This window comes from Bubalus bubalis, chromosome 18, assembly GCF_019923935.1.
Source record: "Bubalus bubalis isolate 160015118507 breed Murrah chromosome 18, NDDB_SH_1, whole genome shotgun sequence".
Classification (NCBI taxonomy): Eukaryota; Metazoa; Chordata; class Mammalia; order Artiodactyla; family Bovidae; genus Bubalus; species Bubalus bubalis.
This window is the reverse complement of record NC_059174.1, coordinates 61088888-61160976: the sequence shown is the minus strand read 5'-3', so window position 1 is coordinate 61160976 and position 72089 is coordinate 61088888. Positions and strand designations below refer to the sequence as shown.

Sequence of the window (72089 nt, the reverse complement as noted above, 5' to 3'; positions counted from 1 at the left end):
TACTGTGAAGTAGTGGTTCAGTCCAGAGTTGTTAGGAAGATTATTTTAAAGGGAAAACACCTGAGACACAACAGATGAAGAAAGAAGCCTTCTCTGAGTTTCTCTCATCTGACTCAAAGCAGAAAATTCTGGGAATTAAAGTTGTAATAAATTCCTCAGTGGAGAGGCTGCTCCCAAGAGGATGAAGGTGAGTAGAACTGTGAGTATAATTCTATACTATACTTTTGTATTTGTAATAGACACCACCTTCAATCTTTGGTGGTTAACTTCAACTGGGGTACTGTTGTTTCATGGTGGAGTTATTTCTGGGATTTTCTCTGTCTTTGTATCAGTACGCTATTTCACTGATTTCACACTTTCTGCTCCCTCTTGTGGGATAATTCTTTTTAATAATTTTAAATTAATTGATGAAGTGTGTCTGCCCTGGATCTTGGTTATTGCCCAGTCTTTCCCTAGTTGAGGTGTATGGGCTTCTCATTGGGTGGCTTCTCTTGCTGCAGAGCACAGGCTGCAGTAGTTGCGGCATGTGGGCTTAGTTGCCCCGTGGCATATGGGGTCCTCCCAGACAGGGGACTGAACCTGGGTCCTCTGCCTTGGCAGGCGGATTCTTAACCACTGAACCACCAGGGAGGCCTTGTGGGAGAATTCTTCAGCTTCTGTCTCTCTGCTCTGACAACCCACCAGGCTGCCTCCTGGAAACCTGTCTCTGGATTTCCAGAAGGTGGCTCTAGAGCTCCAGTCTGCGGGCACCCTCACCTAGAGGGGGACTGGCTTTCTGAGCCTGCTTCTGGTCTACCCGAGCTCCCCAGGACGTTGCAAGGGGAGAGTCCCACATGGAGCCCCCGTGGAGTAGGGGGAGGTGTGGAACCAGAACTCGGGGTACTGAGGGTTCCTGTGGATGCAGCAGAGAAATTTCCCAGTGTGCTGCTCCCAGAGGCATGCGAATGGACTCCCTGAGAAAAGCAATCCTTTTCACCCCCATTGAAATGTTTATCTGCGTCTTTGCAAATATTTTTCCTCTCCCTCCTCATGGAGGTCCCGTCTCTGATCTCTGGTCCTGCTGTGATGTCCTTCTCCGGTGTCTGCTGTGATGTCCTGCAGAACTAGTGTAGCTGAGCACTCACTCATCACTCCCCTTTTCTGTGGGGGGATGTTTCTTTGCATGGGGGAGGGGAAAGATTCTCTCACCTCCAACTTTGCTTTGACCAAAGTTGTTTTTATTTTTTTGGAGTGCCAGAACCTCCCTGCAGGAAAGCTGAACTTCTGCAAGTTCTCTGTCACACATGAGAATTTACCTGTGTCAGAACCCATGTCTCCTGCCTTGGCAGGCAGATTTACCACTGAGCCACCAAAGAAGCGCCAAATGAAATATTTTTTGACCTCTAGCTATCTGGGGATTTTTCAGAGAGCTCCAAAAACATCTCAAGGAATGATACTGACCTCATTACAATTAGGCATACTGGCACATATAATTATATGGGTGCCATTAGCAAATGCCCTGGAAGAGAGCAGGGCAACCCACTCCAGTATCCTTGCCAGAAGAATCCCATGGACAGAGGAGCCTGTCGGGCTATAGTCTGTTGGGTCTCCGAGTCGGACACGACTGAAGTGCCTAAGCACACATGCATTCTCAAATAAGTGATGATAAACCTTCTTAGGTTATAATGGAAGGATAAGTGTTATTAATATGTGTTCTAAAAATTATATGAAATTCCTAAAAATCTGATATGTCCTGGTAGATTATCAGTCACAATTCAGGATATTATCTTAAAAATCTGGATGTTACAAAAATAACAAAATTCACACCAGTCAGAATGGCTGCGATCCAAAAGTCTACAAGTAATAAATGCTGGAGAGGGTGTGGAGAAAAGGGAACCCTCTTCCACTGTTGGTGGGAATGCAAACTAGTACAGCCACTATGGAGGACAGTGTGGAGATTCCTTAAAAAACTGGAAATAGACCTGCCTTATGATCCAGCAATCCCACTGCTGGGCATACACACTGAGGAAACCAGAAGGGAAAGAGACACGTGTACCCCAATGTTCATCGCAGCACTGTTTATAATAGCCAGGACATGGAAGCAACCTAGATGTCCATCAGCAGATGAATGGATAAGAAAGCTGTGGTACATATACACAATGGAGTATTATTCAGCCATTAAAAAGAATACATTTGAATCAGTTCTAATGAGGTGGATGAAACTGGAGCCTATTATACAGAGTGAAGTAAGCCAGAAAGAAAAACACCAATACAGTATACTAACGCATATATATGGAATTTAGAAAGATGGTAACAATAACCCTGTGTACGAGACAGCAAAAGAGACACTGATGTATAGAACAGTCTTATGGACTCTGTGGGAGAGGGAGAGGGTGGGAAGATTTGGGAGAATGACATTGAAACATGTAAAATATCTTGTATGAAATGAGTTGCCAGTCCAGGTTCAATGCACGATACTGGATGCTTGGGGCTGGTGCACTGGGACGACCCAGAGGGATGGAATGGGGAGGGAGGAGGGAGGAGGGTTCAGGATGGGGAACACATGTATACCTGTGGCGGATTCATTTTGATATTTGGCAAAACTAATACAGTTATGTAAAGTTTAAAAATAAAATAAAATTAAATAATAAAAAAAAATAACCAAAATTCTCTTTTCTTTTTTCTTACTTTGATTGTTATTTAATTTTCCATCAACTGAGCCAAGCACCTCAACTCTGAAATTCCCATCTTACATAGGTTACATAGGTTATGTAAGGACTCATCCTGTGTCTTATTTCTCCACTTCTTTGCCAAGCCTTTAGGGTTAGAAGGAAGGTTAGGTGACATTTCCAGGTTCACCTGGCCAGTAAAGTGGGGAGGCATGGGGTGGGGGGAGAGGAATCTGTGACTTCTGGAGGGTGTCCATGCTGTATCCTTATCCCTGGAAAGGCAGCAGACCCTCAGTCATCTCCCAAACCCCTTCCTCACCTTCTTGCCCTGCTCCCAACCACTCACTGACTTCCTGCGATCTGTGGGAACCACCTATTTAAATAACACATTCATGCAATAACACACTAATGATTTGCTCTTTCTCCTTCTTCTGCCAACTGTTTTTCCCCCTCATCAATCTACACCAAGAATAATCATTAAAAAATCTTTCTTTCTGTGAGATGCCTACCTACATCAATCACTTCATGATTTTCATATGAAAGTGAGATCAGACCAAGGGAAGAGTTTCTCATCTCACAGAACCCTTCACCACCTTCTCCTCACCCCTGTCTTCTCTCTCCTCTTCCCAATTTCTCTCTGCATTTTTTCTCTCCTGTGAAATGATCTAGCCAGCACCAGCTAGACATTGTTGTTGTTTAGTCTCTAAGTCATGTCTGCCTCTTTTCCAATCCCCTGGACTGTAGCCTGCCAGGCTCCTCTGTCCATGGGATTTTCTAGGCAAGAACACTGGAAACAGTTGCTATCTCCTCCTCCAGGGGATCTTCCCAATCAAGGGATTGAATGTGTCTCCTGCATTGGCAGGTGGATTCTTTACCATGGAGTCACCAGGAAAGACCAGTCATAGATTAGACATGGCCTTACAGTCTCATTTTCTGTTCCAAGTCATTTAACAAAATATCATTTTTCCCAAACAAATTCTGTGGTCTCCCTTTCATAACTACTGGTAAATAAAAAGTTCCCCATCTTGGGTTATGTAAAATATTACATGTACATATGATTCTTTCATTAAATATCTCATCAAATATAACTGAGCACTTATTGTATTTCAGACATTGTTTTAGCCACTGGGAAGCAAATGGTGGTCAAAAGTCTGAAGAGGCAAATGCATGTCCCTTCTTTCAAATCCATATGTTGATTTCCTGATCCCCAGGACTTCAGAATGTGACTGTATTTTGTTGGGGGGCCTTAAAGAGTTAATTAAGATTAAATGAGGTCATCAGGTTGGGCCCTAACGAAGTTTGACTAATCCCAAATGTCAAGAGGTTATTAGAATGTGGAGAGCATACAGAGATACCAAGAGGTGACAGATTTAGCAAATAGTATTACAGGACAGCTAGATACATTGATTTTAGATCAACAATGAACCTTGGCACCTATACTTTAATACATATATTACATATAAATTTTTGTGCTTATTAACTATACATCTTTTAATATATACATACACATGTACAAGCAGATATCATTTTATTGTGCTTTGCAGATGCTGCAGTTTTTGCAAAGTGAGGGTTTGTGGCAACTCTGGGTTGTCAGATGACAGCTAGCATTTTTCAGCAATAAAGTACTTTTAAGTTAAAGTATGTACATTTTTTAGATAGAATATATAGCACACTGAATAGACTACAGTGTAGTGTAAATATAAGTTTATATGCAGTCAGTTCAGTTCACTCACTCAGTTGTGTCCAACTCTTTGCCATCCCAGGAACCGCAGCAAGCCAGGCCTCCTTGTCCATCACCAACTCCCGGAGTCCACCCAAACCAAAGTCTATTGAGTCGGTTAAAAAAAAAAAATTTGTGTGACTCTCTTTATTGCCAGTTTTCTTCACTATGGTAGTCTGGAATCAAACCAGGAATATCTCAGAGGCATGCCTGCAGGGTCATGTTGTGGTTGTTCAGTTGCTAAGTCATGTACAAGTCTTTGTGACCCCATGGAATGCAGCACACCAGGCTCCTCTATCCTCCACTATGTTATGGAGGTGTCCATTGAGTCAGTGATGCTATCTAAACATCTCATTGTCTGTTCCCTCTTCTCCTCCTGCCCTCAGTCTTTCCCAGAATCAGGGTCTTTTCCATTGAGTCAGCTCTGCACATCATGTGGCCAAAGTATTGGAGCTTCAACTTCAGCATCAATCCTTCCAATGAATATTCAGGGTTGATTTCCTTTAGAGTTTTCTGGTTTGATCTCCTTGCAGTACAAGGGACTCTCGAGAGTCTTCACCAGCACCACAGTTTTCAAAAGCATCAATTCTGCAGTGTTCAGCCTTCTTTATGGACAAACTCTCACATCCGTACATGACTACTGGAAAAACTACAGCTTTGACTAGACAAACCTTTGTCGACAAATAATCTCTCTGCTTTTTAATATGCTGTCTAGGTTTGTCATAAGTTTCTTTTCAAGGATCAAGTGTTTTTTAATTTCATGGCTACAGTCATCGTCTGCAGTGATTTTGGAGCCAAAGGAAAGAAAATCTGTCACTGCTTCCACTTTTTCCTCTTCTATTAGCCAGGAAGTAACAGGACCAGATGCTATGATCTTAGTATTTTTGAATACTAAGTGTTAAGCCAGGCTTTTTGCTCTCCTCTTTCACCTTCATCAAGAGGCTCTTTATTTCCTCTTCAATTTCTGTCATTAGAATGGTATCATCTGAGGTTGTTTATACTTCTCCTGGCAATCTTGATTCCAGCTTGTGATTCATCCAGCCCAGCATTTTGCATCATGTACTCTGCATATAATTTAAACAAGAGGGGAACAATATATAGCCTTATCATACTCCCTTGCCAGTTTTGAACCAGTCCACCGTTCCATGTCTGATTTTAACTGTTGCTTCTTGACCTGCATATAGGTTTCTCAGGAGACAGGTAAGATGGTCTGGTATTCCTATCTCTTTAAGGATATTCCACAGTTAGTTGTGGTCCGCACAGTCAAAGGTCTTGGCATAGTTAATGAAGCAGAAGTTGATGTTTTTCTGGAATTCCCTTGCTTTCTTTGTGATCCAACAATTGTAGGCAATTTGATCTCTAGTTCATCTACCTTTTCTAAACCTAGCTTGTATCTGGAAGTTGTCAGTTCATGTACTGCCGAAGTCTAGCTTAGGATTTTGAGCATTATCTTGCTAGGCTGTGAAATGAGCACAGTTGTTTGGTAGTTTGAACATTCTTTGGCATTACCTTTCTTGGGATTGGAATGAAAACTGACCTTATACTTCAAACTTATTGATGCTTGAATATTTAAAGTGTAAATCTTACACAATATATGATTACCTGTACTTCCTCCTCAAGTGGACATCTCTGTCCTCATGCTGGAGATGGGAACAAGGAATTGTTTCTCAGGTGCCAGGTTAACATTTTCTTTCTCCCGTTGTTATGTTGTGCACACTTAAGAAGCATGTGTTTTTCTGTATGTATGTCATGCTTTGAAAAGCTTACTTAAAAATTAGACAACATTAAAGTCACTTTGTCTACTGGCAATAAAGACAGGACTGTAGATGCATACACCTTCACACTCCATAGTGGCTGAAAGTGTTCATGTAGCAGAAGACACCTCCTATGTATATAGGGATTCTACACAGCATCTATGACTTGTGGTTAAGATGACTCAGGACTAGGGGTGTTTTTGTCAAGAGTCTGGGAGGTGGAAGCTGGTGGTTGTTGCTCATCGTTCTCCTCCAGGCTGTGTCGGATCCCGTATCCAAAGTATATGAGAAATCCTAGAAAGGAAATGAGAAAATGAGAAGGATAAGTAGGCACTCTTCCTGGTTACAAACATCCAATAGGCCTCCTATTATGGTGGCCAAGAAGTTTAGGGGAGCTCAGTTTGGGATCAGCCACTCAATAGGTCTGTTTATGCCAGAAAGCCACTTACCAATCACATTCCAAATGCCAAATATGGCCCAGGTCCCAGAAGTTATCTGCATCATCAAGTAAATGTTCACAAAGATGCTCACCAGTGGGAGGACAGGCAGAGCAGGGACCTGTGGGGCAGAGTCAGTTCATCCCTGAACACACCCCAGATGCCTGAATGAGAGTCTCTAGCCCAAGTGGGCAAGAAGACCAGCCTTCAGACTGTGTATTCAGTGCCTACTCAGACTGTGTATGTAAAGTACTGAGGGGGATCAGGGAAGAGTCTGTTGGTTTTAGCAGTTCCCCTCACTCCCTGGATGTTTAGACCATGAAGCATGTTCACTCCAGGTGGACAGTTCGGGCACATAAGGTCACTTACCTTAAAATAAAGAGGAATGGGGTTCTGGGGCTGCCTCCAGATGATGACTGTGACCCCAATGATGAGCAGCAGCAGCAGCACAGCCACTGGTGTGTACTCAGAGTCTCCAGAGAACCCCTGACTGGACCATTGGACCAGGATCAGGCTCAAGATTATCATCAGGAGAACTACAGGGTCGAGGTGGAGGAGAACAGGTTCACCTTCAGAAGCTGAAGATGTCAAGACCTTGGGCCACACCTCTCCCCAGGCTGCCCACCTCAGCAAGGGCCCTCATATCACCAAGACTCCTCAGTTGACAAAATACACACTCCAACACCATACTGTCAATTTCAGCAAACGACCAAAGAGAAATCCCACTGCTCACCGAGTAGTGAGGCACATCCGTAGACAATCTGGCCAGATTTCCTAGTGGGGATGGTGCTGATAGGAAACCACAGACTCTTTAAAATGTTTGAGTTTCTTGCTTCAGGTTCAGAGTCCAAAGGATGTTCATCAGGGTCAGGCATCTCAATTTCCTCCTCTATGTTCTCATTCTTGCTTAAATTCTGGCCTGGCTGGTACCTGAATTACAGGTTTTAAGGCAATATTAACAGCAGCCTCTACTCATCGAACATCACACAGCCTGTTTCACATGTGTCCTGTCTTAAGCAGAGCAGGATTTTAGAAGATAGCTGAAGGCAGAAGACGGTTATCTGCCAACTAATCTCCAAGACTCCCTACCAAGGGGTAGTGGGGTCTCACCTGAGGACAAGAACAGAAAATGCCACCAGGGAGTAAATGAGCAGTGTCCCGACTGACACAAGATCCAAAAGATCTGTGAACCTGAAGAGTAACGCCATGATCCCTAGAATGAGGGCACAAACAAGGTGGAGAAGGGAGTGAGAAACAGCTGGAAATATGTAAGTTAAGGCGTGGGTTTCTTTCTTTCTTTCTTTTTTTAACCTGTAAGATTTCCAGCAGACATGATGGCCACGACACGGGTGCCTGTGCGGACATGGATCCGGGTAAGTACACGGAAAAGGAGCCCATCCTCTGCCATCGTGTAGATCAAAGAAGGCATTCTGAACATGGCACTATGGATTCTGGAAGAGAAGATGGAAACATGTAAGGTCATGGAGAAGCAGGACAGCCTGGAGTTTAGCTCCCTTGTCGACTTGGGATAAGGTGTCTCCCTGTCTTCTCTATCAATCCTAACGGTTTGGAGATCTGAGCATCTGACAGTAGACAGGGAGAAAACCATGACACTGACCTGGATATATAATTACAGAGGGTCCCAATAGTCACGAAGTATCTGACGGGGAGCCACCAACTCTGGAGAACAATTTGTGGCAAAGGGTCGTGAGGCTGAATCTGGTGGTAGGGCACAACAAGGGTGAATGCCGCTGAGACACCAGAATATGCCAAAAAGCAGATGAAGATCGTGATCACAATGCTCCAGGGGATGGAACGATGAGGGTTTAGAGCTTCTACCCCTGCAGGAAGGGAAGAACTGTTGGGTCAGGAAAACACACTGGAGTGAAATCACAAAATCCCCTTCTTTTTTACACTCCACAAGCAGACTTCCCCTAAGCCAGGGGCAGCCAGTCTGATCCCAAACCCTGGATGGGACATTCAGTGACCATGTTACCTTTAGTGGCAATTCCATCAACACCAAAATAATAGTAGAAACATGTAGCTGCTCCCTGGAGAATCCCTTCAAAGCCAAAAGGTGCAAACCCTCCAGAACCCAGAAGGCCCAAGCTACAGTGAGAGAAGGAAAGAGAAAGAATGTGGGTGAGGTGAGTTCAGCCATCTCTACTGAGCTTCTCCCTTCATACCACATGTCCCGGGCTCCAGGAATAGCTTCATCTGGATCCATCAGCCCAGATATCTTTAGTCCACACCATACCAGCTCTGCATGCCCTTCACCCATATATTATGGCCAATATTACCCTCCTAAGCCATAGATGTCTCTGGATCCAGATGTGTTCAGTTTGTAGTCCTGTTCTGTGAGCTTCCAGTTATGCAGATCTCCCTTAACAAAGCCAGTGATGATAATGAAAATGAGAACCAAAATATTTATTCCAATGGATATTTTGGTAAGCAGGATTGACTCACGAGCTCCCAGAGCCACTATTCCTGTGGGAAAGATGTAATATGAAACACTCAAATTATTGATACATTTATAGATACAGAAAGCATGACACACTGGTCATAGAAACACCCTTTTTCAACCACACAAGAGACAACTCCTCACATGGACATCACCAGAAGGTCAATACTGAAATCAGATTGATTATATTCTTTGTAGCTGAAGATAGAGAAGCTCTATACAGTCAGCAAAAGCAAGATTTGGAGCTGACTGTGGCTTAGATCATCAGCTTCTTGTTGCAAAATTCAGGCTTAAATGGAAAAAAGTAGGGAAAACCACTAGGCCATTCAGTTACAACCTAAATAAAATCCATTCTGATTAAACAGTAGAGGGGACAAATATATTCAAGGGATTAGATCTGGTAGGCAGACTTCCTGAAGAACTATGGACAGAGGTTCCTAACATTGTACAGGAGGCAATGACCAAAACCATCCCCAAGAAAAAGAAATGCAAGAAGGCAGAAAGGTTGTCTGACATACAGATGGCTAACTAACACATGAAAGGATGCTCAACATCACTCATTATTAGAGAAATGCAAATCAAAACCACAATGAGGTACCATGTCACACCAGTTAGAATGGCTGCCATGAAAAAGTCTACAAACAATAAATACTGGAGAGGGTGTGGAGAAAGGGAACCCTCTTACACTGTTGGTGGGAATACAAACTAGTACAGCCACTAAGGAGAACAGTGTGGAGATTCCTTAAAAAACTGGAACTAGAACTGCCATATGACCAAGTAATCCCACTGCTGGGCATACACACCGAGGAAACCAGAATTGAAAGAGACACGTGTACCCCAATATTCATCGCAGCACTGTTCACAATAGCCAGGACATGGAAGCAACCTAGATGTCCATTGGCAGATGAAAGGATAAGAAAATTGTGGTACATATACACAGTGGAATATTACTCAGCTATTAAAAAGAATACATTTGAGTCAGTTCTAATGAGATATGAAAAGTGGAACCTATTATACAGAGTGAAGTAAGTCAGAAAGAAAAACATCAATACAGTATACTAATGCATATATACATGTAATTTAAAAAGATGGTAACAACAACCCTCTATGCAAGACAGCAAAAGAGACGCAGATGTAAAGAACAGACTTTTGGACTCTGTGGGAGAAGGCGAGGGTGGGATGATCTGAGAGGATAACATTGGAACATGTATGTTACCATATGTGAAATAGATGACCAGTGCAAGTTTGATGCCTGAAACAGGGCACTCAAAGTCGGTGCACTGGGACAGCCATGAGGGATGGGCTGGGGAGGGAGATGGGAGGGGGGTTCAGGATGGGAAGACACATGTACACATGTGGATGATTCATGTCAATGTATGGCAAAACCCACCTCAATATTGTAATTAACCTCCAATTAAAAAATAAATTAATTTTAAAAAATGATTGTCTGAGGAATCTTTACAAATAGCTGAGGGAAGATGAGAAGTGAAAGGCAAAGGAAAAAGGGAAAGATATACCCAACTGAATATAGAATTCCAGAGAATAGCAGGGAGAGACAATAAAGCCTTCTTAAGTGAACAATGCAAAGAAATAGAAGAAAACAATAGAGTGGGGGAAGACTAGAGATCTCTTCAAGAAAATTGGAGATATTAAGGGGACACATTCATGAAAGGATGGGCATGATAAAGGACAGAAATGGTAAGGACATAGTAGAAGCAGAAGAGATTAAGAAAAGGTGGCAAGAATACCCAGAACTATATGAAAAAGGTCATTAAGGCCCAGATAACCATGATGGTGTGATCATTCACCTAGAACCAGACCTCCTGGAGTATGAAGTCAAGTGGCCCTTAGGAAGAATTACTACAAACAAAGCTAGTGAAGGTGATGGAATTCCAGCTGAGCTATTTCAAATCCTAAAAGATGGTGCTGTGAAAGTGCTGAATTCAATATGTCAGCAAATTTGGGAAACTCGGCAGTGGCTACAGGACTAGAAAAGACCAGTTTTTCATTCCAATCCCAAAGAAGAGCAATACCAAAGAATGTTCAAACTACCATACAATTGCACTCATTTCAATGCTAACAATATTATGCTCAAAATCCTTCAAGTTAGGCTTCAGCAATATGTGAACCGAGAACTTTCAGATATACAGCTGAGTTAAGAAAATGCAAGTGAACCAGAGACCAAATTGCCAACATTCGTTGGATCATAGAGAAAGCAGGGGAATACCAGCAAATCATCTACTTCTGCTTTATTGATTATGCCAAAGCCTTTGAATGTGTGGATCACAACAAACTGTGGAAAATTCTTCAAGAGATGGGAATACCAGACCACTCTACCTGTATCCTGAGAAATCTGTATGCAGGTCAAGAAGCATCAGTTAGATCTGGACGTGAAACAATGGGCTGGTTCCAAATTGGGAAAGGAGTATGTCAAGGCTGTATATTGCCACCCTGCTTATTTAACTTATATGCAGAGTACATCTTGTGAAATGCTGGGCTGGATGAAGCACAAGTTGGAATCAAGATTGCCAGAAGAAATATCAACATCTCAGATATGCAGATGATACCACCCTAAAGGCAGAAACTGAAGAACAACTAAAGAGCCTCTTGCTGAAAGTGAAAGAGGAGAGTGAAAAAGCTGGCTTAAACTCAACATGCAAAAAGCTAAGATCATAGCATCTAGTCCCATCACTTTCTGGTGAATAGAAGAGGAAAAAGTGGAAGTACTGACAGATTTTCTTTTCTTTGCTCCAAAATCACTGCAGACAGTGATTGCAGCCATGAAATTAAAAGACCCTTGTTCCTTGGAAGGAAAGCTATGACAAACCTAGATAGCATATGAAAAAGCAGAGACATCACTTTGCTGACAAAGGTCTGTATACTCAAAGGTATAGTTTTTCCAATAGTCAGGTATGGATGTCAGAATTGGACCGTAAGGAAGGCCGAGTGCTGAAGAATAGATGCTTTTAGTTGTGCTGGAGATGACTCTTGAGATTCCATTGGGCAGAAAGGGGATCAAATCAGTCAATCCTAAAGGAAATCATCCCTGAATATTCATTGGAAGGACTGATGCTGAAGCTCCAACACTTTGGCCACCTGATGGGCAGAGCTGACTCATTGGAAAAGGTTCTGATGCTGGGTAAGATTGAAGGCAGGAGAAGAAGGTGACAGAGAATGATGTAGTTGGATAGTATCACTGACTCAATGGACATAAATTTGAGCAAACTCTAGGAGATAGAGGAGGACAGAGGGGCCTGGCATGCTGTAATCCATGGGGTTGCAAAGAGTTGGCTATGACTTAGTGACTGAACAACAACAGGAAGCAGAGAAATAGTTGCCCAGGGCTGGCAGTTGGTGGTGGTGGACAAACAGACAGTGCTCAGTGGGAACAGGGTTTCCTTTTGAGGTGAGGAACATGTTTGGAACTAGATGGAAGTGATGATCGCCTAGTATTACAGATGTACTAAATGATTGTACTCCTTGAGATAGTTAATTATTGTGGCAATCTTCTCAGAATACAAGTCTAACAAAGCAAGATTTGTACATCTTAATCTTATACAATGTTGTTTGTCAATTATACCTCACTGAAGCTGGGAAAAATAATAAAGTGGTGAATTTTATGCTACGTGAAAAAAAAGTGAATGTGAACTTCCTCTTAATTAAAAAAAAACCTTTAGCCTCAGTACATAGGAAGATTTGTTGGTCTAAGTAAATGATTCTCAGCTGGGGGGTAATTTTGTTCCCCAAGAGACAAAATTCCCCAATGCCCAAGGGATTGGCACTATCTGGAGATGCCCTGATTGACACAGTTTGGGGCGGTGGATGTCACTGGTATGTGTGAGCAAAGGTCAAAGATGATACTCAACACTTAATAATGATTAAAAAAAAAACCCTAAAATTCACAGACAGCCACTGCACACCAAGGAATGATAAGCCCAAATTGTCAATAATGCCAAGGGTGGAAAACAATGGTTTGTCTTATCTTCTGTCTCTAAACCTTTCTTTCTATTTCTAATCCCCCACCAGTCTGCCACGTCAAGCCTTTCCTATACCAGCTCCCACTTCACACCCTGCTCTTCCCATCCTGTTGTTGAGCCCTGTCTCACCTGTCATCAGCAGTACCAGGCCCAGGGCAAAAAAGTCTGCATATGTGGCCAGGGAGTAAGGCAGCTGCAGAGAGAAAGTTTCCTGTAATGCCTGAGAGATGTGATTCCCAATCAGGCTGTCAAAGATGTAACTTGATGCCCTGGCCAAGCCGGCAGTGCCTGCAGAGGCAGAAGAAGGAGCGTTCATTGACAAACAAAAATTGATGTGCCATAGGATCTAAAAACACAGATTAAATATCTGTATATACAAGAAGCCTATGTATACACAAATACCATATATATAAATACCTGCTACAAAATAGCAAAGATTTCTTTTCATGGGTTGGGGAGAGTAGACCCAAATGATTCACCAAAATGTCAGGTGTTTTAACATGTTAGAAGCAGATCAATGTTATACAAGAAAAGAAAACACATAAGTGGGACTGGGAGGGCTGGGATAAGGCATGAAATTTGAAATTAAGTGGTAAAGGAAAATCCCAGGAAGGCAACAACTGAGCAAAGACTTCACTATGGTGAGGGGATGAGCCTGTGGGATACACCTCCCTCTCACCCACTCCCTACAGTTCCCTTTCCTTCTGGGTTCATGGTCCATCATTTAAGGACACAGGATAGAATCGAGTTGAATGCAGTTGTGGGGTCTTCCTGACACTATTATCAACCTCCCTGCACAAGGTCAAGAATAAAGTCTCATGAATGACTGAGAATCCAATCCTCCATCATGGTTTCCCAGTCTTAAGCCCCACACCATTTGCTGGCCCATTGTCTCACCCATGACTAATGGAAGTATTCCATTCCAGCCAATGATGAAGGCATAGAGTTGACCCATCGTGACATAGCTGTAGAGATACGCAGAACCAGAGCGTGGTACCCAGGCCCCAAATTCAGCATAGCAGAACCCAGATAACATAGAAAACAGGGCAGCCACCAAGAACGAGATGATGGTTGCTGGTCCAGCTATGTACTTGGCCACTGCACCAGCCAGAATGTACACGCCAGCTTTCAGCATCCTGCCCACACCCAGCATCACCAGGTTTAGGGTGTTCAGATGAGCCACAGGTCTCTCAGACTCATCTATGGGTTCCAGCAGCTGCTTGCGGATGAGCTTCTGACCAAACTGGCGAACGAATTGGCTCAACATCCTAGACATAGTTAAGGAGGCTACAGTCTGCTGAGGAAAGAAGACATAAAGCCGTTAAGAATGCCCATCCGCCCTTGGCACTGGGGTCCAGTTCTATGGAGTAAGGAAGTGATGAGGAGCAGGTGGTAAAGGACACACTGGGCAAGCTCTCCATCTCTGAGATTTGGTTTCTGCAATCATAGAGAAGACTTCTAATTTGTCTCAAATTTACTGGAAAGTTTGCTTGAGAAGTGAGACGGAGTGGATTATGTCTCCTCAAATGTGCCCCTTTGACCAGTAAATTGTTTTGAGCTAAAGTTAATTAAGACCCATTAGTTTCAGGAGAAGCTCTTTACCTCTCCCTTAACTGTTCAAAATAATGCAGATTCAGAGACCTATGCCAGGAAGAGAGCTATTACCACAGAGAACTTTTAATCTCAGAAAGACTTACCTGCTTGGAGTGGGCAAACATTTGTTCACCAGGCACTTGCTCTTCTCATCCTGCTGTGCATGGTCTTCCTCCCACTTGAAGGCCCAGATCCCCACCCCTTTCTCCTTAACTCAGGTGGTCATATAAGCCTCAACTGTCTGACAGTCTTTGAGCCTCAGAAATTTTTATGGGGCTCCTGTACATATTAAACTAACTGTGTTCATCTGTCTTATATCAACTGAACTGTTAGCCCAGCTGAAGAATCTAGAAAGCCAAGTCTTCTGCCCCTACAGAAGCAAAAGCTTCCAACACAGAGGCTGGCACACCATAGGTGCTTAATTGGTATAAGTTGGAATGCGAAATCGACCCCCTGCTTGTCTGATTTTGCTGAAACTACATTTCATCTTTGTTCTCCTTTCCCCTGCAAAACAGGGCAAATTAAAATCATTATTCCCTCCTCTTTTTGATACAGGTGAAGTGACTCTTTTAGGGGCTTGCTGAGCAGAGTGCTCAGACTCTGCACTTTTCTTCACCAAGGATCCTGAAACCTGGACACATTCTGTTTCATTGTTTGCAGAGTGGCATGGAATAGGAACTCTGTTCTGGGGAGGAGTGAGATGACATTTGAGGGGAGGCACAGACTCTAGCCCAGCTCAGTCAAAGCATCAAACTACAGTAGCCTCCCAACTGCCTGGAGGGAGGGGGGACTAACATTCATTCTGAATCAGAGATGACAGGACTGTGTTTCCTGTTGCTTTGGGGCATGAAATGTCTCCTCACTACACTGCTTTGCCATACTAGGCTGACCCAGCGACCACCAGTTATTGTGAGGGGGGCTTCCACCCCTGAGATTCCAAAGTCCAAGTTTAACATTTTTGATTAAGAGCAAGCATTCAAAGAGCCAGGAAACTATGGATAGAATCTTGGTTCTACAAACGCTGTGGCACTCTAGAGCAAGTCATATACTTCTCTGGACTGTTTTGTTCTTGCTCAAATGTTACTGCTGAACATTCTGCACTGTGAGTAGGAATGTAAAATGGGGCAGCAGCTATGGATGCAGTATGGTGCTTCCTCAAAAATGAAAAATACATTTTCCACATGATCCAGTCATGCCATGTTGGGTGTATATCCCAAATAATTGACAATAGGGTCCAAAGACATATTTGTACACCTGTGTTCCTTAGCAGCATTATTCACAATAGCTGAAAGTTGGGGCAACCCAGATGTCCATCCATGAAGGAATGGATTAACACAATGTGGCTGTACATACAGTGGAATATTATTCAGCCTTAAACAGATAGGAAATTCTTTTTTGCAAATATAATTTTTAAAATTTATTTTTAATTGGAGGGTGATTGCTTTGTACTGTTGTATTGCTTTCTGCCATACACCAACATGAATCAGCCATAGGTATACATATGTCCCCTCCCTCTTGACCTTCCCTCCCATCCCCCTACTCCATCCCACCCTTCTAGGTTGTCACAGAGCACCGGGTTGAGCTCCCTGCATCACACAGCAAATTCCTACTGGTGATCTCTTTTACATATGGTAGCATATATGTTTCAATGCTACTCTCTCAATTCATCCCACCTTCTCTCTTCCCCTCTGTGTCCACAAGTCTCTTCTCTAAAAGAGACAGGAAATTCTGATTCATGCTATAGTGTGGAAGAACACTGAGGACATTATGGTCAGTGACATAATCCAGTCACAAAAAAACATGCTATGATTCCATGTCTATGAGGAACTGAGAGGAGTCAACTTCTAAGAAACAAAGTAGAATGGTGGTTTGCCAGGGGCTCGAATGAAGGGTGAAACTGTTTATTGTTAATAGAGATAAAGCTTTAGTTTTCTTCTTAGAAAAGAGGAGAAAAAAGATGTGAAAAGAGTTATTGAGATTGGTTGCACGACAATATAAATATACCTAACATCACTGAACTGTATAGTTAAAAATAGTTAAGATGGCAAATTTTAAGCTATATGTAATTTACCACCATATTTTAAAATTACTGCCAATGAGAAGAAATAGAGCCAACTTCACAGAGTTGCTGGGTTAGCAAACCAATGGTGACTCAATGTAAATCACCAGACAGCCCTCCTCTGAGGACACCAAAATCCATGGATGCTCATGATCCTTACAGTCACTGGAGCATCCACAGAGGAGGAACCTGCAGAGTCAGAGGGTCAACACGACACAGGAGACTGACATCAGTGGTCCTCACAGCATAAACCCTGATCCAGGGGGAACTTTGACACTGTTTGAGCTCCAGTCAAGAAAAATGAGTCAGAATCTCCATGGTCTGATCCAGCCCCCTGCATTATCAATTCCCACATAAACCTGACAACTCCCAGCTGCTGTTTTCCTCTGGAAAACGGGTCTCTCCAGCCTCAGTCAGGAGCCGGGCTGAGCCCCTCCACTCTGGGATTTAGAGGTCTCTTTGGGAGGATGTGAACTCAGCACCCAGTCTCCTACACAAGAGGGTGACCCGAGACTTACTGGATCCTTGGAGCAGAGCCTGGAGCACTGGATCAGTCAGGGAGGCTGAGGTTCATTCATGCAGGACTGGAGCTGAGACATCTCTAATTACTAAAGAGGGGAGTCCTGAGCACAGAAGATGTCGGTTACCCTCTGCGTTGTTAGGGTGGAGATGAGGCTGGGTGGGCGGGAAGCATCTGCCATGTAGCTATCAGTCTTGACCCTTCTGTGGTTACTCTCAGGGAGTGGTTCTGAGAGGATTTTTTTAAATTTCATATTATTATTCATAACATAAAATTGACCATTTTAACCATCTTTAAGACTTCCCTGGCGGCTTAGACGGTGAAATGTCTGCCTACAATGCAAGAGACCCAGGTTCAATATCTGGGTCAGGAAAATCCCCTGGAGAAGAAAATGGCAACCCACTCCAGTACTCTTGCCTGGACAGAGGAGCCTGGTAGGTGAAAGTCCATGAGGTCGCAAAGAGTTGGACTTGACTAAGCGACTTCACTTTCACTTTCAAGTGTCCATTTCAGTAGAATTAAATACGTTTGCATTTTTTGCAACCAAACTCCAGAACTTTTTTCACCTTGCAACATATCAACTCTGTACCCATTCAACAACAATCCTGCCTTTCTCCTTTCATTGTTCTATTTTCTCTAAATCTGAGCACTCCAGGTGCCTCATTTCAGTGGAATCAAACTTTATTTATCCCTTCCTGTCAGGATTATTTTGCTTAGTAGAATGTGTACTAGATTCCTCTATGTTGTAGCATGGGTCATATTCTTCTCCTTTTTAATGCTGAATAATACTCTAGTATATGCACATACCACAGGGACTTAGCGATTCTTTGATCAGTGGGCACTTGGGTTGCTTTCATGTTTTAGTTATTGTGAATAATGCTGCTGTGAACAAGGATGTAGAAATATCTCTTCCAGAGTGTGCTTTCAATTCTCTGGGTACAGCCTCAAAGGTAGAATTGCTGGATCATAAGGTTCTAACATTTTTATATCCTGTGATGGAGAAGATGTTCACATATTGAGCAATGAGGAAGTCATTTTGGCTTATCCATTGGTCAGGCTGCACTGTGTGTGAACTAAGACAGTCTGTCCAACTTTCACAGCACATCTTTAACCCTGAGGTAAAGAACATCTGTTTTGAAGATAAGAACGAAGAACTCCCTTCTCATGGCATCCATGTTAACACTCCCTGGAAGATAATGTTCCCTTCCCAGACACCAGGGTCCTGCTGTCTCACTGTCTATGTACTAAGTCTGTTCCTTTTGAAACTTTAAGGAATACACCCTGTCATGTTGATGTATGTGCTTCGTTTGGATGAGGTATAAGATTGTGGTTCAATGAAGCAGTTCCTCAGAGCTATCTGAGAGGGTGGCCCCAAGCTATAGCCCTCCGTTTGGGTCAAATAAAACTTTCCCATTTCTCTTGTGTTTCTTGATTGTTTTCCTGGACAATGGAATTCATTGATCAGCAAGAACACTGAAGTAGAAAGAGTGTAAAAGTAGGGGACGCAGCTCACAACCCTCCTCCTTCCCAGTAATTAACTGATTTGTTTTCGGTTGCACTAGGACTTTGTTGCTGTGCACTGTCTTTCTCCAGCTGCAGTGAGTGGGGCTGCTCTCTAGCTGTCGTGCACTCTGTAGCTGCATTGTATGGGCTTATCACTGCAGGTGCTTCAGTCATAGACTGCCTTTACTTAGTGGCCAAGTCTGATTCTTTCACAACTCCATGGACTGTAGCCCATCAGGCTCCAATGTCCATGGGATTCTCCAAACAGTAATATTGGAGTGGGTTGCCATTTTCCCCTCCAGGAGATCTTCCCAACCCAGGGGTCAAACCCACATTTCTTTCATTGACAGGCAAATTCTTTACTGTTGAGTCACTAGGGAAGCCCAGTTATAGACATGGCTTTAAAATCTAATTTTCCACTCCAAGTAGTTTAACAATATTATTTTTCCCAATCAAATACTGTTGTCTCTCTTTAATAATTTTTGGTAAAGAAAAAGTTCCCCATCTTGGGTCATGTAAATTATTACATGTATGTGTGATTCTTTTGTTATGCAGCTCATGAAATATAGCTGAGCACTTATTGTATTCCAGACACTGTTTTAGGTGCTACAAAGCAAATGGTAGTCAGAAGTGTGATGGGAGTGAATGTATCTCCCCACTTTCAAATTCATATATTGATGTACTAAACCCTAGGACCTTGGAATATGATTCTATTTGGTGATGAGAGGGTAACAGGCAGAAAGGTCAGGGGTCTCCAAATGGAAGAAATAGGCTGAAAGTGTCAGACATTTTTTTAATGTCCCTTAAGTGGCAGGAGGAAACAAACTACAAGTGTCAGATTTTTCCCCTTCTCTATATTAATTTAAAAGGAGGTTTCTTTTAAAATTCTGTATTGCCATGACAATACCTGGTTCCACCTGAACTTATCTTTTCTCAAACCTTGAGCTAAAAATGCGTTTTTCTTATGGAAATGTTTTTCTTACGTATGTTAATGAACTATGTATTTACCTTCAGTCTGTCTGTCTTCAAGTCATTTCTAGTTAAGACTCAGAACCGATAAATGGCTCAGCAAACCAGTATGTTTTACTCATACAATTATTCTCCTATGTTAAGGAAAGTATACATTTGATTGGAAACCTTCCCTCTTCAAGATTCATGTCAATCATTTTATGGCCCAGGATGACTCACATTGTGTCAATGTTATCGCAACATGCATTTTGTGGATGAGGGGCCTGGAACCACTGTCTGAGTTTTGAGACATTTCCTTTCTCTAATTAGCAACCTGCTAGTAGCTATATGGCAACCCATTCCAGTGTTCTTGCCTGGAGAATCCCAGGGACTACGGATCCTGGTGGGCTGCCGTCTATGGGGTCGCACAGAGTCGGACACGACTGAAATGACTTAACAGCAGCAGTAGCAGTAGCTATAAAACTTCCTGCTAAAGACCAGCAGGGGGGCACTCTTTCTGCTCCCTTCTGATGTCTATGTCAGAAGCTCTGTCTATTTCTTTTATACTTTAATAAATTTTTATCACACAAAAGCTCTGAGCAATCAAGCCTTGTCACTGGCCTGGGATGGAATTCCACTCCTCCATAGAACAAGAATCCAAGCATCTTTCATGGTTCAGCAACAACCTTTCAGTATAGTGCTGTAGGCAGGGGGACTCCTTCCAGGGCCTGAAACTGGGCTCTTGTCTAACATTCGGAAAAGAATTGTCAAAGGAGACACATGCTGACTAAGCAAGAGATTTTATTGGGAAGGGCACCCGGGTGGAGAGCAGTAGGGTAAGGGAACCCAGGAGAACTGCTCTGCCACGTGGCTTGCAGTCTCAGGTTTTAGGGTGATGGGATTAGTTTCCAGGTGGTCTTTGGCCAATCATCCTAATTCAGAGTCTTTCCTGGTGGCACACGCATTACTCAGCCAAGATGGATGGTAGCAAGAGGGATTCTGCAAAGTGGAGGGACACTCAGTGTCTCCTTTCAACCTTTCCCGAACTCTTCTGGTTGGTGGTGGCTTATTAGTTCCGTATTCCTTATCAGGATCTCCTGTCATAAAACAACGCGTGCAAATGGTTACTATGGTGTCTGGCAAAGGTGGGCGGTTTCAATCAGTGTGCTTCCCCTAACAGTAGGGTGTTAAAGAGATAATGAAGATTCTATGAGGTCATGAGGATGGGCCCTAAGTCATATAGAATATGATTATACTCCTTGTGTGTGTTAGTTGCTCAGTCATGTCTGACTCATTGCAAGCCTATGGACCGTAGCTCTTCAGGCTTCTCTCTCCATGGGATTCTCCTGGCAAGAATACTGGAGTGGGTTTCCAATTCTTTCTCCAGGGTATCTTTCCAACGCAGGGATCCAATGAGGTCTCTTGCATTGCTGGCAGATTCTTTACTGTTAGATAGTTAGAATAAGAAAAAGGAGTCCAGAATGGCGCTGGCTAAAAGACAAAGGAGGGAAAATCTGGCAAAAAAAGAACAAAGGAAGGTCTGAGGTCTGGAGTGAGAACCTCAGGTAAAACAAACAGCCCTCCTGGCTAGACCAATTTACAAAGGGCAGGCTCAGGGGGGAGGAGACAAATATACAAAAAGAGGAGCCAAAATTGAGCCAGGGGCTTCCTTCTCTTCATGTCTTTTGGGTCGGTCTGCCCTCATGCCTCGAGGATGTATTTTCCTTTGCTTTCTAAATAAAATTGAGCTGTAACACAGAGCTATAACACTGTTCAGCCCAAAGAAATTACGTGGTGCTGTAACACTGGTCTGTCCGAGGAAATTTACACAGGGCTGTACCATTGGTCCATCCGTTGCTTCAAATTTTGTCACAAGGAGTCAGAACCCAGGAAATTACAAACTCCCCCAAGATATATGGTACCATGACTCAGGTTTAAGCTGACTGAAACAACCTCGGCTCAGCCTCTGTGGAGCGGAGGCCAACCACAGGAGAAGCCCAACTTGGCGAACGCTCCTGCAGTGAAAGCTGAACGGAAAGAAAATCCAGCACAGGGGAAGTACCAAGAAGCCAAGCATGCTGGAAACCAGGACTGCTAAAAGAAACTCGGCAGAAAGCTCACGTGGCTCAGTCTCAGATTCCAGAAGACCTCCGGTTAAGTTAATAGGTCCTCGCTCCTATGGCTGGTAGGACATATGGCTAACAAAATCTTAATTACTTTACATTTTCTTGTTTCTTGTTTCCTCAAAGCCCTGATGAACAGGCAAGCGGCAGTGGGTGCAACTGAGGTACCCTGGCAGGGGCTACTCCTCAGTTCAGTTCAGTCGCTTAGTCGTGTCCGACTCTTTGCGACCCCATGAATTGCAGCACACCAGGCCTCCCTGTCCATCAGCAGCTCCCGGAGATCACTCAGACTCATGTCCATCGAGTGAGTGATGCCATCCAGCCATCTCACCTCTGTCGTTCCCTTCTCCTCTTGCCCTCAATCCTTCCCAGCATCAGAGTCTTTTCCAATGAGTCAACTCTTTGCATGAGATGGCCAAAGTACTGGAGTTTCAGCTTTAGCATCATTCCTTCCAAAGAAATCCCAGGGCTGATCTCCTTCAGAATGGACTGGTTGGGTCTCCTTGCAGTCCAAGGGACTCTCAAGAGTCCTGTCCAACACCACAGTTCAAAAGCATCAATTCCTCGGCACTCTGCTTTCCTCAGAGTCCAACTCTCATCCATACATGACCACTGGAAAAACCATAGCCTCGACTAGATGGACCGTTGTTGGCAAAGTAATGTCTCTGCTTTTCAATATGTTATCTAGGTTGGTCATAACTTTCCTTCCAAGGAGTAAGCGTCTTTCAATTTCATGGCTGCAATCACCATCTGCAGTGATTTTGGAGCCCCCCAAAACAAAGTCTGACACTGTTTCCACTGTTTCTCCATCTATTTCCCATGAAGTGATGGAACCAGATGCCATGATCTTAGCTTCCTGAATTTTGAGGTTTACCCCAACTTTTTCACTCTCCTCTTTCACTTTCATCAAGGGGCTGTTTAGTTCCTCTTCACTGTCTGCCATAAGGGTGGTGTCATCTGCATATCTGAGGTTATTGATATTTCTCCCGGCAATCTTGATTCCAGCTTGTGCTTCTCCCAGACCAGCGTTTCTCATGATGCACTCTGCATGTAAGTTAAATAAGCAGGGTGACAATATACAGCCTTGACGTACTCCTTTTCCTATTTGGAACCAGTCGGTTGTTCCATGTCCTGTTCTAATTGTTGCTTCCTGACCTGCATACAAATTTCTCAAGAGGCAGATCAGGTGGTCTGGTATTCCCATCTCTTTCAGAATTTTCCACAGTTTATTGTGATCCACACAGTCAAAGGCTTTGGCATAGTCAATAAAGCAGAAATAGATGTTTTTCTGGAACTCTCTTGCTTTTTCCATGATCTAGTGGATGTTGGCAATTTGATCTCTGGTTCCTCTGCCTTTTCTAAAACCAGCTTGAACATCAGGAAGTTCACGGTTCACATATTGCTGAAGCCTGGCTTGGAGAATTTTGAGCGTTACTTTACTAGCGTGTGAGATGAGTGCAATTGTGTGGTAGTTTGAGCATTGCTTGGCATTGCCTCTCTTTGGGATTGGAATGAAAACTGACCTTTTCCAGTCCTGTGGCCACTGCTGAGTTTTCCAAATCTGCTGGCATATGGAGTGCAGCACTTTCAGAGCATCTCAGTGTGTCCCAAAGGCTCCACTATCTGCTGGGCCCCAGTAGCTGTTACCCAAGAGGGTGGGGATTCTTCTGTCCTTATGCTTCTCTGTGCCAAGGATCAGGCCAATGAAAACTGTGAGCACAGGTCAGGTATTTAGCAGATTTTCTGGCAGGTTATGAAGGGGATTCCTCAGCACATTTTTCCCACTGATTTTTCCTCCCATCCTTCACCTCCTGTCTCCATCAATGCCACTGCTTACAAAGTATTGGGCAGGTCATCATCTTTCCATTCCTGAAAATTGTGCTTGAAATTATTTACCTAAGATTGGGGCTCAAATCCACACGGCAGAGACTCTGTGCTATGCTTAGTCACTCAGTTGTATCCGACGTGGACTTGAGCCTGGCCAAAACCCATGGTGCCTGACTTCAGGACCTAATGAAGCTCAGGCTCTTGATGTCTCATTGCAAAAAATTCAGTGAGAGACACAGTGATAAGAAGAGGTGGATTTGTCTGGATGCAGAGAGAAGCACACTCCACAGCGTGTGGGCCATCATGGAGGGTGAGGGCAGCCATGGAATGTGGTGTGGTTAATTTTTTCGAGCGGGTTGATTTCATATGCTAATGAGTGGGAGTAACAGGCAAATTTGGGCTTGAAGTACAGAATGAAGCAGAGGAAAGGCTAATAGAGTTCTGCCAAGAAACCGCACTGGTCATAGCAAACACCCTCTTCCAACACTACAAGAGAAGGTTCTATACAATGCTATCACCAGATAGTCAATACCAAAATCAGATTGATTATATTCTTTGCACCCAAAGATGGAGAAGCTCTATAGAGTCAGCAAAAGCAAGACTGGGAGCTGACTGTGGCTCAGATCATGAACTCCTTATTGCCAAATTCAGACTTAAATTGAAGAAAGTAGGGAAAACCACGAGATCATTCAGGTATGACCTAAATTAAATCCCTTACAATTATACAGTGGCAGTGAGAAATAGATTCAAGGGATTAGATCTATAGAGTGCCTGATGAACTATGGATGGATGTTCATGACTTTGTACAGGAGACAGGGATCAAGACCATCCCCAAGAAAAAGAAATGCAAAAAGGCAAAATGTCTGTCTGAGGAGGCCTTACAAATAGCTATGAAAAGAAGAGAAGTGAAAAGTGAAGGGGAAAAGGAGAGATATACCCATTTGAATGCAGAGTGTCAAAGGATAGCAAAGAGAGATAAGAAAAACCTTCCTCAGTGATCAGTGCAAAGAAATAGAGGAAAACAACAGAATGGGAAATATAGAGAATGCTTCAAGAAAATTAGAGATGCCAAGGGACCATTTCATGGAAAGATGTGCACAATAAGGACAGAAATGCTATGGACCTAACAGAAGCAGAAGATATCAAGAAGAGGTGGGAAAAATGAATAGCAGAACTGTACAAATAAGATCTTCATGACCGAGATAATCACAATGGTGTGATCACTCACCTAGAGCCAGACATCCTGGAATGTGAAGCCAAGTGGGCCTTAGGAAGCATCACTAGAAACAAAGCTAGTGGAGGTGATGGAATTCCAGTTGAGCTATTTCAAACCCTGGAAGATGATTGATGCTATGAAAGTGCTGCACTCAATATGCCAGCAAATTTGGAAAGCTCAGCCACAGGACTGGAAAAGGTCAGTTTTTATTCTAATCCCAGAGAAAGGCAATGCCAAAGGATGCTGAAACTGCCTCACAATTTCACTCATCTCACACGCTACTAAAGTAATGCTCAAAATTCTCCAAGCCAGACTTCAGTAATACATAAACTGTGAACTTCCAGATCTTCCAGCTGGATTTAGAAAAGGCAGAGGAACCAGAGAACAAACTGCCGACATCCATTGGATCATTGAAAAGGAAGGAGAATTCTAGAAAAACATCTATTTCTGCTTCCTTGATTATGCCAAAACCTTTGACTCTGTGGATTACAATAAACTGTGGAAAATTCTGAAGGAGATGGGAATACCAGACCACCTGACCTGCCTCTTGAGAAGCCTATATTCAGATCAGGAAGCAACAGTTTGAACTGGATATGGAACAACAGACTGGTTCCAAATCAGGAAAGGAGTACGTCAAGGCTTTATATTGTCACCCTGCTTATTTAACTTATATGCAGAGTTCATTACGAGTAACGCTGGGCTGGATGAAGCACAAGCTGAAATTCAGATTGCCAGGAGAAATGTCAATAACCTCAGATATGCAGATGACACCACCCTTATGGCAAAAAGTGAAAAAGAGCTAAAGAGCCTCTTGATACAAGTGAAAGAGGAGAGTGAAAAAGTTGGTTTAAAAGGCAACATTCAGAAAACGAAGATCACGGCATCTGGTCCCATCACTTCATGGCAAATGATGCAGAAACAGTGGAAATAGTGGCAGACTATTTTTGGGGTGTGCCAAAATCACTGCAGATGGTGACTGCAGCCATGAAATCAAAGTATGCTTGCTCCTTGGAAAAAAAGCATATTAAAAAGCAGAGACATTACTGTACCAACAAAGGTCCATGTAGTCAAAGCTATGGTTTTTACAGGAGTCATGTATGGATGTTAGTTGGACTATAAAGAAAATTGAGTGTCGAAGAATTGATGGTTTTAAATGGTGTTGGAGAAGACTGTTGAGAGTCCCTTGGACTGCAAGGAGATCCATCCAGTCCATCCTAAAGGAAATCAGTCCTGAATATTCATTGGAAGGACTGATGTTGAAGCTGAAACTCCAATCCTTTGACCACATGATGTGAAGAACTGACTCATTTGAAAAGACCCTGATGCTGGGAAAGATTGAAGGTGGGAGGAGAAGGGGACGACAGAGGATGAGATGATTGGATGACATCACCAACTCAATGGACATGAGTTTGAGTAAACCCCGGGAGTTGGTGATAAACAGGGAGGCCTGGGGTGCTGCAGTCCATGGGGTTGCAAAGAGTCAGACACGACTGAGTGACTGAAATGAACTGAACTGCACTATGTCATTCTTTCAAAGTTGTGCCCTGCCCCCCTTTCCTTTGTTTCTTACTCTTTTCCTGAGCCCCATCTGGGTCCACCATGTTGCCTCTACAACCTTCTGGAGGGACAACTAGAAAATAGCTGGCCCTTGGGAGGGAAATAGTGTATAATATCCAATCCCTCTAGATGTTCAGGCCTTCATCTTCCATGTTTCCTACAACATATCCAACCAGAGCATCTCTCAGGGAAGCTGCTAGGGCAGGTGACAGGCACACAACGCCTGTTAGAAGTCCATCTGTTGGTGGCATCCCTTCAAGAGCAACTGGGCTTCCAGGGAAAATGTTTGCCTCTTTGGGAGTTAGCGCTACAGGCCATTTGGGCACAAACCCTTGCCACCCTTCTCCTTACAAACATACCCCCAGATAAAATCTCCACTCCAGTTTTATGGAACATGTGGTCTATTGCCTCTTATCAATTTGTTCTTAAGCCACTTACTAACCCCTACAACCAGGACTCTGCCCCCTAAAATACTCTTAATGCCCCTAACAGGACCAGATAACCTACTCCTTTGTCATTACTTCTGCTATTACATAAAGTGGGTCTATGACAATGAAATGTTTACCACTGGAGACACTCTAATCTGCTCTTAGTGAGGAGTGCTGCTGCTAAGTCACTTCACTCGTGTCCAACTCTTAACGACCCCATGGACTGTAGCCTACCAGGCTCCTCCGTCCATGGGATTTTCCAGGCATGAGTACTGAAGTGGGATGCCATTGCCTTCTCCTAGTGAGGACTAGGGGAGGAAATCAGCAATAAGAGAATAAGGCGTATGGCTTATTCATCAGGTTCCCAGTCTCAGGGCACTGGCTTGGATTGCTTTACATCATGGTGTATATTCCCATCCATGGTGGACAAACCAGCCATGGGTTAAGATTACAACCCCTTAATCCTACCCAGCACTGTTCATGCTGGAGACTTTGGGGGCACCCAACTCCAGTCTGCGGGTCCCAGGAGGTCGACCTGCCTTGACCTGCCTAGGGATCTGGCCCCCAGGAGGTTGTCACACCTCAACCTGCTCAGAGATCTGCCAGTTCAGGGGTCCCACGAGGTCGCCATGTCTCGACCTGCCTAGGGACCCAATTCTTGCGAGGCTGTCGCATCTCAGCCTGCCTGGATATCTGTACCCAGGCAGATGTATAAAATATTTATATAAAATTTATATCAAAAAAGTTATATAAAATTTATAAAAAGTTTATAAAAAATAATGTTGTGATAGTTTCAGGTGGACTGCAAAAGAACTCAACCAAACAGATATATATATATATACACACACAGATATACATGTATCCATTCTCTCCCAAACTCCCCTCCCATCCAGGCTGCCACATAACATTGAGCAGAGTTCCCTGTGTCCACAGTATGTCCTTGTTGGTTATCCATTTTAAGTATAGCAGTGTGTGCATGTCCATCCCAAACTCCCTAACTACCCCTTCCCCCATCCTAAAGGCATTCTTTCATATTGTTTGAACATCAGTCTAAAAAGAGTCTCCCAACCTCCAGACTTGATCCAAGCCCCCCACCCCCACCCCTTCTTTCACAAACACAACAGTTCTCATCTCCTTCTCCTTTCAACTAAAAAACAGGTCTCTCCACCCTCAGGCTGGAGCCAGGCTGACCCCACTGCACTCTGGAGTTGCAGAGGTCTCTTTGGGAGGATATGAACTCAGTGCCCAGTCTCCTACAGGAGAGGGTGACCCAAAACTTAATGGATCTTGGAGCAGAGCCTGGAGCACTGGGTCAGTCAGGGAGGCTGAGGTTAATCCGTGTAGGGCTGGAGCTGAGATATCTCCAAGAACTGAAGCAGGGAGTCCTGAGCACAGAAGACAGTCCTGAACTCCTGGGGATGGGGCTGGGTGTGCAGGAAGCATCTGCAGTGTTGCTATCAGCTCTTGACTCTTCAGTGGTTACCCTTGGGTAAAGTTCTGAGTTTCTTTTATCTTAAAATACATATTGCATTAGATTTACCATTTTAGCCATCTTTAAGTGTGCAGTTTGGTCATGTGAAGTTCATACACATTTTGTGTAACCAAACTCCAGGACTTTTTTCATCTGGAAAAATTGAAACTCTACCTTCTTTCTCTATGAATATGACCACTTACTTCATGTAAATGGAATCGTATAACATTTGTTATTTCTTGTCACACTTTTTTTACTTACCACAATGTCCACTAGGACATTTGCATTGTAACTTATGTTATATTCCCTTTTTAATAAAACATATTAAAAAATTTTGGCTGTGCTGAGTCTTTGTTACAGCTGGCAAGCTTTATTTAGTTGCAGCTCTCAGACTTGCTCTGGGGCATGTGGGATCTTAGTTCCCTTACTGGGGATTGACCAACATACATTGCATTGCAAGGAAGATTCTTAACCCTAGACCACCAAGGAAGCCCCTTCCCTTCTTTTTAAATGCTGAATAATACTTTGTTATTGGTATATACCATATTTGGTTTACCTATTCTTTGGTCAATGGATACTCGGGTTGCTTTCATGATTTAAATATTGTGAATAAAGCTGCTATGAACATGAGTGTATGAATATCTCTTCCAGGGCATGATTTCAATTCTTCTGGGTATATCCTCAGAGGTAGAATTGCTGGATCCTATGGTTCTAAGATTTTTATCTGCTTGTTCCTAAAGGAGATCAGTCCTGGGTGTTCATTGGAAGGCCTGATGATGAAGCTGAAACTCCAATATTTTGGCCACCTGATGTGAAGAACTGACTCATTTGAAAAGACCCTGATGCTGGGAAAGATTGAGGGCAGGAGGAGAAGGGGACGACAGAGGATGTTAGGAAGGTCGCTTTAAAGGGAAAACATCTGAGACTCAACGGATGCAGAAAGAAGCCTTGTCTGAGTTTCTCTCATCTGACTCAAAGCAGAAAATTCTGGGAATTAAAGTGGTAATAAATTCCTTAGTGGAGAGGCTGCTCCCAAGAGGATGAAGGTGAGTAAAACTGTGACTATAATTCTATACTATGCTTTTATATTTGTAGTAGACACACCCTTCATCTTTGGTGGTTAACTTCAACTGGGGTACTGTTGTTTCATGGTGGAGTTATTTCTGGGATTTTCTCTGTCTTTGTATCAGTACACTTATTTCACTCATTCTGCTCCCTCTTGTGGGACAATCCTTTTTAATAATTTTAAATTAATTGATGAAGTGTGTCTGCCCTGGATCTTGGTTACTGCACAGTCTTTCCCTAGTTGTGGTGCATGGGCTTCTCATTGGGTGGCTTCTCTTGCTGCAGAGCACAGGCTGCAGTAGTTGCGGCATGTGGGCTTAGTTGCCCCGTGGCATATGGGGTCCTCCCAGACAGGGGACTGAACCTGGGTCTTCTGCCTTGGCAGGTGGATTCTTAACCACTGAACCACCAGGGAGGCCTTGTGGGAGAATTCTTCAGCTTTTCTGTCTCTTTGCTCTGACAACCCACCAGGCTGCCTCCTGGAAACCTGTCTCTGGATTTCCAGAAGGTGGCTCTAGAGCTCCAGTCTGCGGGCACCCTCGCCCAGAGCGGGGACTGGTTTTCTGAGCCTGCTTCTGGTCTACCTGAGAACCCCAGGATGTTGCAGGGGGAGAGTCCCACAAGGAGCCCCCATAGAGTAGGGCAAGATGTGGAACCAGCACTCGGGGTACTGAGGGTTCCTGTGGACGCGGCAGAGAGATTTCCCAGTGTGGTGCTCCCAGAGGCATGCGGTTGGACTCCCTGAGAAAAGCAATCCCTTTCATGCCCTTTGACATATTTATCTGCATCTTTCCAAATATTTTTCCTCTCCCTCCTCATGGAGGTCCCATCTCAGGTCTCTGGTGCTGCTGTGGATGTCCTTCTCAGGTGTCTGCTGTGATGTCCTGCAGAACTAGGGTAGCTGAGCACTCACTCATCACTCCCCTTTTCTGTGGGGGGATGTTTCCTTGCATAGGGCAGGGGAAAGATTCCCTCAGCTCCATCTTTGCTTTGACCAGAATTGTCTTTTTTTTTTTTTTTTTTGGAGTGCCAGAACCTCTCTGCAGGAAAGCTGACCTTCTGCAAGTGCTTTCACACATGAGAATCTGCCCGTGTCAGAACCCGTGTCTCCTGCCTTAGCAGGCAGATTTACCACTAAGCCACCAAAGAAACACCAAATGAAATATTTTTTGACCTCTAGTTATTCTGGGGATTTTTCAGAGAGCTCCTAAAACATCTCAAGGAATGATTCTGACCTCATTACAATTAGGCATACTGGCACATATAATTATGTGGGAACCATCAGCAGATCCCCGGGAAGAGAGCAGGGCAACCCACTCCAGTATCCTTGCCAGGAGAATCCCATGGACAGAGGAGTGTGTAGGGCTATAGTCTGTTGGGTCTCAAAAGTCAGACACGCTGACTGAAGTGACTGAAGTGACTTGTCTGAAATGACTAAGTGACTAAGCATACACATGTTGTCAAATAAGTGATGATAAACCTTCTTAGGTCATATTGGAAGGATAAGTGTTATTAATATGTGTTCTAAAAATTATATGAAATTCCTAAAAACCTGATATGTCCTGGTAAATTATGTCACATTTCAGGATATTATCTTAAAAATATGAATGTTACAGAAATAACCAAAATTCTCTTTTCTTTTTCTTACTTTGATTGTTATTTAATTTTCCATCAACAGAGCCAGACACCTCAGCTCTGAAATTCCCATCTTACATAGGTTATATAAGCACTCATCCTGTGTCTTATTTCTCCACTTCTTTGTCAAGCCTTTAGACAGATAGAAGGAAGGTTAGGTGACGTTTCCAGGTTCACATGGCCAGTAAAGTGGGGAGGCATGGGGTTGGAGGAGAGGAATGTGTGATGTCTGGAGGGTTTCCATGTTGTATCCCTATCCCTGGAAAAACAGCAGACCCTCAGTCATCTCTCAAACCCCTTCCTCACCTTCTTGCCCTGCTCCCAACCACTCACTGACTTCCTGCGATCTGTGGGAACCACCCATTGAAATAACAGATTCATGCAATAACACACCAATGATTTGTTCTTTCTCTTTCTTCTGCCAGCTGTTTTCCCCCATCATCAATCAACACCAAGAATAATCATTTAAAAAATCTTTGTTTCCATGAGATGCCCACCTACATCAATCACTTCTTGATTTTCATGTGAAAGTGAGATCAGATCAAAGGAAGAGGTTCTCATCTCACAGAACCCTTCACCACCTTCTCACCCCTCTCTTCACTCTCCTCTTCCCAATTTCCCTCTGCATTTTTCTCTCCTGTGAAATGATCTAGCCAGCACCACCTATAGACATTGTTGTTGTTTAGTCTCTAAGTCGTGTCTGCCTCTTTTTCAATCCCCTGGACTGTATCCCGCCAGGCTCCTCTGTCCATGGGCTTTTTCCAGGCAAGAACACTGGAAACAGTTGCTATCTCCTCCAGGGGATCTTCCCAATTGAGGGACTGAACGTGTCTCCTGCATTGGCAGGTGGATTCTTTACCATGGAGCCACCAGGGAAGACCAGTCATAGATTAGACATGACCTTAAAATCTCATTTTCTGTTCCAAGTCTTTTAACAAAATATCATTTTTCCCAATCAAATACTGTGGTCTCCCTTTGATAATTACTGGTACATAAAAAGTTCCCTATCTTGGGTCATGTAAAATATTACATGTACATATGATTCTTTCATTAAATATCTCATCAAATATAACTGAGCACTTATTGTATTCCTGACACTGTTTTAGCCACTGGGAAGCAAATGGTGGTCAAAGTGTGAAGAGGTGAATGCATCTCCCTTCTTTCAAATTCATAATTTGAATTCCTGATCCCCAGGACTTCAGATTGTGACTGTATTTTGTGGGGGCCTTAAAAAGGTAATTAAGATTAAATGAGGTCATGAGGATGGGCCCTAACAAAGTACGACTATATCCATATGTCAAGAGGATATTAGAATGCGCAGAGCATACAGAGACACCAAGAGGTGACAGATACAGCAAATAGTATTACAAGATAACTAGATACATTGATTTTAGATCAACAATGAACCTGAACACCTATACTTTAATACATATATTACATATACATCTTTTGTGCACATTAACTATACATCTTTTAATATATACGTACACATGTACAAGCATATGTCATTTTATTGTGCTTTGCAGATGCTGCAGTTTTTGCAAACTGAGGGTTTGTGGCAACTCTGGGTTGTCAGATGACAGCTAGCATTTTTCAGCAATAAAATACTTTTAGGTTAAAGTATGTACATTTTTTAGACAGAATATATATCACACTGAATAGACTACAATGTAGTGTGAATGTAAGTTCATATGCACTGGGAAACCAATGAATTTGTGTGACTCTCTTTATTGCCAGTTCTCTTTACTATGATAGTCTGGAATCAAACCAGAAATATCTCAGAGGCATGCCTGCAGGGTCATGTTGTGGTTGCTCAGTTGCTAAGTCATGTACAAGAGTTTGTGACCCCATGGAATGCAGCGCACCAGACTCTTCTATCCTCCACTATCTCCTGGAGGTGTCCATTGAGTCAGTGATGCTATCTAAGCATCTCATTGTCTGTTCCCTCTTCTCCTCCTGCCTTCAGTCTTTCCCAGAATCAGGGTCTTTTCCATTGAGTCAGCTCTGCACATCATGTGGCCAAAGTGTTGATGCTTCAACTTCAGCATCAGTCCTTCCAATGAATATTCAGGGTTGATTTCCTTTAAGGTTGACTGATTTGATCTCCTTTAGTACAAGGGACACTCAAGGTCTTCGCCAGCACCACAGTTTTCAAAAGCATCAGTTCTTCAGTGTTCAGCTTTCTTTATGGCCAAACTCTCACATCCGTACATGACTACTGGAAAAACCATAACTTTGACTAGACAGACATTTTTTGGCAAAGTAATCTCTCTGCTTTTTAATACACTGTCTATGTTTGTCATAGGTTTCTTTTCAAGGAACAAGCATTTTTTAATTTCATGGCTATAGTCACTGTCTGCAGTGATTTTGGAGCCAAAGGAAAGCAAACTTGGCACTGCTTCCAGTTTTTCCTCTTCTATTTGCCATGAAGTGATGGGACCAGATGCTATGACCTTAGATTTTTGAGGCTTGAATGTTAAACCAGGCTTTTCACTCTCCTCTTTCACCTTCATCAAGAGGCTCTTTATTTCCTCTTCACTTTCAGTCATTAGGATGGTATCATCTGAGGTTGTTGATACTTCTGGCAATCTTGTTCCCAGCTCGTGATTCATCCAGCCCAGCATTTGGCATGATGTACTCTGCATATAAGTTAAATAAGAGGGGAACATCATACAGCCTTAACATACTCCCTTGCCAGTTTTGAACCAGTTCACCATTCCATGTCCGATTCTAACTGTTGCTTCTTGACCTGCATACAGGTTTCTCAGAAAGCAGGTGACATGGTCTGGTATTCCCATCTCTTTAAGGATATTCCACAGTTTGCTGTAATCCATACAGTGATAGGCTTTGGCATAGTTAATGAAGCAGAAGTTGCTTTTTTCCCTGAATTCCCTTGCTTTCTCTGTGATCCAACAAATGTAGGCAATTTGATCTCTGGTTCGTCTGCCTTTTCTAAAGCCAGCTTGTATCTGGAAGTTGTCAGTTCACGTACTGCTGAAGTCTAGCTTAGGATTTTGAGCATTACCTTGTGAGGCTGTGAAATGAGTGCAGTTGTATGGTAGTTTGACCACTCCTTGGCTTACCCTTCTTGGGATTGGAATGAAAAGTTACCTTTTACTTCAAACTTATTGATGACCGAATATTTAAGGTGTAAATCTTATACAACATCGGATTACCTATGTTTCCTGCTCAAGTGGCAGCTCTCTGCTCATGCTGGAGATGGGAACAAGGAGTTGTTTCTCAGGTGCCAGGTTAACATTTTCTTTCTCCTGCTGGTTATATTGTTGTACTTTCTTTTTGAAAATTGGTCTTGGTGCACACTTAAGAAGCATGTGTTTTTCTGTATGTATATCATGCTTTGAAAAGCTTACTTAAAAATTAGACAACATTAAAGTCACTTTGTCCACTGGCAATAAAGACAGGACTGTAGAAGCATACACCTTCACACTCCATAGAGGCTGAAAGTGTTCATGTAGCAGAAGACACCTCCTATATTGTAGGGATTCTACACAACATCTGTGACCTGTGGTTAAGATGAGTCAGCAGTAGGGGTGTTTTTGTCAAGAGTCTGGGAGGTGGAAGCTGGTGGTTGTTGCTCATCGTTCTCCTGCAGGCTGTGTCGGATCCCGTATCCAAAGTATATGAGAAATCCTAGTAAGGAAATGAGAAAATGAGAAGGGTAAATAGGCACTCTTCCTGGTTACAAACATCCAATAGGCCTCCTATGGTGGCCAAGAAGTTTAGGGGAGCTCAGTTTGGGATCTGTCCCTCAAGAAGTCTCTTTATGCCAGAAAGCCACTTACCAATCACATTCCAGATGCCAAATATGGCCCAGGTCCCAGAAGTTATCTGCATCATCAAGTAAATGTTCACAAAGATGCTCACCAGTGGGAGGACAGGCAGAGCAGGGACCTGTGGGGCAGAGTCAGTTCATCCCTGAACACACCCCAGATGCCTGAATGAGAGACTCTACCCCAAGTGGGCAAGAAGACCAGCCTTCAGACTGTGTATTCAGTGCCTACTCAGACTGTGTATGTAAAGTACTGAGGGAGATCAGGGAAGAGTCCGTTGGTTTTAGCAGTTCCCCTCACTCCCTGGATGTTTAGACCATGAAGCATGTTCACTCCAGGTGGACAGTTCGGGCACATAAGGTCACTTACCTTAAAATAAAGAGGAATGGGGTTCTGGGGCTGCCTCCAGATGATGACTGTGACCCCAATGATGAGCAGCAGCAGCAGCACAGCCACTGGTGTGTACCCGGAGTCTCCAGAGAACCCCTGACTGGACCACTGGACCAGAATCAGGCTCAAGATTATCATCAGGAGAACTACAGGGGTCAAGGTGGAGGAGAACAGGTTCACCTTCAGAAGCTGAAGATGTCAAGACCTTGGGCCACCCCTCTCCCCAGGCTGCCCACCTCAGCAAGGGCCCTCATATCACGAAGACTCCTCAATTGACAAAATACACACTCCAACACCATACTGTCAATTTCAGAAAATGACCAAAGAGAAATCCCACTGCTCACTGAGTAGTGAGGCACATCCGTAGACAATCTGGCCAGATTTCCTAGTGGGGAAGGTGCTGATAGGGAACCACAGACTCTTTAAATGGTTTAAAACTCTTTGAATGTTTGAGTTTCTTGCTTCAGGTACAGAGTCCAATGGATGTTCATCAGGGCCAGGCATCTCAAGTCCCTCCTCTGTATTCTCATTCTTGCTTAATTTCTGGTCTGGCTGGTACCTGAATTTGAGATTTTAAGGCAATATTAACAGCAGCCCCTACTCATCCAACATCACACAGCCTATTCCCCATGTGTCCTGTCTTAAGCAGAGCAGGACTTTTAGAAGATAGCATGAAGGCAGAAGATGCTTACCTCCCAACTAATCTCCAAGACTCTCTACCGAGGTGTAGTGGGGTCTCACCTGAGCACAAGAATAGAAAATGCCACCATGGAGTAAATGAGCAGGGTCCCAACTGCCACGAGCTCCAGAAGATCTGTGTACTTAAATAGTAACGCCATGACTCCTAGAATGAGTGCACAAACAAGGTGGGAAGGGAGTGAGAAACAGCTGGAAAAATGTAAGTTAAAGGTGGGTTTCAATTTTGTTTGTAACCTGCAAGATTTCCAGCAGACATGATGGCCACAATATGGGTGCCTGTGTGGACATGAATCCGCGTAAGTACCCGGAAAAGGAGCCCGTCCTCTGCCATCGTGTAGATCAAAGTAGGCATGTTGAACATGGCACTATGGAGTCTGGAAGAGAAGATGGAAACATGTAAGGACGTGGAGAAGCAGACAGACTGAGACTTCTGCTCTCTTGTCGGCTTAGCGTAAGGTGTCTCCCTGTCTTCACTACCAATCCTAAGGGTTGGGAGATCTGAGTATCTGACAGTAGACAGGGAGAAAACCATGGCACTGACCTGGATATAAGATCACACAGTGTGCCAATAGTCACGAAGTATCTGGCAGGGAGCCACCAACTGTGGAGAACGCTTTGTGGCAAAAGGTCGTGAGGCTGAATCAGGTAGTAGGGCACCATGAGGGTGAGTGCCGCTGAGACACTGGAGTAGGCCAAAAAGCAGATGAAGATTGTGATCATGATGCTCCAGGGGATGGAACGATGAGGATTTATAGCTTCTAACCCTGCCGAAAGGGAAGAAGTGTTGGGTCAGGAAAACACACTCAGGTGAAATCACAAAATCCCCTTTCTTTTTGTACTCCACAAACAGGTTTCCCCTAAGCCAGGGGCAGCCAGTCTGTTCCCAAACCCCAGATGGGACCCACAGTGACCATGTTACCTTTAGTGGCAAAGCCGTCAACACCGAAAAAATAGTAGAAACATGTAGCTGTTCCCTGGAGAATCCCTTCAAAGCCGAAAGGTGCAAACCCTCCAGAACCCAGAGGGCCCAAGCTATGGTGAGAGAAGGAGAGAGAAAGAACGTGGATGAGGTGAGTTCAGCCATCTCTACTGAGCTTCTCCCTTCATACCTCAAGTTCTGGGCTCCAGGACTTGCTTCATCTGGATCCATCAGCCCAGATATCTTTAGTCCACACCATACCAGCTCTGCATGCCCGTCAACCATATATTATGGACAATATTACCCTCCTAAGCCATATATGTCTCTGGATCCAGATGTGTTCAGTTTGTAGTCCTGTTCTGTGAGCTTCCAGTTATGCAGATCTCCCTTAACGAAGCCAGTGATGATAATGAAAATGAGAACCAAAAGGTTGATAACTTTGGATATTTTGGTAACCAGGATTGACTCACGAGCTCCCAGAGCCACTATTCCTGTGGGAAAGATGTAATATGAAACACTCAAACTATTGATACATTTATAGATACACTGGTCATGAAAACACCCTTTTTCAACAACACAAGAGATGACTCCTCATTTGGACATAATCAGAAGTTCAATACTGAAATCAGATTTATTATATTGTTTGTAGCTGAAGATGGAGAGGCTCTATATAGTCAGCAAAAGAAAGACCTGGAGCTGACTGTGGCTCAGATCATCAGCTCCTTAATGCAAAATTCAGGCTTGAATTGAAGAAACTAGGGAAAACTACTAGACCATTCAGGTATGACCTAAATAAAATCCATTATAATTCAACAGTGGAGGTGACAAATAGATTCAAGGGACTAGATCCAGTAGGCAGACTGCCTGAAGAACTAGGGCCAGAGATTCCTAACACTGTACAGGAGGCAATGACCAAAACCATCCCCAAGGAAAAGAAATGCAGAAAGGCAAAATGGGTGTCTGAGGAGGCTTTACAAATAGGTGAGGGAAGATGAGGAGTGAAAGACAAAGGAGAAAGGGAAAGATATAACCAACTGGATGCAGAATTCCAGAGAATAGCAGGGAGAGACAAGAAAGCCATCTTAAGTGAACAATGAAAAGAAATAGAGGAAAACAGCAGAGTGGGAAAGACTAGAGATCTCTTCAAGAAAACCGGGGATATTAAGGGAACATTTCATGAAAGGATGGGCATGATAAAGGACAGAAATGATAAGGAACTAACAGAAGCAGAAGAGATTAAAAGAGGTGGCACGAATACCCAGAACTATACAAAAAAGGTCTCAATGGCCTGGATAACCAAGATGGTGTGGTCATTTTCCTAGAACCAGACATCCTGGAGTGTGAAGTTAAGTGGGTCTTAGGAAGCAATGGGCTTCCCTTGTGGCTCAGACGGTAAAGCGTCTGCCTACAATGTGGGAGACCAGGGTTCAATCCCTGGGTCGGGAAGTTCCCCTGGAGAAGGCAGTGGCACCCCATTCCAGTATTCTTGCCTGGAAAATCCCATGGACGGAGGAGCCTGGTAGGCTACAGTCCATGGGGTCGCAAAGAGTTGGACACGACTGAGTGACTTCACTAGGAAGCAATACTACAACAAAGCTAGTGGAGATGATGGAATTCCAGCTGAGTGATTTCAAATCCTAAAAGATGATGCTGTGAAAGTGCTGTATTCAATACGTGAGCAAACTTGGGAAATTCAACAGTAGCTTCAGGACTTCTAGATCTGTTTTCATTCCAGTCCAAAGAAGGGCAATGCCAAAGAATGTTCAAGCTGCTGTACAATTGCACTCATTTCACACGTTAGCAAGGTTATGCTCAAAATCCTTCAAGCTATGCTTCAGCAATATGGGAACCAAGAACTTTCAGATGTACAACAGAGTTAAGAAAATGCAAAGGGCCAGAGATCAAATTGCCAAAATTCATTGAATCACAGAGAAAGCAGGGGGAAATACCAGTAAATCATATACTTCTGCTTCATTTGACTATACTAAAGCCTTTGACTGTATGGATCACAATAAACTGTGAAAAATTCTTAAAAAGATAAGAATACCAGATCACTTTACCTGTCTCCTGAGAAATCTATGCAGGTCAAGAAGCAACAGTCAGATCCAGACATAGAATAATGGACTGGTTCCAAATTGGAAGAAGAGTACATCAAGGCTGTATATTGTCACCCTGCTTATTTAATTTACATGCAGAGTACATCATGCAAAATGCCAAGCTGGATGAAGCACAAGCTGGAATCAAGATTGCCAGGAGAAATAGCAAAAATCTCAGATATGCAGATGATACCACCCTAATGGCAGAAAATGAACAGAAACTAAAGAGCCTCTTGCTGAAAATGAAAGAGGAGAGTGAAAAAGCTGGCTTAAAACTCAATATTCAAAAAGTTAAGACCATAGCATCTGGTCCCATCACTTCCTGGCAAATAGAAGAGGGAAAAGTGGAAGCAGTGACAGATTTTCTTTTTTGGGGCTCCAAAATCACTGCAGATGGTGACTGCAGCCATTAAATCAAAAGATACTTGCTTCTTGGAAGGAAAGCTATGGCAAACCTAGACAGCATATTAAAGAGTAGAGACATCACTTTGCCTACAAAGGTCTGTATAGTCAAAGCTATGGTTTTTTCAATAGTCATGTACTGATGTGAGAATTGGACCATAAGAAAGCTGAGCACCAAAGAACTGATGCTTTAAACTTATGCTAGAGATGACTATTGAGAGTCCCTTGGACAGCAAGGGGAACAAACCAATCAATCCTAAAGGAAATCAACCTTGAATATTCATTGGAAGGACTGATGCTGAAGCTCCAATACTTTGGCCACCTGATGAGCAGAACTGACTCATTGGAAAAGATTCTGATGTTGGGTAAGATTGAGGGCAGGAGGAGAAGAGGGTGACAGAGAATGAAAGGGTTGGATATCATCAATGATCAATGAACATAAATTTGAGCAAACTCCAGAAGATAGTGGAGGATAGAGGAGCTTGGCATACATAATCCATGGGGTTGCAAAGAGTTGGCTATGACTTAGTGACTGAACAACAACAGGAAGCAGAGAAATAGTTGCTCAGGGCTGACGGTGGTGGTGGACAAATAGACACACAACTGCTCAGTGGGTACAGAGGTGTTGAACATGTTTGGAACTAGATGGAGGTGATGGTTGCCCAACATTACAAATGTGCTTAATGCTACTGAATTGTACACTTTAAGATGGTTAATTATTGTGGCAATCTTCTCAGAATACATGTCTAACAAAGCAAGATGTACACCTTAATCTTATACAATGTTGTGTGTCAGTTATATTAGACTGAAGCTGGGAAAAATTACAAAGTGGTTAATTTTATGCTATGTGAACTTCCTCTCAATTAAAAAAAAAATCTTTGGCCTCAGTACAAACGAAGACTTGTTGGTCTAAGTAAATGATTCTCAGCTTGGGGTAATTTTATTCCCCAAGGGACATTGGCACTGTCTGGAGACACCCTGATTGCCACAGTTGTGGGTGGGTGGATGTCACTGGTATCTAGTGAGCAAAGGCCAAGGATGACACTCAACACTCAATAATGATTAAAAAAGAAACTAAAATTCACAAAACAGCATCCCCCCCCCACCAAACCAAAGAATGATAAGCCCAAATTGTCAGTAGTGCCAAGGGTGGAAAACAATGGTCTGTGTCTTAGCTTCTATTTCAAGACCATTCTTTCTATTTCTAATCCCCCACCATTCTAACATGTGAAGCCTTTCCTACACCAGCTCCCTCTCCACACCCTGCTCTTCCCATCCTGTTGTTGAGCCCTGTCTCACCTGTCATCAGCAGTACCAGGCCCAGGGCAAAAAAGTCTGCATATGTGGCCAGGGAGTAAGGCAGGTGCAGAGAGAAAGTTTCCTGTAATGCCTGAGAGATGTGATTCCCAATCAGGTTGTCAAGGATATAACTCGAGGCCCTGGCTGAGATGGCGGTGGCTGCAGAGGCAGAAGAAGGAGCATTCATTGAAAAGCAAAAATTAATGTGCCATAGTATCTAAAAACACAGACAAAATACCTGTATATACAAAAAGCCTAAATATATACAAATTCCTGTATATAAAAATACCTGCTACAAAATACAAAATATCAAAGAGTTTCTTTTCATGAGTTGGGGAGAGTAGAACCAAATGATTCACCAAAATGTCAGGTGTTTTAATATGTTAGGTGCAGATCAATGTTATACAAGAAAAGAAAACACATAAGTGGGACTGGAGGGCTGGGATAAGGCATGGAATTTAAAATCAAGTGGTAAAGGAAAATCCCAGGAAGGCAACAACTGAGCAAAGATTTCACTATGGTGAGGGGATGAGCCTGTGGGACAAGCCTCCCTCTCAACCATTTCCTACGGTTCCCTTTCCTTCTGGGTTCATGGTCCATCATTTAAGGTCACAGGATAGAATCGACTTGAATGCAGTTGTAGGGTCTTCCTGACACTATTATCAACCTTCCTGCACAAGGTCAAGAATAAAGTGCTCATGAATAACTGAGAACCCAATCCTCCAACATCCCAATCTTGAGCCCCACAAGATTGCTGGCCCATCGTCTCACCTGTGACTAAGGGAAGTATGGAGTTCCAGCCAGCGATGAAGGCATAGAGTTGACCCATCATGACATAGCTGTAGAGGTATGCAGAACCGGAGCGTGGTACCCAGGCCCCAAATTCAGCATAGCAGAACCCAGATAACACAGAATACAGGGCAGCCACCAAGAGCGAGATGATGATCGCTGGTCCAGCTACGTACTTGGCCAGTCCCCCAGTCACAATGTACATGACAGCCATCAGCATCCCACCCACACCCCAGATCACCAGGTTTAGGGTGTTCAGATGAGCCACGGGTCTCTCAGACTCATCTATGGGTTCCAGTGGCAGCTTGCGGATGAGCTTCTGACCAAACTGGCGAACAAACTGACGTACCATACTAGACATAGTTAAAGAGGCTACAGTCTGCTGAGGAAAGAAGACATAAAGCCGTTAAGAATGCCCATCCGCCCTTGGCACTGGGGTCCAGTTCTATGGAGTAAGGAAGTGATGGAGCAGGTGGTAAAGGACACACTGGGAAAGCTCTCCATCTCTGAGATTTGGTTTCTACAATCATAGAGAAGACTTCTAATTTGTCTCAAAGTTACTGGAAAGTTTGCTTGAGAAGAAGTGAGACGGAGTGGATTATGTCTCCCCAAGCGTGCCCCTTTGATGGGTAAATTGTTTTGAGCTAAAGTTAATTAAGACCCATTAGCTTCAGGAGAAGCTCTTTACCTCTCCCTTAACTGTTCAAAATAATGTAGATTAGGGGACCTATGCCAGGAAGAGAGCTATTACCACAGAGAACTTTCTAATCTCAGAAAGACTTACCTGCTTGGAGTGGGCAAACATTTGTTCACCAGGCACTTGCTCTTCTCATCCTGCTGTGTATGGTCTTCCTCCCATTTGAAGGCCCAGATCCCCACCCCCTTCTTCTTAACTCAGGTGGTCATATAAGCCTCAACTGTCTGACAGTCTTGGAGCCTCAGACACTTTTATGGGGCTCCTGTACATATTAAACTAACTGTGTTCATCTGTCTTATATCAACTGAATTGTTAGCCCAGCTGAAGAATCTAGAAAGCCAAGTCTTCTGCCCCTACAGAAGCAAAAGTTTCCAACACAGAGCCCAGCACATCATAGGTCCTTAACTGGTATAAGTTGGAAGGATAAGAATTATGATTTTTGAATCGAAATCGACACCCTGCTTGTCTGATTTTGCTGAAACTACATTTCATCTTTGTTCTCCTTTCCCCTGCAAAACAGGGCAAATTATCATCATTATTTCCTCCCCTCTTTGATAGGGGTAAAGTGACTCTTTTAGGGGCTTGCTGAGCAGAGTGCTCAGACTCTGCACTTTTCTTCACCAAGGATCCTGAAACCTGGACACATTCTGTTTCATTGTTTGCAGAGTGGCATGGAATAGGAACTCTGTTCTGGGGAGGAATGAGATGACATTTGAGGGGAGGCACAGACTCTAGCCCAGCTCAGTCAAAGCATCAAACTACAGTGGCATCCCAACTGCCTGGAGGGAGGGGGGACTAATGTTCATTCTGAATCAGAGATGACAGGACTGTGTTTCCTGCTGCTTTGTGACATGGAATGTCTCCTCACTACACTGCTCTGCAAGACTAGGCTGACCCAGTGACCACCTGTTATTGTGAGGGGGGCTTCCACCCCTGATATTCCAAAGTCCAAGTTTAACATTTTGATTAAGAGCAAGCATTCAGGCACAGAGCGGTTTGGTAGTTCATTGGAAGGAGTTTTTCCTGTGTTTCAGCTACTGGGGCTCTTTGGGCAGCAGCGGCGGTGCGCTGGTCGGAGAAGCGGCGTAAAACTTCGGCATTCAGATCAGATCAGTCGCTCAGTAGTGTCCGACTGTTTGCGACCCCATGAATCGCAGCACGCCAGGCCTCCCTGTCCATCACCAACTCCCGGAGTTCACTGAGACTCACGTCCATCGAGTCAGTGATGCCATCCAGCCATCTCATCCTCTGTCGTCCCCTTCTCCTCCTGCCCCCAATTCCTCCCAGCATCAGAGTCTTTTCCAATGAGTCAACTCTTCGCATGAGGTGGCCAAAGTACTGGACTTTGCTAAAGCTTTAGCATCATTCCTTCCAAAGAAATCCCAGGGCTGATCTCCTTCAGAATGGACTGGTTGGATCTCCTTGCAGTCCAAGGGACTCTCAAGAGTCTTCTCCAACACCACAGTTCAAAAGCATCAATTCCTCGGTGCTCAGCCTTCTTCACAGTCCAACTCGCACATCCATACATGACCACAGGAAAAACCATACCCTTGACTAGACGAACCTTTGTTGGCAAAGTAATGTCTCTGCTTTTGAATATGCTATCTAGGTTGGTCATAACTTTCCTTCCAAGGAGTAAGCGTCTTTTAATTTTGTGGCTGCAGTCACCATCTGTAGTGATTTTGGAGCCCAGAAAAATAAAGTCTGACACTGTTTCCACTGTTTCCCCATCTATTTCCCATGAAGTGGTGGAACCGGATGCCATGATCTTTGTTTTCTGAATGTTGAGCTCTAAGCCAACTTTATCACTCCCCACTTTCATCAAGAGGCTTTTGAGTTCCTCTTCACTTTCTGCCATAAGGGTGGTGTCATCTGCCTATCTGAGGTTATTGATATTTCTCCCAGCAATCTTGATTCCAGCTTGTGTTTCTTCCAGTCCAGAGTTTTAGGTGAAAAAAAAATGGCCCGAAACAAGCAGACTGCTCTTAAGTCAACAGGTGGGAAAGTGCCCCACAAGCAGCTGGCCACCAAAGCGGCCAGGAAAAGTGCCCCCTCTACCGGCAGGGTGAAAAAAACCTCATCGCTACAGGCCGGGGACTGTTGTGCTTCGAGAAATCCGTTGTTACCAGAAATCCACTGAGTTTCTGATCCGGAAACTGCCTTTCCAGAGGTTGGTGAGGGAGATCGCCCAGGATTTCAAAACCGACTTGAGGTTCCAGAGTGCCGCCATCGGAGGCACTGCAGGAGGCTAGCGAAGCGTACCTGGAGGGTTTGTTTGAAGATACTAATCTGTGTGCCATCCACGCTAAGAGAGTCACCATCATGCCCAAAGACATCCAGTTGGCTCACCGGATACTGGGAGAGAGAGCTTAAGTGAAGGCAGTTTATGTGTTTTGTAGTAAATTCTGTAAAATACTTCGGTTTAATTTGTGACTTTTTTTGTAAGAAATTGTTTATAATATGTTGCATTTGTACTTGTCATTCCATCTTTCACTCAGGATGAATGCGAAAAGTGACTGTTCACAGACCTCAGTGATGTGAGCACTGTCGCTCAGGAGTGACAATTTGCTAATATGCAGAAGGGATGGGTGATATTTCTTGCTTCTCATGATGCAAGTTTCTGTATGTTAATGACTTTTGGGTAGCTATTAAGGTACTAGAATTGATAAATGTGTACAGGGTCCTTTTGCAATAAAACTGGTTATGACTTGATCCACGTGTTTAACAATTGGGGCTGTTAAATCTGACCATACATCACTGTGCCTGGAAAATCCCATGGACGGAGGAGCCTGGAAGGCTACAGTCCATGGGGTCGCTAAGAGTCGGACACGACTGAGCGACTTCCCTTTCCCTTTCCCTTTCACTTTCATGCATTGGAGAAGGAAATGGCAAGCCACTCCAGTGTTCTTGCCTGGAGAATCCCAGGGACGGGGGAGCCTGGTGGGCTGCCGTCTATGGGGTCACACAGAGTTGGACACGACTGAAGTGACTTAGCAGCAGCAGCAGCAGCAGCATACATCACTGTGATAGAATGTGGGCTTTTTCAAGGGTCAAGATACAAGTCTTAACCACTGTGTAACTTACAGTTTCCTTAAAAAAAAAAAGTAAACCTGGCAGCTATAGAATATACTATATGCATTTATAATAGCTATTTTATATATTGTAGTGTCAACATTTTTAAATTAAATGTTTTACGTTGACATGTGGTGGGGAGTGTTGTCTTTAAGGTGGGTAATTTAGAGTTCGATTGGGTTTCTCCTGAGTAGACTGCACTTGTTTATGTAGTAAAATGCTTTGCACATAATAACTTGCATAAGTCCTCATTCTATCACATTTTAAACTAACCTTCTAGCTGATAATGCAAATGCTAATGGGGAGGGGGATTTATTTATAAGGGCTCTAGACTATAATACAAGTTAGTCACACCAGCATCATCTGTTACTAATATAGTAGTTAGCCCAGCTTTTCTTTGTGTTGTGATTGGTCTCATAACTAGGTTGAACTTTTCTCTACCAAGGGGGAACAATACCTAACTTTTTTCCTTGTGGGGTTTGTATTATAACTGTTAGGGTGAACTTGCTGTGAGGGAGGGACACAGCTTCAGCTTATGGAACCTCTGCCAGTTAAAATGGTGTTCATGTGGCATAGGTTCTGGGAAAATCACTTCATAGAGATGGCTTTCCAAGTGGTTTTAAAATTTATCCTTCCATTGAAGTTTTTAGGTCAATTATGTATGTTGACTAAATTTACAAAAAACTTGTTTATTCAAAAAAAAAAAAAAAAAAAAAAAAAGAGCAAGCATTCAAAGAGCCAGGAAGCTATGAATACAACCTTGGTTCTGCAAACACTGTGGCAGTCTTGAACAAGTCATATATTCTTCTGGACTGTGTTTTCTTCTTGCTCAAATGCTGCTGTTGAACCTTCTGTGCTGTGAGTAGGAATGTAAAATGGGGCAGCAGCTATGGATGCAGTATGTGGTTCATCAAAAATGAAAAATTCATTTTCCACATGATCCAGTCATGCCACTTTGGGTGTATATCCCAAAGATTGACAATAGGGTTCAAAGATGTATTTGTACACCTGTGTCCTTAGCAGCATTATTCACAATAGCTGAAAGTTGGAAGCAACCAAGATGTCCATCCATTAAGGAATGGATTAATACAAAGTGGTCTATACATACAGTGGAATATTATTCAGCATTAAACAGATAGGAAATTCTTTTTTTCAAATATTTTTTAAAATTTATTTTTCATGGAGGATGATTGCTTTGCACTGTTGTGTTGCTTTCTGCCATACATCAACATGAATCAGCCATAGGTATGCATATGTCCCCTCCCTCTTGACCCTCCCTCCCATGCTGCTACTCCATCCCACCCCTCTAGGTTTTCACAGAGCACTGGGTTGAGCTCCTTGCATTACATAGCAAATTCCTACTGGTGATCTCTTTTACATATGGTAGTATATATGTTTCAATGTTACTCTCTCAATTCATCCCACCTTCTCCCTCCCCCTCTGTGTCCACAAGTCTCTTCTTTAAAAGAGACAGGAAATTCTGATGCATGCTATAGTGTGGAGGAACACTGAGAACATTATGGTCAGTGACATAATCCAGTCACAAAAAAACATGCTATGATTCCATGTCTATGAGGAACTGAGAGGAGTCAACTTCTAAGAGACAAAGTAGAATGGTGGTTTGCTAGGGGCTCGAATGAAGGGTGAAACTGTTCATTATTAATAGAGATGCAGCTTTAGTTTTCTTCTTAGAAAAGAGGAGAAAAAAGATGTGAAAAGAGTTATTGAGATTGGTTGCACGACAATATAAATATACCTAACATCACTGAACTGTATAGTTAAAAATAGTTAAGATGGCAAATTTTAAGCTATATGTAATTTACCACCATATTTTAAAATTACTGCTAATAAGAAGAAATAGAGCCAACTTCACAGAGTTGCTGGGTTAGCAAACCAATGGTGACTCAATATAAATCACCAGACAGCCCTCCTCTGAGGACACCAAAATCCATGGATGCTCAAGATCCTTACAGTCACTGGAGCATCCACAGAGGAGGAACCTGCAGAATCAGAGGGTCAACACGACACAGGAGACTGACATCAGTGGTCCTCACAGCATAAACCCTGATCCAGGGGGAACTTTGACACTGTTTGAGCTCCAGTCAAGAAAAATGAGTCAGAATCTCCATGGTCTGATCCAGCCCCCTGCATCACCAATTCCCATATAAACCTGACAACTCCCAGCTGCTGTTTTCCTCTGGAAAATGGGTCTCTCCACCCTCAGTCAGGAGCCGGGCTGAGCCCCTCCACTTTGGGATTTAGAGGTCTCTTTGGGAGGATGTGAACTCAGCACCCAGTCTCCTACAGAAGAGGGTGACCCGAGACTTACTGGATCCTTGGAGCAGAGCCTGGAACACTGGATCAGTCAGGGAGGCCGAGGTTCATTCATGCAGGACTGGAGCTGAGACATCTCTAAGGACCAAAGAGTAGAGTCCTGAGCACAGAAGACGTCCGTTACCCTCTGCGTTGTTAGGGTGGAGATGAAGCTGGGCGGGCGGGGAGCATCTGCCATGTAGCTATCAGCCTTAACACTTCTGTGGTTACTCTCAGGGAGTGGTTCTGAGAGGATTTTTTTTAAATTTCATATTATTATTCATAACATAAAATTGACCATTTTAACCATCTTTAAGACTTCCCTAGTGGCTTAGACGGTGAAATGTCTGCCTACAATGTAGGAGACCCAGGTTCAATATCTGGGTCGGGAAAATCCCCTGGAGAAGAAAATGGCAACCCACTCCAGTACTCTTGCCTGGACAGAGGAGCCTAGTAGGTGAAAGTCCATGAGGTCGCAGAGTTGGACTTGACTAAGTGACTTCACTTTCACTTTCAAGTGTCCATTTCAGTAGAATTAAATACGTTTGCATTTTTTGCAACCAAACTCCAGAACATTTTTCGCCTTGCAACATATCAACTCTGTACCCATTCAACAACAATCCTGCCTTTCTCCTTTCATTGTTCTACTTTATCTAAATCTGAGCACTCCAGGTGCCTCATTTCAGTGGAATCAAACTTTATTTATCCCTTCCTGTCAGGCTTATTTTGCTTAGTAGAATGTGTACTAGATTCCTCTATGTTGTAGCATGGGTCATATTCTTCTCCTTTTTAATGCTGAATAATACTCTAGTATATGCACATACCACATGGACTTAGCGATTCTTTGATCAGTGGGTACTTGGGTTGCTTTCATGTTTTAGTTATTGTGAATAATGCTGCTGTGAACAAGGATGTAGAAATATCTCTTCCAGAGTGTGCTTTCAATTCTCTGGGTACAGCCTCAAAGGTAGAATTGCTGGATCATAAGGTTCTAACATTTTTATATCCTGTGATGGAGAAGATGTTCACATATTGAGCAATGAGGAAGTCATTTTGGCTTATCCATGGTTCAGGCTGTACTGTGTGTGAACTAAGACAGTCCGTCCAACTCTCACAGCACATCTTTAACCCTGAGGTAAAGAACATCTGTTTTGAAGATAAGAACGAAGAACTCCCTTCTCATGGCATCCATGTTAACACTCCCTGGAAGATAATGTTCCCTTCCCAGACACCAGGGTCCTGCTGTCTCACTGTCTATGTACTAAGTCTGTTTCTTTTGAAACTTTAAGGAATACACCCTGTCATGTTGATGTATGTGCTTTGTTTGGATGAGGTATAAGATTGTGCTTCAATGGAGCAGTTCCCCAGAGCTATCTGAGAGGGTGCCCCCAAGCTATAGCCCTCCGTTTGGGTCAAATAAAACTTTCCCATTTCTCTTGTGTTTCTTGATTGTTTTCCTGGACAATGGAATTCATTGATCAGCATGAACACTGAAGTAGAAAGAGTGTAAAAGTAGGGGACGCAGCTCACAACCCTCCTCCCTCCCAGTAGTTAACTGATTTGTTTTCGGTTGCACTAGGACTTTGTTGCTGTGCACTGTCTTTCTCCAGCTGCAGTGAGTGGGGCTGCTCTCTAGCTGTCGTGCACTCTGTAGCTGCATTGTATGGGCTTATCACTGCAGGTGCTTCAGTCATAGACTGCCTTTACTTAGTGGCCAAGTCTTGTCTGATTCTTTCATGACCCCATGGACTGTAGCCCATCAGGCTCCAATGTCCATGGGATTCTCCAGACAATAATATTGGAGTGGGTTGCCATTTCCCCCTCCAGGAGATCTTCCCAACCCAGGGGTCAAACCCACATTTCTTTCATTGACAGGCAGATTCTTTACTGTTGAGTACCAGGGAAGCCCAATCATAGACATGCCATTAAAATCTAATTTTCCACTCCAAGTAGTTTAACAATATTATTTTTTCCAATCAAATACTGTTGTCTCCCTTTAATAATTTTTGGTAAATGGAAAGTTCCCCATCTTGGGTCATGTAAATTATTGCATGTATGTGTGATTCTTTTGTTATGCAGCTCATGAAATATAGCTGAGCACTTATTGTATTCCAGACACTGTTTAGATGCTACAAAGCAAATGGTAGTCAAAAGTGTGATGGGACTGAATGTATCTCCCCACTTTCAAATTCATTTACTGAAGTACTAAACCCTAGAACCTTGGACTATGACTCTATTTGGTGGTGAGAGGGTAACAGGCAGGAAGGCCAGGGGTCTCCAAATGGAAGAAATAGGCTGAAAGTGTCAGACATTCTTTAGTCTCTCTCTTAAATGCAGGAGGAAACAAACTACAAGTGTCAGGTTTTTTCCCCCTTCTCTATACAAATTTAAAAGAAGTCTTCTCTTAAAGGTTTTAAAGATGGTTTCTTTTAATTCTGTGTTCCCATGACAACACATGGTTCCACCTGAACTTATCTTTTCTCAAACCTTGAGCTAAGGAATGCATTTTTCTTATGGAAATGTTTTTCTTACGTATGTTAATGAACTATGTATTTACCTTAAACTCTGTCTTTCTTCAAGTCAGTTCCAGCTAAGACTCAGAACCAATAATGGCTCAGCAAACCAGTATGTTTTACTCATACAATTATTCTCCGATGTTATGGAAAGTGTATATTTGATTGGAAACCTTCCCTTGAACTTCAAGATTCATGTCAGTCATTTTATGGCCCAGGATAACTCACATTGTGCCAATGTTATCTCAAAATGCATTTTGTGGATGAGGGGCCTGGCACCACTCTCTGAGTTTTGAGGCATTTCCTTTCTCTAATTAGCAACCTGCTAGTAGCTATATAACTTCCTGCTAAAGACTAGCAGGGGGGCACTCTTTCTGCCCCCTTCTGATGTCTATGTCAGAATCTTTGTCTATTTCTTTTATACTTTAATAAAGCTTTATTACACAAAAGCTCTGAGCGATCAAGCCTCGTCACTGGCCTGGGATGGAATTCCTCTCCTCCAGAAGCCAAGAATCCCAGCATCTTTCACGGTTCAGCAACAACCTTTCAGTGGTAGTGCTGCAGGAAGGGGGACTCCTTCCAGGGCCCAAAACTGGGCTCTTGTCTAATACTCAGAAAAGATTTGTCCAAGGAGACATGTGCTGACAAAGCAAGAGATTTTATTGGGAAGGGCACCTGGATGGAGAGCAGTAGGGTAAGGGAAACAAGGAGAACTGCTCTGCCGCATGGCCTGTAGTCTTGAGTTTTATGGTGATGGGATTAGTTTCCATGTGGTCTTTGCCCAATCATTTCATTTTTTTTATTTTTAATTTATTTATTTTAATTAGAGGCAAATTACTTTACAATATTGTATTGATTTTGCCATACATCAACATGAATCCGCCACGGGTGTACACATGTTCCCAATCCTGAACCCCCCTCATCCCAGTGCACCACCCCAAGCATCCTGTATCCTGCATCAAACCTGGACTGGCGATTCATTTCTTATATGATATTATACATGTTTCAATGCCATTCTCCCAAATCATCCCCCCCACCCGCCCCCCCCTCCCCCCCAACACACACAGAGTCCAAAAGACTGTTCTATACATCTGTGTCTCTTTTGCTGTCTTGCATACAGGGTTATCGTTACCATCTTTCTAAATTCCATAGATAAGCGTTAGTGTACTGTATTGGTGTTTTTCTTTCTGGCTTGCTTCACTCTGTATAATCGGCTCCAGTTTCAACCACCTCATTAGAACTCATTCAAACGTATTCTTTTTAATGGCTGAGTAATACTCCATTGTGTATATGTACCACAGCTTTCTTATCCATTCATCTGCTGATGGACATCTAGGTTGGTTCCATGTCCTGGCTATTATAAACAGTGCTGCGATGAACATTGGGGTACATGTGTCTCTTTCAATTCTGGTTTCCTCAGCGTGTATGCCCAGCAGTGGGATTGCTGGGTCATATAGCAGTTCTATTTCCAGTTTTTAAAGGAATCTCCACACTGTTCTCCATAGTGGCTATACTAGTTTGCATTCCCACCAACAGTGTAAGAGGTTTCCCTTTTCTCCACATCCTCTCCAGCATTTATTACTTGTAGACTTTTGGATTGCAGCCATTCTGACTGGCGTGAAATGGTACCTCATTGTGGTTTTGATTTGCATTTCTCTGATAATGAGTGAGGTTGAGCATCTTTTCATGTGTTTGTTAGCCATCTGTATGTCTTTTTTCGAGAAATGTCTATTCAGTTCTTTGGCCCATTTTTTGATTGGGTCGTTTATTTTTCTGGAATTGAGCTGTAGGAGTTGCTTGTATATTTTTGAGATTAGTTGTTTGTCAGTTGCTTCATTTGCTATTGTTTTCTCCCATTCGGAAGGCTGTCTTTTCACCTTGCTTATAGTCTCTTTTGTTGTGCAGAAGCTTTTAATTTTAATTAGGTCCCATTTGTTTATTTTTGCTTTTATTTCCAATATTCTGGGAGGTGGGTCATAAGGGACACTGCTGTGATTTATGTCGGAGAGTGTTTTGCCTATGTTCTCCTCTAAGAGTTTTATAGTTTCTGGTCTTACTTTTAGATCTTTAATCCATTTTGAGTTTATTTTTGTGTATGGTGTTAGAAAGTGTTCCAGTTTCATTCTTTTACAAGTGGTTGACCAGTTTCCCAGCACCACTTGCTAAAGAGATTGTCTTTTCTCCATTGTATATTCTTGCCTCCTTTGTCAAAGATAAGGTGTCCATAGGTGTGTGGGTTTATCTCTCGGCTTTCTATTTTGTTCCATTGATCTATATTTTTGTCTTTGTGCCAGTGCCATACTGTTTTGATGACTGTGGCTTTGTAGTAGATCCTGAAGTCAGGCAGGGTGATTCCTCCAGTTCCATTCTTCTTTCTGAGGATTTCTTTGGCTATTCGAGGTTTTTTGTATTTCCATACAAATTGTGCAATTATTTGTTCTAGCTCTGTGAAAAATACCATTGGTAGCTTGATAGGGATTGCACTGAATCTGTAGATTGCTTTGGGTAGTATACTCATTTTCACTATATTGATTCTTCCAATCCATGAACATGGTATATTTCTCCATCTATTAATGTCTTCTTTGATTTCTTTCACTAGTGTTTTATAGTTTTCTATATAAAGGTCTTTAGTTTCTTTAGGTAGATATATTCCTAAGTATTTTATTCTTTTCATTGTAATGGTGAATGGAATTGTTTCCTTAATTTCTCTTTCTATTTTCTCATTATTAGTGTATAGGAATGCAAGGGATTTCTGTGTGTTGATTTTATATCCTGCAACTTTACTATATTCATTGATTAGCTCTAGTAATTTTCTGATGGAGTCTTTATGGTTTTCTATGTAGAGGATCACGTCATCTGCAAACAGTGAGAGTTTTACTTCTTCTTTTCCAATTTGGATTCCTTTTATTTCTTTTTCTGCTCTGATTGCTCCAGCCAAAACTTCCCAAACTATGTTGAATAGTAATGGTGAAAGTGGGCACCCTTGTCTTGTTCCTGACTTTAGGGGAAATGCTTTCAATGCTTCCCCATTGAGGATAATGTTTGCTGTGGGTTTGTCATATATAGCTTTTATTATGTTAAGGTATGTTCTTTCTATTCCTGCTTTCTGGAGAGTTTTTTTTTTTTTTTTTTATAAATGGATGTTGAATTTTGTCAAAGGCTTTCTCTGCATCTATTGAGATAATCATATGGCTTTTATTTTTCAATTTGTTGATATGGTGTATTACATTGATTGATTTGTGGATATTGAAGAATCCTTGCATCCCTGGGATAAAGCCCACTTGGTCCTGGTGTATGATCTTTTTAATGTGTTGTTGGATTCTGATTGCTAGAATTTTATTAAGGATTTTTGCATCTATGTTCATCAGTGATATTGGCCTTTAGTTTTCTTTTTTGTAGCGTCTTTGTCAGGTTTTGGTATTAGGGTGATGGTGGCCTCATAGAATGAGTTTGGAAGTTTACCTTCCTCTGCAATTTTCTGGAAGAGTTTGAGTAGGATAGGTGCCAGCTCTTCTCTAAATTTTTGGTAGAATTCAGCTGTGAAGCCGTCTGGACCTGGGCTTTTGTTTGCTAGAAGATTTCTGATTACAGTTTTAATTTCCTTGCTTGTGATGGGTCTGTTAAAATTTTCTATTTCTTCCTGGTTCAGTTTTGGAAAGTTGTACTTTTCTAAGAATTTGTCCATTTCTTCCACGTTGTCCATTTTATTGGCATATAACTGCTGATAGTAGTCTCTTATGATCCTTTGTATTTCTGTGTTGTCTGTTGAGATCTCTTCATTTTCATTTCTAATTTTATTGATTTGATTTTTCTCCCTTTGTTTCTTGATAAGTCTGGCTAATGGTTTGTCAATTATATTTATCCTTTCAAAGAACCAGCTTTTGGCTTTGTTGATTTTTGTCATGGTCTCCTTTGTTTCTTTTGCATTTATTTCTGCCCCAATTTTTAAGATTTCTTTCCTTCTACTTGGCCAATTATTTTAATTTAGAGTCTTTCCTGGTGGCCCATGCATCTCTTAGACAAGATGGATGCTAGTGAGAGGGATTCTGGGAAGTGAACGGACACGCAATGTCTCCTTTCAACCTTACCTGAACTCTTCCAGTTGGTGGTGGCTTATTAGTTCCATATTCCTTATCAGGATCTCCTGTCATAAAACAACTCATGCAAATGGTTGCTATGGTGCCTGGCCAGGGTAGACAGTTTCAATCAGTGCACTTCCCCTAAAAACTCCCCCCAGAGAGACTTCATACTCAAGATACTTCTTGGGAATTGAGGCAGAAGTCTCTTTCTTCTGTAACTTCTTCCTGCTGTGCATGGGCATAGGCCTGCCTAGCAGAGCAGAAGTCTCTCTCTACCAGATCTAAGTCAATGTATTTTTTTGCCTGAAACCAGCATTCACCCTTGTAATAACAGCAATTTAGTGTGAAACTGTTGGCTCCTCTCAGAGATGAAATAGACAGGGCCAAACAGGAGACTTAACAGGATGGTCATCTCTGGGCCCCGGAAACAGAAGGCAACATTTGGGGTGAGGATTGCAGGGTTTGTGATCCTTTTTGATTGGTTGGTGGTGAAGCAACAGAGCTGTGTTCCAGGAATCTTGTGTTCAGTCTGAAGTTACCATCCTCCACCTGGGTGGGGGCTCCAGTTCTGTAGAAGAACTAAAAAAGACATTGTTATGCATATTTCTTTGAGTAGGAACCAGGACTCTGTCTGGAGGCTGTACCAACCTTTGATTGTTTCTCCTGTTTCTGTATCCCATCCCTTCTCTGATTAGCAATTGTTTGGATCCACTCTTTGGAACTCATGGAAGGTCAAGGAGTCTGAATGAAGCCTATATCCTACAGACAAGAAATGGAGCGCACAGAACAGATCTCTACTCCAGAGCCCCACTGAGTTCTACTCAGTTTTAATTTAGGAAACTAGGCAACTATGACTGTGATAAGTTCCTGTCAAAATGGAGCATAGGACTGCCTCAGCTTGTAGTATAGACACTGAATTGGAAGTATTTCTGAGTTCCAAGTTCTAGATCTGAGTCTTGTATGATTAAAATCTCAGTTCCTTGGTCTGCCATTTTAGTGTAACTGAATTAGAAGTAGTTGGAGGAGTGATAACTGGAATTTAGTAGACAAAATAAATCTCATTTATTTTTAGAAGAATAGGCCTGAAACCCAGTCTGGACCTGGCACTTCAGGGAGACTTGTAGCCAGGTAGCCAGTTGCCTAGTTTTATAAAAAGTAAGGTTGCAGTTACTAGCTTCCAGCAGACATTGTTTTGAGAACGGTGGCATCTAAGCCTGACACGACTCAGAAAACTCAAGTGTTTAGCAAAACAAGGTCTAATCTGAAAGTACACCCATAGCTTCACCTAGTTATTTCCCAGGATATCTGAACGATAGCTACTCTATTTTGGCTTTTAATTGTAAACTTTTCCTTAATAGCCAAAGGAGATTTCACCGTTAATGACGTCAGCGTTTCTCTAGATATGAGAAGATGCAAGAATTCAGACTCATAAAATCTTTTCCTGAAAAGATCTAACTATCGGAAGGCCTGTTCTGCCAGTTTTTCACAGAGCACAGAGTGCCTCATTCCTGATTTTCACCCTGAACTCCTTTCAGGGGCGTTGAAAGTTGGCAGTTGCAGTGGCCATGATTTAATCTTTGTAGATGTAGATGGCAAGTGTCAGTCTTCAGTTGGCAGAGCCCCTTTTTGCTCATAAGCTTGATCATGATTTTGAGGGGGGTATTTCATGACCATTTTATCCCATGGTGCTGAGAATGTCCATTCTCAGGTTTAGCAAAGCTTTTGTTGACAGGCCACTTAATGTACTGTTACTGGAATAAGCCATAAAACACTATCCAAAATTCTCTGGACCACCTGTCTTACTAGCCTCTTGGTCCAAGAAAATATTCTTGTTGCTTCTTCCCATATCTAGAGTTACACTGTTACCAACATTGATCTCATATGGGACTATATATTATTCTATTGGAGGGCTCAGACACACATTTGGCAGTGTAAAAAACAGCAATTTTGTAAAACAGGTGAAATACAAATATCATAGCCAGAAGTATTAGTAAAGTCACAAGTAAGACTTAAGACTTAAGTTAAGAGCTTCCATTAGATGAAGCCCAGTATATCTCAGGTCATCTGACTTAGTCTACTCTGTAGAATTTTTATATTCCAGGGAAATTATATATTGGGACCACTGTCTATAAGGCACATAGCCCAGTTTTCTAGTGTTATGATTATCCTTAGTATGATTTAATTGTTTCTAACACAGAGGAGACTTTAAACCTAAATTACCACAGCCTGGTGTTATCTATATAAATCCATCCCATAATTGTGGTTGAGTTTTTCCTCCTTTGCTGAAACTTTTCTTGTTGCTCTGATTGAGCTTGAGCAATAGAAAAAAGTTCAAATTTATGGCCAGAGTCAGATCAGGTATTATTAATTGGCCTGGTGAGGGGATCTCATCTAGTAATATCACAGTGACCTGAATATGACTATACTTTTTTTTTAAGTAAATTTTTTCAGGGCCAACCAGTTAGAGTCTTGTAGTAGAGAAATTTACTAAGGTAACCCAGAACTAGACACAGGTAATTGGCCACAAACCCAACAATTGGATTGATTTCTAAAAGTAGCATAGGATGAGGCCTATGATAGAAAAGCATTTGATTTATATGCAAAGGCCTAAGAAGTCAAGAAAATATTATAAATGATCATATCAATCAGGTCCAGCATCTTGGGCAAGTTTCTACCTCTGATGTCTTCATCTTCTTATCCTGGTGTAGTGTAGTTTCTCCTGATAAAAAAGTCCTTCCATCTAGGTTGGAGACAGTCCCTTAAATTATGTCTTTTTCCAGTCCTGGTTGCAGGTCACGAGGCATCTGATCTTCATCCAAAGATAGACTACTGAGATAAGCTTTAGAAACAAACTTAGGATGTTTTTTAAGAATTTAATTAAATTTTACATTAATATTACATAACAGCAAAGAACTATCTAAGAAATGAATCTTACTACATGTAGACCTCCATTAACAAACTAGAATTTAACATTTATTGAAACATTTTTTTCCCTAAAATTACCCTCATTTTTATCAAATATAACCAAATTAAGGCCAGTTTGTTTGCAAAATAGATCTGTTCTCACTAATTTGGTCTGATGATTCATATAACCATAATTGATCATAGACTTTTTATTTGCTGAAACATTTATAGAGTCTCAGACTGAACTTTTAGAAATAAAACAGGGCTGGGAAACTCACACCAAGGCTTATCACAGATTTTGCCTAACAAATCTAGGTGAATTCTTCCCTTTTTAAGGTCTCAAAAATTTCTTGAGGTTTTTGTACCCATGAGATAACCTTCCTGACTCATTTGATAAACTTACTGGAAACCTAAGAATTTCCAATTTTTGCAGCAGTCAGATAGAAAGAACGTATAATTGTTTTGTTTATAATGTATAATTTTACCAAAGTGTTGTCATAATTAGTTTGAGAGGAAGGTTTTCCCTACTTCCGGAAAACATAAGATTCAAACCCATAATTTTTCAGACAGAAACCATGTAAGTTATAAACATATTCACTGGTTCATTCAGTCATTTTGTAAACTTTTGTGAAGTCATCAGGTTTTCCACTAGAATACCAGGACATATCAGAATGTTAAGAACTCCATATAATTTCTAGGATATCTGTATTAGTAATTTTACCATAATTATAACATGAGAGGATTTATTACTCCTTTGATAATCTTTTTCATGTAATTTAACCAACCAAATAAACACAGTTTAATATCTCTCTTTGGGATGTTTCAGGGGCCCTCTAAAGCATGCCAAAGTTAGCTAGAGGTCAAAAGAACTTCAAAAGAATTAGATTTAGGAAGTTTTTATCAACAAGATCAATTAAAAGGGTTTAGAACATTTGGTCAGATTTAGTCAACGTTGATGGGTGCATCATTTAGCTTGTTGATATGTCACAATGGGCATAAATACCCAGGCTCAAGGTCTAGTGAAAGCCAGCTCCGTCATCTTGGACCTAGTTGGCTCTAACCAGTTTTCTTATGGCTGTGTCATTCCTAACAAAATTCATTTATCTAACTAAATGTAATCCAATTTTAGAAAATCCTGATCATGCATAACTCTTTTTAGTATTTTTCATACCCCCCACCTTTTTTAAACTGAAAACACACTTCCTACTTTCCTTTAGCAACCAAGAACTAACTTTTATATTAGCATTTTATAGATTGGTGAGTATAAATACCAGTGATAATTTCTAAAACCTTTGCTTTCTTAGAATATTTTAGGATGGCACCAAACATTATTCACTTATAGTCCCAAATCTCTTTGTTTCTCTGTAAAAGGAAATTAGTGTTTAGAAGTAAATGTTTCAAAACCTTATTTTACTTGGAAATGACTTAACTATTCAATAGACTTTTAACACTTAGCACACTTGGCACAACCCTTAGAAATTTAAGTTATGCCAATCTGGAGAGACTATTTTAGACAGATATTTCTAAAGAATAATTATCCTTAATAGAATTTATATAAAAGCTCATATCTCATTTACATTTTTAAAGAAGTTTCTTTACTTGAGGTAATTTCCTTGTTGACAAATTTGTAACAGATATAATATTTAACTTATATTAAACCTAGGTACAATGAAAATATTCTACTTAATGTTAATTACTCTAAGACATGTCTATATTAGATAGGTCAACAAACAAACATTAATATCAGGCATTTAATACTGAATATTTCCCAGTTCACATGAACCTGCAATTTATTGTTTAATTTAGAATTATTTGATTTGTAAGTGCTTACCTTTTTTTAAAGCCAATTAAATAGAGCTCATTTACAAATTAACCTCAAAAATATTACCCAGAGATAAAGACATACCAAGACATATTTAGACAGACACAGTGCAAGATCTAGCTTCATTTTCTAAGTTTAGTCATGAATTAGATATTACAATATAGAATTTACTAGTTTATTAAAAAAACAGTTGAAATAAAAATTTTAAAGTCTTTTTGCCCTTTTACCTCAGTCTCAGGAATTAGAGATGGTCTGGATAAGTGTTCCTGAGAGCCCTGGTCTCAAAGCACAGGGAAAGAAAATCAAGTTCTAATAAAATGGCAGCAGGTCTAAACCAAATGGTGGCCAGACAAAGCAAAATGGCCATCAAAAATCACAATACAGAACACAGAGTTAAAACACACAAATATAAACCTGGGAGTCCTCATCAGACACTCCCTTAAATACAAGAATAGAGTCTCTCAGAAAACCTCCTATACAGACACAGAACCTCAGATCCAAGTACTAACAGAGTAAAGGAAAATATCTCAGGTCTTCAAAGATTTCAAAGGGAGGAAAGGAAGCCAGGTTGAAAGAAGAAGGGGGAGGAGGCAGGAGAGGGGAGCAAAAGGGGTGGCCTTACAGACGTCTCCTGCCACCTGAAGATCAGATCAGATCAGTTGCTCAGTCGTGTCCGACTCTTTGCAACCCCATGAATCGCAGCACACTAGGCCTCCCTGTCCATCACCAACTCCCGGAGTTCACTCAGACTCATGTCCATCGAGTCAGTGATGCCATCCAGCCATCTCATCCTCTGTCGTCCCCTTCTCCTCCTGCCCCCAATCCCTCCCAGCATCAGAGTCTTTTCCAATGAGTCAACTCTTCGCATGAGGTGGCCAAAGTACTGGACTTTCAGCTTTAGCATCATTCCTTCCAAAGAAATCCCAAGGTCGATCTCCTTCAGAATGGACTGATTGGATCTCCTTGCAGTCCAAGAGACTCTCAAGAGTCTTCTCCAACACCACAGTTCAAAAGCACCAATTCTTCAGTGCTCAGCCTTCTTCACAGTCCAACTCTCACATCCATACATGACCACTGGAAAAACCATAGCCTCGACTAGACGGACCTTTGTTGGCAAAGTAATGTCTCTGCTTTTGAATATGCTATCTAGGTTGGTCATAACTTGCCTTCCAAGGAGTAAGCGTCTTTTAATTTCATGGCTGCAGTTACCATTGGCAGTGATTTTGGAGCCCCCAAAAATAAAGTCTGACACTGTTTCCACTGTTTCCCCATCTATTTCCCATGAAGTGATGGGACCGGATGCCATGATCTTCGTTTTCTGAATGTTGAGCTTTAAGCCAACTTTTCACTCTCCACTTTCACTTTCATCAAGAGGCTTTTTAGTTCCTCTTCACTTTCTGCCATAAGGGTGGTGTCATCTGCATATCTGAGGTTATTGATATTTCTCCCAGCAATCTTGATTCCAGCTTGTGTTTCTTCCAGTCCAGCGTTTCTCATGATGTACTCTGCATATAAGTTAAATAAGCAGGGTGACAATATACAGCCTTGACGTATTCCTTTTCCTATTTGGAACCAGTCGGTTGTTCCATGTCCAGTTCTGTTGCTTCCTGACCTGCATACAAATTTCTCAAGAGGCAGATCAGGTGGTCTGGTATTCCCATCTCTTGAAGAATTTCCCACAGTTTATTGTGATCCACACAGTCAAAGGCTATGGCATAGTCAATAAAGCAGAAATAGATGTTTTTCTGGAACTCTCTTGCTTTTTCCATGATCCAGCGGATGTTGGCAATTTGATCTCTGGTTCCTCTGTCTTTTCTAACACCAGCTTGAACATCAGGAAGTTCACAGTTCACATATTGCTGAAGCCTGGCTTGGAGAATTTTGGGTATTACTTTACTAGCGTGTGAGATGAGTGCAATTGTGCGGTAGTTTGAACATTCTTTGGCATTGCCTTTCTTTGGGATTGGAATGAAAACTGACCATTTCCAGTCCTGTGGCCACTGCTGAGTTTTCCAAATTTGCTGGCATATTGAGTGCAGCACTTTCACAGCATCATCTTTCAGGATTTGAAAGAGCTCAACTGGAATTCTATCACCTCCACTATCTTTGTTCATAGTGATGCTTTCTAAGGCCCACTTGACTTCACATTCCAGGATGTCTGGTGTTATGGGACTTTACCCTATGCCTCCAGAAAAGGGAGGACTGAACTCGGCCCTACCAGAAATCAGACCAGACCAGAACCAGAATTTGAGTTCTCTGCCAAGAGGAGGTGATCAGTTTCCAAACCTCAGCTCAGGTTGAGGCGCTTTGACCAGATTCCTGCATCCAGGACTGGGGGACTAGAAAAACGGGAAAGATAGGAAGGGTTAAGGAGAGGAAAGACAGAGGAAGGGGAGAGAGGTCAATAAAGTCTCTTGTTCCTTACCGGTCAGGACACTCTGGCCAGTTGTCTGCATCAGGAGGAGACCAGGGACAAAAGGGTCCCAGTTGCGGCTGTTGGGTCTGGTCCATTGGCAGGCAAGCTGGCCCCTGAGTACCCCGAGTGGTCAGGATGTCAGACTCAGTGAAGAAAAATCCCACCAGAGTCGCCATTTGTTGCAGGAAGGGGGACCCCTTCCATGGCCCAAAACCGGGCTCTTGTCTAACACTTGGAAAAGAATTGACCGAGGAGACATGTGCTGATAAAACAAGAGATTTTATTGGGAAGGGCACCCAGGTGGAGAGCAGTAGGGTAAGGAAAACCAGGAGAACCACTCTGCCACGTGGCTCACAGTTTCTGGGTTTATGGTTATGGGATTAGTTTCCGTGAGGTCTTTGGCCAATCATTTTAATTCAGAGTCTTTCCTGGTGGTGCACGCATCGCTCTGTCAAAATGGATGCTAGTGAGAGGGATTCTGGGAAGTGGACAGGCACGCGGTGTCTCCTTTGGACCTTTCCCAAACTCTTCTGGTTGGTGGTGGCTTATTAGTTCCGTATTCCTTATCAGTATCTCCTGTCATAAAACAACTAATGCAAATGGTTACTATGGTGCCTGGCCAGGGTGGGCAGTTTCAATCAGTGTGCTTCCCCTAACAGTAGGGCCTTAAAGAAATAATGAAGATTCTATGAGGTCATGAGGATGGGCCCTAAGTCATATAGAATATGATTATACTCCTTGTGTGTGTTAGTTGCTCAGTCATGTCTGACTCATTGCAAGCCCATGGACTGTAGCTCATCAGGTTCCTCTGTCCATGGGATTCTCTGGGCAAGATACTGGAGTGGGTTTCCAATTCTTTCTCCAGGGTATCTTCCCAATGCAGGGATCCAAAAGGGTCTCTTGCATTTCTGGCAGATTCTTTACTGTTAGGTAGTTAGAATAGGAAAAAGGAGTCCAGAATGGCACTGGCTAAAAGACAAGGCTAAAAGAAAAGCCCGAAAAAATAGAACAAATGAAGGTCTGAGGACTGGAGTGAGAGCCTCAGGTAAAACAAACAGTGCCCTTGACTAGGGCAGGCTCAGAGGGGAGGAGACAAATATATAAAAAGAGGAGCCAAAATTGAGCCAGGGGCTTCCTTTTCTTCACGTCTTTTGGGTCGGTCTGCCCTCATTCCTCGAGGATGTGTTTTCCTTTGCTTTCTAAATAAAACTGAGCTGTAACACAGAGCTATAACACAGTTTTGCCCGAAGAAATTACGTGGTGCTGTAACACTGGTCTGTTCGAGGAAATTTACACAGGACTACAACATTGGTCCATCCGTTGCTTCAAATTTTTGTCGCGACGAGACAGACCAAGGAAATTACAAACTCCTCCGACATATATGGTGCCATGACTCAGGTTTAAGCTGGCTGAAACAACCTCGGCTCGGCCCCTGTGGAGCGGAGGCCAACCACAGGAGAAGCCCAACTTGTTGAAAGCTCCCGTGGTGAAAGCTGAATGGGAAGAAAATCCAGCACAGGGGAAATGACAAGAAGCCAAGCATGCTGGAGACCAGGACTGCTAAAAGAAACTCGGTAGAAAGCTCACGTGGCTCAGTCTCAGATTCTAGAAGACCTCTGGTTAAGGTAAGAGGTCCTTGCTCCTATGGCTTGAAGGACATATGACTAACAAAATCTTGATTCCTTTACAATCACTTGTTTCTTGTTTCCTCAAACCCCCGATGAACAGGCAAGCGGCAGTGGGTGCAACTGAGGTACTCTGGCAGGGGCTCCTCCTCAGTGTGTCCCAAAGGCTCCACTATCTGCTGGGCCCCAGTAGCTCTTACCCAAGAGGGTGGGGATTATTCTGTCCTTAAGCTTCCTTGTGCCAAGGCTCAGGTCAATGAAAACTGTGAGCACAGGTCAGGTATTTAGCAGATTTTCTGGCAGTTTATGAAGGGGATTCCTTAGCACATTTTCCCCCACTGATTTTTCCTCCCTTCCTTCAGCTCCTCTCTCTGTCGATGCCACTGCTTACAAAGTATTGGGCAGGTCATCATCTTTCCATTTCTGAAAGTTGTGCTTGAAACCGTTTACCTAAGATTGGGGCTCAAACCCACATAGCAGGGACTCTGTGCTATGCTTGTCACTCAGTCGTATCCAACATGGACTTGAACCTGGCCAAAACCCATGCTGCCTGGCTTCAGGACCTAATGAAGCTCAGGCTCTTGTTGTTTAATTGCAAAAAATTCAGTGAGAGACACAGTGATAAGTAAGAGGTGGATTTGTCCGGATTCAGAGAGAAGCACACTCCACAGGGTGTGGGCCATCACAGAGGGTGAGGGCAGCCATGGAATGTGGTGTGGTTAGTTTTCGGGAGCTGATTGATTTCATACGCTAATGAGTGGGAATAACAGGCAAATTTGGGCTTGGAGTACAGAACGAAGCAGAGCAAAGGCTAATAGAGTTCTGCCAAGAAACCGCACTGGTCATAGCAAACACCTTCTTCCAACAATACAAGAGAAGACTTCTACACATGTCTATCACCAGATAGTCAATACCAAAATTAGATTGATTATATTCTTTGCAGCCAAAGATGGAGAAGCTCTGTACAGTCAGCAAAAGCAAGACTGGGAGCTAACTGTGGCTCAGATCATGAACTCTTTATTGCCAAATTCAGACTTAAATTGAAGAAAGTAGGGAAAACCACTAGATCATTCAGGTATGACCTAAATTAAATCCCTTACAAGTATACAGTGCAAGAGAGAAATAGATTGAAGGGATTAGATCTGATAGACAGAGTGCCTGATGAACTATGGATGGAGGTTCATGACATTGTACAGGGGACAGGGATCAAGACCGTCCCCAAGAGAAAGAAATGCAAAAAGGCAAAATGTCTGTCTGAGGAGGCCTTACAAATAGCTATGAAAAGAAGAGAAGTGAAAAGTGAAGCAGAAAAGGAGAGATACACTCATTTGAATGCAGAGTTCCAAAGGATAGCAAAGAGAGATAAGAAAACATTCCTCAGTAATCAGTGCAAAGAAATAGGGGAAAACAATAGAATGGGAAAGATAGAGAGTTCTTCAAGAAAATTAGAGATGCCAAGGGAACATTTCATGCAAAGATGTGCACAATAAGGATAGAAATGCTATGGACCTAACAGAAGCAGAAGATATTAAGAAGAGGTGGCAAGAATGCACAGCAGAACTGTACAGAAAAGATCTTCATGACCGAGATAGTCATGATGGTGTGATTACTCACCTAAAGCCAGACATCCTGGAATGTGAAGTCAAATGGGGCTTAGGAAGCATCACTACAAACAAAGCTAGTGGAGGTGATGGAATTCCAGTTGAGCTATTTCAAATCCTAAAAGATGATTGATGCTGTAAAACTGCTGTGCCAGCAAATTTGGAAAGCTCTGCACTGGCCAGAGGACTGGAAACGGTCAGTTTTTATTCTAATTCCAGAGAAAGGCAATGTGAAAGAATGCTGAAACTGCCCCACAATTGCCCTCATCTCACACTCTACTAAAGTAATGCTCAAAATTCTCCAAGCCAGGCTTCAAAAATACATAAATGTGAACTTCTAGATACTCCAGCTGGATTTAGGAAAGGCAGAGGCAGAGATGATCAAATTGCCAACATCCATTGGATCATTGAAAAAGAAGGAGAATTCTAGAAAAACATCTATTTCTGCTTCATTGATTATGCCAAGAGCCTTGACTCTGTGGATTACAACAAACTGTGAAAAATTCTGAAGGAAATGGGAATACCAGACCACCTGACCTGCCTCTTGAGAAATCTGTATGCAGGTCAGGAAGCAACAGTTAGAACTGGACATGGAACAACAGACTGGTTCCAGGTCGGGAAAGGAGTATGTCAAGGCTTTATATTGTCACCCTGCTTATTTAACTTACATGCAGAGTACATTATGAGAAACACTGGGCTGGATGAAGCACAAACTGAAATCAAGATTGTCAGGAGAAATGCCAATAACCTCAAATATGCAGATGACACCACCTGCCGGGAGCCGGCATATTGCATATTGAGTGCATATTGCATATTGAGTGCAGCACTTTCCACAGCATCATCTTTCAGGATCTGGAATAGCTCAACTGGAAGTCTATCACTGCCGGGAGCCAGCGTGAGGAACTCCGCCCATGACAAAGGTCATGAGGAAGGAGGCTCGGCATAGCAAAGGCGGATCGAGCCTCAGGAGTCCCCCTGGACATTCTTGAGCATCTACCCCCCAAACCTGAGTCTGCCTACTTTCTGCTTTGTGCTTTCACCTACACCTCTGACTTTACAGGGGCTGTCCCCCACTACCTCTCTCTGAAAAAAGAGTTAGCTTACAGCTCAAGTTAATAATTCCTGGGTGTGACAGTGTTTCAACCTACAAACTCCTTTGGAAATCCTCTAGCCTGCCTGAATAGGTTTTTCCGGCCACATGTGATTGTTCAGAGCCTCCCAACTGTGAGAGGCAGGAGATGTTCTAAACTGCCTAAACACAGATTCCTTTGAGTAGTTAAAAGATTGATTAGAAATTGTATTGGTGAAGGGTTTTTCACTTATTGGGCCAATGTTTGCTGCTAAGTCTCCATACTCCTTACCTACTGTGTCCTTGGCAGTGTATTGATTGATATAATGGGTGTATAGAAATGTTAAATGCAGCTTTGTCCAATGCTTTTTTGGAGGCTGGTGCCTGACTTTGGAATAATCACCTTTAGAGAAAAATAAGTTTCTTAAAATGTTAACAGGCCTCCTGGCCAGAAGATGATGTCAATCACCCGAACTTTTTGCATATGATAAGTTTGAAAGCCTGGCTTAGATTAGAACCAGGAACTGCTGTCCTTGCATGACTCCACCCCTTCCCCCATTATCCTCTATGCATAACTTAAGGTATAAAAACTACTTTGGAAAATAAAGTGCGGTCCTTGTTCACCGAAACTCTGTCTCCCCATGTCGCTCTCTCTTTCAAATTCTGGCTGAGTCTCCATAAGGAGCGCGGAACCCGCCATGCTTGCTAATTATGCCTGGGCTTCTAAGATCCGATGGGGAGGCCTCAGTGTCTCCTCTCCTTCGGGAGAACGGAAGGACGCCTGCGGCCTACGTAAGCGGTGCAAACTTCTTGTCTTGAAGTTTTATTGGTCTCCCGCGTAAACCAAGCTACTCAGCCTCTTTTCTCCACTGAATTTTCCTACTGAGCTATCCTCATTCTATTACTCTTTATATCCTTAATTAAAGTTTAATTAAGCAGTTGTTTCCTGACCCTCGCCTACGCCGTCTCTCCTTCGAATACCCTGGATCAGCTGGGGCTGGACCCCGGCAACCACCCTTATGGCAGAAAGTGAAAAAGAACTAAAGAGCCTCTTGATGAAAGTGAAAGAGGAGAGTGAAAATTTTGGTTTAAATGGCAACATTCAGAAAACTAAGATCATGGCATCTGGTCCCATCACTTCATGCTAAATCGATGGGGAAACGGTGGAAACAGTGGCAGACTATTTTTGGGGGGCTCCAGAATCACTGCAGATGGTGACTGCAGCCTTGAAATCAAAGGACGCTTGCTCCTTGGGAGAAAAACATTAAAAAGCAGACATTACTATGCTAACAAAGGTCCGTCTAGTCAAAGCTATTGTTTTTTCAGGAGTCATGTATGGATGTTAGTTGGACTATAAAGAAAACTGAGTGTTGAAGAATTGATGCTTTAAATGGTGTTTGAGAAGACTGTTGAGAGTCCCTTGGACTTCAAGGAGATCCAACCAGTCCATCCTAAATGAAATCAGTCCTGAATATTCGTTGGAAGGACTGATGTTGAAGCTGAAACTCCAATCTTTGGACACGTGATGTGAAGAACTGACTCATTTGAAAAGACCCTGATGCTGGAAAAATTGAAGGCAGGAGAAGGGAATGACAGAGGATGAGATGGTTGGATGGTATCACCGACTCAATGGACATGAGTTTGAGTAAACTCTGGGAGTTGATGATGAACAGGATGGCCTGGTGTGCTGCAGTCCATGGGGTCGCAAAGAGTCAGACACAACTGAATGACTGAACTGAACTGAACTGGGCTATGTCATTCTTTTAAAGTTGTGTCCTGCCCCCTTTCCTCCTTTGCTCTTTTCCTGAGCTCTGTCTGGGTCCACAGTGTTGCCTCTACAACCTTCTGAAGGGACAACTAGAAAATAGCCGGCCCTTGGGAGGGAAATACAGTACAATATCCAATCCTTCTAGATATTAAGGCCTTCATCTTCCATGTTTTCTACAACATATCCAACCAGAGCATCTCTCAGGGAAGCTGCTAGGGCAGGTGACAGGCACACAACGCCTGTTAGAAGTCCATCTGCTGGTGGCATCCCTTCAAGAGCAACTGGGCTTCCAGGGAAAATGTTTGCCTCTTTGGGAGTTAGTGCTACAGGCCATTTGGGTCCAAACCCTTGCCACCCTTCTCCTTACAAACATACCCCCGGATCAAATCTCCACTCTGCTTTATGGAACATGTGGTCTATTGCCTCTTATCAATTTGTTCTTAGGCCACTTACTAACTCGTACAACCAGGACTCTGCCCCCTAAAATACTCTTAATGCCCCTAACAGGACCAGATAACCCACTCCTTTGTCATTACTTCTGCTATTACCTAATGTGCGTCTGGAGAAGACAATGGCACCCCACTCCAGTACTCTTGCCTGGCAAATCCCATGGGCGGAGGAGCCTGGTAGGCTGCAGTCCGTCGTGTCGCTAAGAGTCAGACACGACTGAGCGACTTCACTTTCACTTTTCACTTTCTTGCATTGGAGAAAGAAATGGCAACCCACTCCAGTGTTGTTGCCTGGAGAATCCCAGGGACGGGGGAGCCTGGTGGGCTGCCATCTATGGGGTCGCACAGAGTTGGACACGACTGAAGTGACTTAGCAGCAGCAATGTGGGTCTATGACAATGAAATGTTTACCACTGGAGACACCCTAATCTGCTCTTAGGGAGGAGTGCTGCTAAGTCACTTTAGTCGTGTCCGACTCTTAGCGACCCCATGGACTGCAGCCTACCAGGCTCCTCCGTCCATGGGATTTTCCAGGCAAGAGTACTGGAGTGGGGTGCCATTGCCTTCTCCTAGGGAGGACTAGGGGAGGAAATCAGCAATAATAGGATAAGGCCTATGGCTGTTTCACCAGGTTCCCAGTCTCAGGGCACTGGCTTGGATTGCTTTACATCATGGTGTATATTCCCATCCATGGTGGACAAACCAGCCATGGGTTAAGATTACAACCCCTTAATCCTACCCAGCACTGTTCATGCTGGAGACTTTGGGGCACCCAACTCCAGTCTGCGGGTCCCAGGAGGTCGACCTGCCTAGGAATCCGGTCCCTGGGAGGTTTTCACACCTCAACCTGCTCAGAGATCTGCCAGTTCAAGGGTCCCACGAGGTCGCCATGTCTCGACCTGCCTAGGGACCCAATTCTTGGGAGGCTGTCACACCTCAGCCTGCCTGGGTATCTGCACCCAGGCAGATTTATAAAATATTTATATAAAATTTATATTAAAAAGTTATATAAAATTTATAAAAAGTAAAAAATTAATGTTGTGATAGTTTCAGGTGGACTGCAAAAGGACTCAACCAAATGTATATATACACACAGATATACACGTATCCATTCTCTCCCAAACTCCCCTCCCATCCAGGCTGCCACATAACATTGAGCAGAGTTCCCTGTGTCCACAGTATGTCCTTGTTGGTTATCCATTTTAAGTATAGCAGTGTGTGCATGTCCATCCCAAACTCCCTAACTACCTCTTCCCCCTATCCTAAAGGCATTCTTTCATATTGTTTGAACATCAGTCTAAAAAGAGTCTCCCAACCTCCAGACTTGATCCAAACTCCCACCCCCACCCCTTCTTTCACAAACACAACAGTTCTCAGGTCCTTCTCCTTTCAACTAGAAAACGGGTCTCTCCACTCTCAGGCTGGAGCCAGGCTGACCCCACTGCACTCTGGAGTTGCACAGGTCTCTTCAGGAGGATGTGAATTCAGTGCCCAGTCTCCTACAGGAGAGGGTGACCCGAAACTTACTGGATCCTTGGAGCAGAGCCTGGAGCACTGGGTCAGTCAGGGAGGCTGCGGTTAAGCCGTGCGGGGCTAGAGGTGAGACATCTCCAAGAACCAAAGCGGGGATTCCTGAGCACAGAAGATAGTCCTGAACCCCTGGGGATGGGGCTGGGTGTGCAGGAAGCATCTGCAGTGTTGCTATCAGTTCTTGACTCTTCTGTGGTTACCCTTGGGTAAAGTTCTGAATTTCTTTTATCTTAAAATACATATTGCATTAGATTTACCATTTTAGCCATCTTTAAGTGTGCAGTCTGGTCATGTGAAGTTCACTCACATTTTGTGTAACCAAGCTCCAGGATTTTTTTCATCTGGCAAAACTTAAACTCTACCCATTCAACAAAATTTCCCCTTTCTTCTTTCCCAGTTCCTGTCAACCACCACTCTACGTTCTGTCTCTATGAATATGACCACTTACTTTATGTAAATGGAATCATATAGCATTTGTTATTTCTTGTCACACTTCTTTTACTTACCACAATGTCCACTAGGTCATTTGCATTGTAGCCTATGTTATATTCCCTTTCTAAAAAAATATTTTTTTAAATTTTGGCTGTGCTGAGTCTTTGTTGCAGCTGGCAAGCTTTATTTAGTTGCAGCTCTCAGACTTGTTCTGGGGCATGTGGGATCTTAGTTCCCTGACTGGGGATTGAACCCACATAGTGAAAGGTTATTACTGAACGAAAAGATGCCAGGATTCTTGGCCTCCGGAGTAGAAGAATTCAATTCAGGGCCAGAGATGAGGCTTGACCACTCAGAGCTTTTGTGTAATGAAGTTTTATTAAAGTATAAAGGATATAGAGAAAGCTTCTGACATAGGCATCAGAAGGGGGCAGAAAGAGTACCTCCCTGCTAGTCTTCAGCTGGATGTTATATAGTCACTCACAGTCTGTTAAGAAAAGAAAGGAATGTCTTAAAACTCAGAATGGCACTAAGCCCCTCATCCATAAGATGCATTTTGGGATAATCTTGGCACCAGATGATTCATCCTGGGCCATAAAATGATTGACTTGAATCTTGTAGAAGAGCAGATTACCATACAAATAGTTTCATTTATGTAGATTAGGGAAACAATATCTGAGTATGACATACTGGTTTGTCAAGTGGGTTCTGAGCCATTAGGCAGAACCGACTTGAAGACAGAGTCTGGGGTAAATGCATAGTACATTAACATGGCTTAAGACAAATATTTCCGTAAGAAAAATGCATTGGTTAACTCAAGGTTTGAGAATAGTTAACTTCAGGTGAAACCAGGTGTCATTACAGCAACCCAGTATTTTAAGAGAAACCTCCTTTTAAATTTGTATAGAGAAGGAAAAAAAAATCACCAGTTTGTTTCCTCCTGCTGCTTAAGAGAGATAAAAATGTCTGACACTTGCAGCCTATTTCCTCCCTTTGGAGACCGCTGGCCTTCCTGCCTGTTACCCTCTCATTCCCCCCTCTTCTTTTAGGAGAATTATGTTGCCTAGGGAAAAGGGGCCTCATTCTCATTCCATACCTGCTTCTGAGATGACAAGGAGCGTTGTTCCTAAATTGGTGAGGCAACATATTCTCTTAACCCTCATACTGAGGATTTCTGATCCAGGGGTCCCAAATACTAGTTGGAAGAAGCTGCAGCAGTAGCAGGAGTTTGAGCAACCAATTGTTACTTAAAAGCTTTCATGAGACTAGAAAGAAATCCAGTTACACAGTTACAGATGCAGGGAGCAAACAGCAAAAACAAAACAGAATTATTGTAATTAAGATAGTTCCCCACCATGGGGAACTAGTTAACGTCTCCAAAAATGAGGCAATTGAGGCTTCAGGAATATCCATGGCCCCAGTCATCTTATTCGTGTGTTTAGTAAAGTGAGTGACATTAGTGCTCATATCAGGTGTATATGTACAGCATTGGGTATGAATAATGGCACACGTTCCTCCTTGCGCAGCTGTCAGAATATCTAAAGCCAATCTGTTTTGTAAAACCACCTTTCTAATTTGTGCTTGTTCAGCAATAAGAGGTGAAGTAGCTTTTTGAGAATCTTGTAATGCCTGTTGAGTAAAATTAGTCAAAACATCCACTCATAGCATAACATCTGCAGTTCCCAAAGAGGGAACAAAGACTGTAGCCGAATAATCATACCGGTGAAATACAGACCTTGCCCACCGAGTTTTATGGTGGAGTAAATTAGCAGGCTTTTCTGGAATCTCTGAAAATACAAAGCCGTGAGTAAAGGCTAGACCCAGGATGCATCTCCCTATCCAACCAGGGGGAAGCCATGACCATAGGTAAGAGCCACATATCCAGTAAGTCCCGTTTGGAGCAAGCCAGCGTGACTGAGATATCCAGTTCCGATTAGTGCCTGGCCAGACAAAGGGAGGGCCTGTTCGGCTGCCGTCAATGGGGTCGCACAGAGTCGGACATGACTGAAGTGACTTAGCAGCAGCAGCAGCGGAACTGGGGTTGGAAAACATATGAATGATTACGTTGTATATTTCCTGAAGCAAAAATCCCAAGTGTTTCCAATCATTGTAATTAGGTTGTTGGCTAAATTTGGGGATGGCTCTGTTTGTTCCCAGCATATAGGGGCAGTAGATATTAGACGTTCTTTTTCAGGAGTTAGCCATATAACATCCCATATTTGTTAAACATCAGGTAAAAAACCATTAGATCTAGACCTATTTGCCTTATGTGTAGCAAAATAGTCATTAAACCGAGACAATGTATAATCAAAATTAAAAGTCACGTTATGTCCATAGTTAAAGTACAAAGTGTTGCACCAGTCCATTTTAGGGATGGTAAATGTCATCAGATGAAGAAGAGGCATCACATATGATTGTTGTTGAAGGTATTCGCAGACTTGGAGAAAGTCTTTTCCTTGAAGTAGAGATGCC

General features: G+C 42.8%; 2 protein-coding genes and 1 pseudogene across 2 annotated transcripts; 1 reads left to right on the top strand and 2 right to left on the bottom strand.

Moving 5' to 3' along the window:
- Window positions 1-6310: 6310 nt before the first annotated feature.
- On the bottom strand, window positions 6311-14264 carry LOC112580337 (cationic amino acid transporter 3-like). Its single transcript, XM_025269604.3, is given in 12 exon segments — window positions 6311-6352; window positions 6355-6416; window positions 6572-6680; window positions 6929-7095; window positions 7293-7489; window positions 7670-7772; window positions 7871-8010; window positions 8178-8400; window positions 8556-8668; window positions 8860-9046; window positions 13127-13285; window positions 13895-14264. Coding segments are annotated over 12 exon segments (1872 nt in total).
- Window positions 14265-34471: 20207 nt separating this feature from the next.
- On the bottom strand, window positions 34472-41679 carry LOC102409935 (cationic amino acid transporter 3-like). Its single transcript, XM_025269603.3, has 11 exons — window positions 41310-41679; window positions 40539-40697; window positions 37046-37232; window positions 36742-36854; window positions 36364-36586; window positions 36057-36196; window positions 35865-35967; window positions 35468-35682; window positions 35103-35269; window positions 34746-34854; window positions 34472-34593 (listed from the first exon to the last, which is right to left on the bottom strand). The coding sequence occupies exons 1-11, from the start codon at window positions 41677-41679 to the stop codon at window positions 34472-34474; spliced, it is 1908 nt and encodes a 635-aa protein (XP_025125388.3).
- Window positions 41680-43984: 2305 nt separating this feature from the next.
- LOC123330315 lies at window positions 43985-44736 on the top strand (annotated as a pseudogene).
- The last annotated feature ends 27353 nt before the right edge of the window (window positions 44737-72089 follow it).

Excerpts from the sequence above, each read along its gene's own strand:
- LOC102409935 (XM_025269603.3), bottom strand. The coding sequence starts at position 41,679 with ATGGTACGTCAGTTTGTTCGCCAGTTTGGTCAGAAGCTCATCCGCAAG. Across the intron at positions 36,587-36,741 it reads TGACGGCTTTGCCACTAAAG|GGTTAGAAGCTATAAATCCT; the intron begins GTAACATGGTCA and ends CCCTTTCGGCAG. Across the intron at positions 34,594-34,745 it reads TGGCATCTGGAATGTGATTG|GATTTCTCATATACTTTGGA; the intron begins GTAAGTGGCTTT and ends TTTCCTTACTAG.